The sequence below is a fragment of the Procambarus clarkii genome, chromosome 15, assembly GCF_040958095.1.
Source record: "Procambarus clarkii isolate CNS0578487 chromosome 15, FALCON_Pclarkii_2.0, whole genome shotgun sequence".
NCBI lineage: Eukaryota > Metazoa > Arthropoda > Malacostraca > Decapoda > Cambaridae > Procambarus > Procambarus clarkii.
In genome coordinates this window covers 20,484,148-20,556,236 of record NC_091164.1, presented here as the reverse complement: position 1 = coordinate 20,556,236, position 72,089 = coordinate 20,484,148, and positions in this window count along the sequence as shown.

Here is a 72,089-nt window from a genome sequence, read left to right as displayed (position 1 = left end):
CGGGCTCCATGCTGGGGCCGCATACTCCAGGATTGGTCTTACATATGTGGTGTACAAGATTCTGAATGATTCCTTACACAGGTTCCTGATCGCTGTTCTGATGTTAGCCAGCCTCGCATACGCCGCAGACGTTATTCATTTTACATGGGCTTCAGGAGACAGGTTTGGTGTGATATCAACTCCTAGATCTTTCTCTCTGTTCGTTTCATTAAGTACTTCATCTCCTATTCTGTATCCTGTGTTTGGCCTCCAATTTCCACTGCCTAGTTTCATTACTTTGCATTTACTCGGGTTGAACTTCAACAGCCATTTGTTGGACCATTCACTCAGTCTGTCTAGGTCATCTTGTAGCCTCCTACTATCTGTCCTCAGTTTCAATCCTCCTCATAATTTTTGCATCATCGGCAAACATTGAGAGAAACGATTCTATACCCTCTGGAAGATCATTTACATATATCAGAAACAGTATAGGTCCAAGGACTGACTGTGTACTCACCTAGTTATACTCACCTAGTTGTGCTTGCGGGGGTTGAGCTCTGGCTCTTTGGTCCCGCCTCTCAACCGTCAATCAACAGGTGTACAGGTTCCTGAGCCTATTGGGCTCTATCCTATCTATACTTGAAACTGTGTATGGAGTCAGCCTCCACCACATTGCTTCCTAATGCATTCCATTTGTCAACCACTCTGACACTAAAAATGTTCTTTCTAATATCTCTGTGGCTCATTTGGGCACTCAGTTTCCACCTGTGTCCCCTAGTGCGTGTGCCCCTTGTGTTAAATAGCCTATCTTTATCAACCCTGTCGATTCCCTTGAGAATCTTGAATGTGGTGATCATGTCCCCCCTAACTCTTCTGTCTTCCAACGAAGTGAGGTTCAATTCCCGTAGTCTCTTCTCGTAGCTCATACCTCTCAGCTCGGGTACTAGTCTGGTGGCAAACCTTTGAACCTTTTCCAGTTTACTCTTATGCTTGACTAGATATGGACTCCACGCTGGAGCCGCATACTCCAGGATTGGTCTGACATATGTGGTATATAATGTTCTGAAAGATTCCTTACACAAGTTTCTAAAGGCTGTTCTTATGTTAGCCAACCTGGCATATGCTGCTGATGTTATCCTCTTGATATGAGCTTCAGGGGACAGGTCTGGCGTGATATCAGTCCCCAGGTCTTTCTCTCTCTCTGACTCTTGAAGTATTTCATCTCCCAAGTGATACCTTGTATCTGGTCTCCTGCTTCCTACTCCTATCTTCATTACATTACATTTGCTTGGGTTAAACTCTATCATCCATTTGTTCGACCATTCCTGCAGCTTGTCCAGGTCTTCTTGAAGCCTCAAGCTGTGCTCCTCTGTCTTAATCCTTCTCATAATTTTGGCGTCGTCAGCAAACATTGAGAGGAATGAGTCTATACCCTCTGGGAGATCATTTACGTATATCAGAAACAGGATAGGTCCAAGCACAGAGCCCTTTGGGACTCCACTGGTGACTTCCCGCCATTCTGAGGTCTCACCCCTCACTATAACTCTCTGCCTGTGTGTGTGTGTGTGTGTGTGTGTGTGTGTGTGTGTGTGTGTGTGTGCGTGTGTTTATTTTTGTGCGAATGTGTGTGTGTGTGTGTTTGTGTGTGTGATGGTGAGTGGAATTAAAGTATTTATAGATTTATAGGTGGGCATTGTTATGTGTGTTGTGTGTGTGTGGGGGGGGGTGCCCGAGGCCTCAATACGATACTGCCAGGCCTGGCCTGTGGTGTGTGTGTGTGTGGGGGGGGGGTGCCCGAGGCCTCAATACGATACTGCCAGGCCTGGCCTGTGGTGTGTGTGTGTGTGTGGGGGGGGGGGGTGCCCGAGGCCTCAATACGATACTGCCAGGCCTGGCCTGTGGTGTGTGTGTGTGCGGGGGGGGGGGGGGGGGTGCCCGAGGCCTCAATACGATACTGCCAGGCCTGGCCTGTGGTGTGTGTGTGTGGGGGGGGGGGGTGCCCGAGGCCTCAATACGATACTGCCAGGCCTGGCCTGTGGTGTGTGTGTGTGGGGGGGGGGGGGTGCCCGAGGCCTCAATACGATACTGCCAGGCCTTGCCTGTGGTGTGTGTGTGTGGGGGGGGGGGGGTGCCCGAGGCCTCAATACGATACTGCCAGGCCTGGCCTGTGGTGTGTGTGTGTGTGGGGGGGGGGGTGCCCGAGGCCTCAATACGATACTGCCAGGCCTGGCCTGTGGTGTGTGTGTGTGGGGGGGGGGGGTGCCCGAGGCCTCAATACGATACTGCCAGGCCTGGCCTGTGGTGTGTGTGTGTGGGGGGGAAGGTGCCCGAGGCCTCAATACGATACTGCCAGGCCTGGCCTGTGTTGTGTGTGTGTGTGGGGGGGGGGTGCCCGAGGCCTCAATACGATACTGCCAGGCCTGGCCTGTGGTGTGTGTGTGTGGGCGGGGGGTGCCCGAGGCCTCAATACGATACTGCCAGGCCTGGCCTGTGGTGTGTGTGTGTGGGGGGGGGGGGGGTGCCCGAGGCCTCAATACGATACTGCCAGGCCTGGCCTGTGGGGTGTGTGTGTGGGGGGGGGGTGCCCGAGGCCTCAATACGATACTGCCAGGCCTGGCCTGTGGTGTGTGTGTGTGGGGGGGGGTGCCCGAGGCCTCAATACGATACTGCCAGGCCTGGCCTGTGGTGTGTGTGTGTGGGCGGGGGGTGCCCGAGGCCTCAATACGATACTGCCAGGCCTGGCCTGTGGTGTGTGTGTGTGGGGGGGGGGGTGCCCGAGGCGTCAATACGATACTGCCAGGCCTGGCCTGTGGTGTGTGTGTGTGTGGGGGGGGGTGCCCGAGGCCTCAATACGATACTGCCAGGCCTGGCCTGTGGTGTGTGTGTGTGGGGGGGAGGGTGCCCGAGGCCTCAATACGATACTGCCAGGCCTGGCCTGTGGTGTGTGTGTGGGGGGGGGGTGCCCGAGGCCTCAATACGATACTGCCAGGCCTGGCCTGTGGTGTGTGTGTGGGAGGGGGGGTGCCCGAGGCCTCAATACGATACTGCCAGGCCTGGCCTGTGGTGTGTGTGTGTGGGGGGGGGGGTGCCCGAGGCCTCAATACGATACTGCCAGGCCTGGCCTGTGGTGTGTGTGTGTGGGGGGGGGGGTGCCCGAGGCCTCAATACGATACTGCCAGGCCTGGCCTGTTGTGTGTGTGTGTGTGGGGGGGGGGGTGCCCGAGGCCTCAATACGATACTGCCAGGCCTGGCCTGTGGTGTGTGTGTGTCGGGGGGGGGGGGGTGCCCGAGGCCTCAATACGATACTGCCAGGCCTGGCCTGTGGTGTGTGTGTGTGGGGGGGGTGCCCGAGGCCTCAATACGATACTGCCAGGCCTGGCCTGTGGTGTGTGTGTGTGGGGGGGGGGGGGGTGCCCGAGGCCTCAATACGATACTGCCAGGCCTGGCCTGTGGTGTGTGTGTGTGTGGGGGGGGGTGCCCGAGGCCTCAATACGATACTGCCAGGCCTGGCCTGTGGTGTGTGTGTGTGGGGGGGGGGGGGTGCCCGAGGCCTCAATACGATACTGCCAGGCCTAGCCTGTGGTGTGTGTGTGTGGGGGGGGGGGGTGCCCGAGGCCTCAATACGATACTGCCAGGCCTGGCCTGTGGTGTGTGTGTGTGGGCGGGGGGTGCCCGAGGCCTCAATACGATACTGCCAGGCCTGGCCTGTGGTGTGTGTGTGGGGGGGGGGGGGGTGCCCGAGGCCTCAATACGATACTGCCAGGCCTGGCCTGTGGGGTGTGTGTGTGGGGGGGGGGTGCCCGAGGCCTCAATACGATACTGCCAGGCCTGGCCTGTGGTGTGTGTGTGGGGGGGGGGGGGTGCCCGAGGCCTCAATACGATACTGCCAGGCCTGGCCTGTGGTGTGTGTGTGTGGGCGGGGGGTGCCCGAGGCCTCAATACGATACTGCCAGGCCTGGCCTGTGGTGTGTGTGTGTGGGGGGGGGTGCCCGAGGCGTCAATACGATACTGCCAGGCCTGGCCTGTGGTGTGTGTGTGTGTGGGGGGGGGGGTGCCCGAGGCCTCAATACGATACTGCCAGGCCTGGCCTGTGGTGTGTGTGTGTAGGGGGGAGGGTGCCCGAGGCCTCAATACGATACTGCCAGGCCTGGCCTGTGGTGTGTGTGTGGGGGGGGGGGTGCCCGAGGCCTCAATACGATACTGCCAGGCCTGGCCTGTGGTGTGTGTGTGGGGGGGGGTGCCCGAGGCCTCAATACGATACTGCCAGGCCTGGCCTGTGGTGTGTGTGTGTGGGGGGGGGGGGGTGCCCGAGGCCTCAATACGATACTGCCAGGCCTGGCCTGTGGTGTGTGTGTGTGGGGGGGGGGTGCCCGAGGCCTCAATACGATACTGCCAGGCCTGGCCTGTTGTGTGTGTGTGTGTGGGGGGGGGGTGCCCGAGGCCTCAATACGATACTGCCAGGCCTGGCCTGTGGTGTGTGTGTGTCGGGGGGGGGGGGGGTGCCCGAGGCCTCAATACGATACTGCCAGGCCTGGCCTGTGGTGTGTTTGTGTGGGGGGGGGTGCCCGAGGCCTCAATACGATACTGCCAGGCCTGGCCTGTGGTGTGTGTGTGTGGGGGGGGGTGCCCGAGGCCTCAATACGATACTGCCAGGCCTTGCCTGTGGTGTGTGTGTGTGTGTGGGGGGGGGGGGTGCCCGAGGCCTCAATACGATACTGCCAGGCCTGGCCTGTGGTGTGTGTGTGTGTGTGGGGGGGGGGGGTGCCCGAGGCCTCAATACGATACTGCCAGACCTGGCCTGTGGTGTGTGTGTGTGGGGGGGGGTGGTGCCCGAGGCCTCAATATGATACTGCCAGGCCTGGCCTATGGTGTGTGTGTGTGGGGGGGGGGGGGTGCCCGAGGCCTCAATACGATACTGCCAGGCCTGGCCTGTGGTGTGTGTGTGTGGGGGGGGGGGGTGCCCGAGGCCTCAATACGATACTGCCAGGCCTGGCCTGTGGTGTGTGTGTGTGGGGGGGTGCCCGAGGCCTCAATACGATACTGCCAGGCCTGGCCTGTGGTCACAGGGTTGGTAGGAGAGGCTGTGCTGGTGGTCAGTGTCGCTCTGGCTGCTGTTACCCTCACAGCTAAGATCGTCTCTCCTGCCTGCCCCATGGTATACCATCATCTCTCTCTCTCTCTCTCTCTCTCTCTCTCTCTCTCTCTCTCTCTCTCTCTTCTTCTTCTTTTTCATTCTTCTTCACTCTCTTCCTCTCACTTTTTCTGCTTCTTTCTGTCATCTTCTCTTTTTCTAATTCTCTCTTCTTCTTCTTCTTCTTCTTCTCTCTCTCTTTCTCTAATTCTCTCCTCTTCTTCTTCTTCTTCTTCTCTCTCTCTATTTCTCCCTCTCTCCCCTCTGTCTTCCTCTTTCCTTTCTCTCTTTCTCCTCTCTCTCCTCTTTTTCTCACTCGCTATCTCTCTCTCTCTCTCCTCTCTCCTCTCTCCACTCTCTCTCTCCACGCTCCTTTCTCTGTCTCTATATTTCTAATTGCAATAAAAATAATTATACCTAATAAATCCAATAATTAATAATTAGAATTAATGTTTAAAAAACCTTTGCTCCAAAACGTTATAGCAAGACATTTAAAACACGGGTTATTAAAACGTTTGGACCTCACATTTTATACTTGTCTCTAAAAATTCTACAAATACGTATTTTAAATGTAATTTAAAACTTGCCAAAAACAATGAAATGTCGTTTTTAGCACGTTTTGAAAATGCGAAAATGTTTGGTGGGTCAGAACTACAGTCGCCGACTGACATGCACGGCAGGCACCTCCCCCTGCCGAAGCACCCTCTCCAAAACAGCAGAACCCGCGTCCCCAGGAGCCGGTACCACATCCATAGACAGGGACGGGACATGAACCTCCACTGGGACATCCTTCACTACACGCAGCAGAGGCGACAGCCCAACACCCACACCGACTCAACAACCCCAGGGGCAGCAACAGTTACCAGACTTGTCGCACAGGCCGTAGAACGTGCCTCAACAGGCGGAGCAGCAGACAGGCAATCAGGCACCTCAGACACAGTACCGTCTCCATCCTCAGTACTGTCCGAACGCAACAGGAGCGGAAAATCCTCCGCACGAAAATTATGCACCCTTCCAGTTGCTCCCACGTTGCATGCTGCAGCCAGATGACCCTCGTGACCTCACCTATAACAGGTGGGTGGTTGCCCCTCGATACAGGCAGCAGAGCGTGTAACCCAACATGGACATCGACGACTGGACACTACACTTCAGCGACATCGTCAGTGTGCGGGAGTCGTCAACCATCCCAGGACAGTGCCCGGCAAGGACCTTGTTGCAACGAACACTTAATACTGTCCCAAATCGTTCAAACCAGGAGGTTAAAAGTCCGTCCTGAAATTCGAAGGGGGGGCACCATGCACCACCACATTCGTCAAGGCGACACTAAGATTCACCACCTTAACGGAGCCAGCAGTATCAGGGAGAGGGTAAACACGCCCCTCACACCGCTCGAGAAACGCCTGGAAGGCAGCCTGGAGGTGGAACTGGACCACAGCATGGTTGCCCTGAAGCAGCTGGACGTCCACTAAGTCCGACAGCTGCACTTGTAGCACGTCCACTACGGCGACACGAACTAATGGATGGTCCACCGGCACCGTAAATGCGAGACCAGCCAACAATGTCCTCTTCACCGGAGGGCGAGAAGTCCCCATGGTCAATCCAAACATCACCCTGTCAGTGGCAAACCACCACCAGAAGGGCAAACCAGCAATCGCTCAACGTAAACACTAACCAGGAGCGGAGAGACTTCATGAGTGTCCGACCTGGCCGCCACGTAACTCTCCAACACACCTTACTGTAGCGGGAATCCGTTCCCACCACTGTGACACGTGATAATGGGACCACGGTCTCGACCTACTGGACAAGTCGTGAACAACAGTGAACTACTTAAACACTTTGTGAACAATGATAATTACTGTACTCGACACTGACAGTATCAAAACACTCGAACAACACTTCAATTCACACATATTAATCAATGCAATAAACACTGTCACTGAGACAATCCACAACACAAGTACTTTGGCCCTTTAATTAACTCAATTACTTTACGTTAATCACTCTCACTAAGACAGTCAACCATCAGGTCATTAATTAATTACTATTTATTAATCTCTCTGTCACTCAGACATCTAGCACAATTAATTAATCAACTTAACACACTAATAATTCTAATAAAAAAGTTCCCTTGGTATTGTTTTATCTCACAGATGAAAACATTAACAAAGTGTCACTAAGACACAACACACAACACAATGGTCTACTCACATATAAATTAGAATACATAATTAATATTATTATATAGTGTGGGTTGGTGGTGTTGTCGTTGATCCTTCTTTCTGGACAACCCAACCCACAACTCGGTAGAGTGCTTATACTTTACCAGGAGATCACCCTGGGCGCTTCTGGCTCTTGAAAAGGGGCTCAACGTCACACGTTTAGGGGATGCGGCTCCAACACTTAGCCTCGTTGTCACATGCACACACCCTTTCGAGCCACTGTGGCTCCCCACTCTCTCCTTAGGTGATATGATCTCCTCAATTCCCTTTGACTTATTAGTTTTCAGTCCCAGCATGTCCACAGCAGTGGTTCTTGGTTCTTTCTCTCTCTCTCTCTCTCCTGCTTTTCCACTTCCTGGGAAGCCTCACTAGGACAAGGGCAAACACCAGCAAATTTGAATACATTTACTGGACAAAGCACATTCACAATACATGCACACATATAATAATAATGAATCCTACACTCTATACTATTTCAGTCAGGTTGCACTCCAACACCTTCAGAACTCTATCATCTGCTTATCATGTGGTATCCTATCTCCTTATTCACCACCTAATACTACCACCCTCCTCAAGTAGGTCAAGTTTTATAATACAATGTTGCACTATCAGCAAGAGAATATATATATCTATAAACATGTACAAGGAAAATCAGCGTATGCATGCAATAACAAAAATATTACTATAAATGTTCCTTGATACACAACAATGATCAATCGATTACCCTATCAGTCCTAGAACACATACATCTGTAGGTAATCCAGCCTACGACTGTAACTCTATACTTCAGTTTAAACACTCCTCGGCACAAGAAAGCAAACAATCACCCACCTTTCACTGTGTCTTGCACACTAATGACAACCAAACACTCTATCACCTCCCTACAAGTAATCACCCAGAACTTCCCTTCCAAATCTGGAAGTTCACTACCCTGATCTCTTCAGGTTCTTCCGGGTTTAACTACCAGGATCCTCTGCAGCAATTCTTGGCTGCTACCATGAAGTTTCCTTGAACAACTATGGTGCTTCACTACTTCTACTAGGGTCCTCCACAGCTCTCTGGGCTGCTACACCATGAAGTTCCCTAGAGCAACTATGGTGCTTCACCACCTCTACAGAAGCACGTTACACTCCTCTTCACTGCTTCTCCTCACAGTTCGAGGTCCTCTCCTCCACTACCTTGGAGTCTCATCAACTACTCCCTCTGTGCTGGCTTCGAAGTTCTCAGCAACTTCTTCCCCAAAGACAAATCTACAACCCATTGACACACCAATAAAAATGTTTCCCCTTAAACACACAAACAAAAATAACCACACAATATGTTTGCCTCCAACATCTATCTGCTCTCTACATATTGTGAGAGTGGACTCCCCCGTTTTGGGCTGGTCCATGCTCCACCTCGCCTGGCGGGCCTCACTCACTCTGGGAGGGTCCTCCAGCCAGGAGCTGGGCTCTCTCAGTCACCTGCCAGCGCTCAGAAGAGATGGACGTCGCTCCGCCCTCCAAGACGTTCCTCCCTCTCCACTCTCTTATTTAAGGCTTTCTACCTTATCAAAACGTGTCTAACTTATCAATAAACATTGCTACTGTCGCTGGGCCCACGACCAACTACAAGTAATCGCTATAGACTGGCTTAAATCATGCTTACCACAGATTGCCTAGTCGAGGGCGCTCCTCCCTCTGACGGAGTCTGCAATAATGTCTCTGGGCAGCTTAATAAATACTCCTTGCCGCCCAGGACTTGAGACCACAACGTTCCCAGCTCGATTCCACAGCTGACACGTCTGCACACTTCTCTTCTCTTGGAGATATATCACTAGGGGTTCCTCTCTGACGGGAGCTCAAACGGAGTACAGCTTCCCCCTGCGATGTTTGGCACTCAAGTGAGTGTCAAAGCTCTCCAGAAGCGAGCCTCAAACCTCCAGCAAATTATCCACATCTCCTAACCAGTCATTTATCTATTTTCTTATTCACTGCCCATACTCTCAAATTGTTCATCATATCCAACACACTATTTTACATCTGTGTTATCACCTCTATATTTCCTAGAACTTCTAGTCAGGTCAGGCTTGATAGAATAATTCTCAAAGGGGAGACTCGTTTTTCGGCTACCTGGGATCATAACACTCGCTCCCCCTTGTTTTTTGAGAATTATTCTAGTGGCTAGGCACGAGATAACGCATCAGCCACTACGTTGTCTCGCCCTCTTATGTGCGTTATCACCAGGTCATAATCTTGGAGCAATAAAAACCATCTGGGTAACCTCTGATTCGCATGCTTCATTTTCCTCAGGAAAACTAGGGGATTATGGTCTGTATACACCGTCACTGGGTGTCCTCCCCCACTCACATACACTTTAAAATATTTCAATGCCATCACCAGGGCCAAAGTCTCTTTCTCGACTGTACTGTACGACCTCTGGTGCATAACGAACTTCTTCGAGAAGAAGGACACGGGGCGGTAAATTCCATCATTCTGCTGCGTCAGTACAGCTCCAGCCCCTATATCACTGGCATCTACGAATAACGTAAACGGCGCTCCAAAATCTGGCGAAACTAGAACAGGCGCCTCGGTCAACAGTGTTTTGGTCTTTTCAAACGCTTCTTGTGCTGTTCAATTCCACTCCCACTTCTTGCTCTTGGATAGCAAACTCGTCATAGGAGCGGCTATGGTGGAGAAATTTTCACAGAACTTCCGGTAATATCCAATCATACCGAGGTATCTCAACAATTTTTTCTTACTCCTGGGCACCGGGAAGTTGTCAATGGCCTCCACCTGTTTTTACCAGAGCAACCTCGCCTTGCCCTACTATATATCCAAGGTACTCCAGGCGGACTCTCCCGAACTCGCTTTTTGCAAAGTTTATCGTCATGTTGGCCTTCTCCAATCGATCGAACAAATCAAAAAGTCGATCCACGTTATCCTTCCAGCAATCAGCAAACACTACAATATCATCGATGTACACTGCACATCCGAGCGCGCCTTGTAATTTGCAATATCTGGCTCACAAATCGCCAAAAACATGATCTCCTCACAGACGATCTGACTTCTCTGGCACCTCTTGGCTAGGCTGTCCTCCTTGGACGCCTGCACTCCATTGGTCCTCTCCACTTATTGTTTCCACCTTCCGTTTACTCGTCTTTTTCTCTTCACGTCCAGAGTCAGACATCTACTGTCTGTACCTCCTCTGTCGTCTCCATACTTCAATCTACTGCCATTATATTTCCGTCTCCTGTCATCATACTTCACTCTCTCATCTTCACCGACGATCCTCCCTTTCGTCTCCTCATTTATCCGAGACCTCATCCTGTTTGACTTCCATCGAGCCCTCGGCTTTCTTCTATTCCTCCATGCTTGTATCATCATCCTCTTCCCACACTTGTCACCTCTATACAACTCCATTTCTACTCCTACAACTCTTCTTCGTTCCCTAAAAGTTTCTTCGAGCACTGTACTACACCCAATAGCACTCGACCATACATGTCGCTTTACCTCTCCTAGAGTGCTCATAAGCATCTTTCCACACATACTGTCTCTTCTCCTTTCATTTTCTCGGCTATTACTCTTCTTTACTAAATCTCCTCCATGTTTTCTTTGAAACATGTCAACTCCTGACATCTCAAACCACTTACCTCCACTATCCATATGCCAAATGTGCTCGTGGACAACTTGACGCTCTACTTCCATCCTTAGTATGTCCACATCCTTCCTCATTTCTACTCATCACAGCTGCATTCACCTTCCGACTCTTAATTTCAGCGGGCTGGGCCCGCTGAAATTAAGGTCCACTCTTTTCACAGTAATTTTCCTTTCTGCGGCATCTTCACTTCTGACCTCACCGAGACTTCATCTTCCTGAGCCGGACCTTCCTCAAATAACCACGCTATATCTACGTCGATCTCTTCTACAGGTTGAATCGACACTGTCTCATCTTCTCCAACGTCTTCCTCGTCGGCCATCTCTGCCTTCATTACTATCGAGACAGGGTTTTCAATGGCTTGGCGGTCTTCTGACTCATCCCCTCGGATGTCAGGCAGGTTCACACTCTCAGGTGTCCCATCCGTGCTGTGGCCATCTGGACACTCCTCTGGCACAGTCTCCACCATGACTCTTGGCAACACCTTTGTCCCGCACAAGTCATTCCCCAGGATCACTTGGACTCCTGGAATAGGTATGTCGGGGCATACTCCCAACATCACCTCTGCCGACACATTTTCCGACGTTAGCTGGAAGTACAAACGGGCATGTCACTCTCAGACAATAACCCATATACTTTCATTTTACTCCTGCCAGCTAACCGTCGATCATTCCCAATCAGGCTTCTCGCAATCAAGCTCTGATTAGCTTCGGTATCCCTCAAGATACCAACTTCTACCTCAGGTTGGCCTCGTATGCTGATCCAACCTTTGCTCATGAACGGCCTATACCTCTCGTTCACTAAGTTCACCTTCTGTGGTTTGTCTTGAAACACATTAGTATATTTAGTTCGGGGGTCACACATGGCCAGGGTCACAACTCTTTTGCCCTGCCGACAATCTCGCATCACGTGACCCAATCTGTTACAATTGTAACACCTCACCTGGGAAAAGTATCTTTTATATGTACCATAGCGGCTCTGACTTTGTCCACTCGCATGAGAGTTCCTCGGGCCAGGTACACTACCTGCACTCTGTGGGCCTTTACTGGACTCTTGATTTTCTGGATCACGATTAGTCTCTCGTTTAGCTCCTCCATCCTCACTTTCAGACGAAGTGCTCGACCTACTCTTCTGAGTTTTAGGGTACTTACGTTTATCTGCCCATTTATCAAAATTCTTCTCACCCCAGATTCCTCTGGGTCTTTCATAATTTCTTCCTCCCCAGACTCCACTGGATCTGCCATTGCTGCGTCTCGCCTCGCTTCTCACTCTGTTCTCCCTCAAGCTCTTGTATGCTTCAATAATCATATCCACCCTATCTGCGGCATCTTTCACATCCTTTACCCACCACTTCTTGGGTCTTGAACTTTGTTTCAGGATGCATCATCTCCAAGAACTTCTCCATGACCATCAGTTGCTTCAGGTCAGCAAAAGATCCAACTCCAGCAGCTTCAATCCACTTCTGGAATCGTCTTACCAGATCCCTTGCTGTCTCAGCAAAAGTACACGCTCCAACCTTCACCATCTCTCTGAAACGCTTCCTATAAGCTTCTGGGGTTAACTGAAACGAGCGCAATATGCTGCTCTTTACTGTGGCATAATCCTGGCACTCTTCCAGTGACAATTGGGTGTATGCCTCCCTGGCTGCACCGGTCAATCTTAAGTGGACCAGCTGGGCCCATTCCTCCTGTGGCCACTCCTTGATACTGGCTACCTTTCCAAAGTGCTCAAAAAAGCTCTCTGCCTCTTCGGGAACAAACAAGGGAATGTTTTTCTCCCTAACCCTAACATCTGGTGAGTGTGATACCTGGGTGGTGCTCTCTGGCAACCTATGTTCAATCCTTTGTTCAGCCAAGGTTCTGTTCGCTTCTATCTGCATTTGTTTTGTTTTCTCCTTTTCTTTCTCCATCTCTAGTCTTGCTTTCTCTTTTTCTTTCTCTTGTTCTAACACCAGTTTCCTTATTCTGGTTTTCTCTTTTTCTTTTTCTTGTCCCAACTCCAGTTCCCTTATTCTGGTTTTCTCTTTTTCTACTTCCAGCCTGGTTTTCTCTTTTTCCTTCTCAGCCTCATTTTTCATCTGGAGTTCTAATTTCATCTTTTCCAGCTGGAACTGTCTCTCCTCATGCTGCATCTGGAGCTCTAACTGGAATCTCTCCAAGCTCCTATTCCTGCTACTGCGGCTACTCTTGCTGCTCCTACTCGATCCCTGGGATCTCACTTCATCTTGTCCATCATCCTCCTTTCCACTTTCAGCTTCTTTCTGGGCTCCTTGCTCTGCTGCTTCACTCATGGCTCTTAACTGCCTCAGGATCTCATCCTTCACCCAGCAACTTTAGATGGTTTCGACCTAATGCCACATTTTTCTGCTATTTGTTTTAATTGATCCCTCGTGCAACCTTCCAGGTCCTCAGGCTTGCCTGACTCCACAAATGCCTGCATCTTATCCATCTTTGTCCTGTGAGTCTTCCCAAGAGAGAGAATATACACCTGCAGTCACACAATTTATCTATTTCAACAAGGGGTGTACCAATCCACTCTTGAACAGGGTGTGGGTGTGTCAGTTCACTCTCCCGGACAAGCCCCCAATTTATTATAGTGTGGGTTGGTGGTGTTGTCGTTGTTGATCCTTCTTTCTGGACAACCCAACCCACAACTCGGTAGAGTGCTTATACTTTACCAGGAGATCAGCCTGGGCGCTTCTGGCTCTTGGAGAGGGGCTCAACATCACACGTTTAGGGGATGCGGCTCCAACACTTAGCCTCGTTGTCACGTGCACACACCCACTCAAGCCGCTGTGACTCCCCACTCTCTCCTTAGGTGATATGATCTCCTCAATTCCCTTTGACTTATTAGTTTTCAGTCCCAGCATGTCCACAGCAGTGGTTCTTGGTTCTTTCTCTCTCTCTCTCTCTCTCCAGCTTTACCACTTCCTGGGAAGCCTCACTAGGACAAGGGCAAACACCAGCAAATTTGAATACATTTACTGGACAAAGCACATACACACATATAATAATAATGAATCCTACGCTCTATATTATTTCAGTCAGGTTGCACTCCAACACCATCAGAACTCTATCATCTGCTTATCAAGTGGCATTCTATCTCCTTATTCACCACCTAATGTTACCACCCTCCTCAAGTAGGACAAGTCTTATAATACAATGTTGCACTATCAGCAAGAGAATATATATATCTATAAACATATACAAGAAAAATCAGCGTATGCATGCAATAACAAAAATATTACTATAAATGTTCCTTGATACACAACAATGATCAATCGATTACCCTATCAGTCCTAGAACACATACATCTGTAGGTAATCCAGCCTACGACTGTAACTCTATACTTCAGTTTAAACACTCCTCGGCACAAGAAAGCAAACAATCATCCACCTTTCACTGTGTCTTGCACACTAATGACAACCAAACACTCTCTCACCTCCCTACAAGTAATCACTCAGAACTTCCCTTCCACATCTGGAAGTTCACTACCCTGATCTCTTCAAGTTCTTCCGGGTTTAACTACCAGGATCCTCTGCAGCAATTCTTGGCTGCTACCATGAAGTTTCCTTGAACAACTATGGTGCTTCTCTACTTCTACTAGGTCCCTCCACAGCTCTCCTGGCTGCTACACCATGAAGTATCCTCGAGCAACTATGGTGCTTCACCACCTCTACAGAAGCACGTGACACTCCTCTTCACTGCTTCTCCTCATAGCTCGAGGTCCTCTCCTCCACTACCCTGGAGTCTCATCAACTACTCCCTCTGTGCTGGCTTCGAAGTTCTCAGCAACTTCTTCCCCAAAGACAAATCTACAACCCATTGATAATCCAATAAAAATATTTCCCCTTAAACACAAACAAAAATAACCACACAATATGTTTGCCTCCAACATCTATCTGCTCTCTATATACTGTGAGAGTGGACTCCCCCGTTTTGGGCTGGTCCATGCTCCACCTCGCCCGGCGGGCCTCACTCACTCTTGGAGGGTCCTCCGACGCCAGGAGCTGGGCTCCCTCAGTCACCTACCAGCGCTCAGAGGAGACGGACGTCGCTCCGCCCTCCAAGACGTTCCTCCCTCTCCACTCTCTTATTTCAGGCTTTCTGCCTTATCAAAACGTGTCTAACTTATCAATAAACATTGCTACTGTCGCTGGGCACACGACCAACTACAAGTAATCGCTATAGACTGGCTTAAATCATGCTTACCACAGATTGCCTAGTCGAGGGCGCTCCTCCCTCTGACGAGTCTGGTCAGGGCCCTACCACGGCCCACGATAATGTCTCTGGGCGGCTTAATAAACACTCCTCACCGTCCAGGACTTGAGACCACAACGTTCCCAGCTCGATTCCACAGCTGGCATGTCTGCACACTTCTCTTCTCTTGGAGATATATCACTAGGGGTTCCTTTCTGACGGCAGTTCAAACAGAGCACAGCTTCCCCCTGCGATGTTTGGCACTCAAGCGAGTGTCAAAGCCCTCCAGAAGCGAGCCTCACACCTCCAGCAAATTATCCACATCTTCTAACCAGTCATTTATCTATTTTCTTATTAACTGCCCATAATCTCAAATTGTTCATCATATCCAACCCACTATTTTACATCTGTGTTATCACCTCTATATTTCCTAGACCTTCTAGTCAGGTCTGGCTTGATAGAATAATTCTCAAAGGGGAGACTCGTTTTTCGGCTACCGGGGATCATAACAATATAAATACGCATCACTCAAGACGCCGCCACGAACCACTTTCTACGTGTCACTGAGACAACCATAGAGTACTAAAGTATTCCCAACACTTCCTGTGTCTCCCAAACACCTTTATTGGACTAGATGGTTACAAATCCAAACTGACATGTGTTACATAACCTTATACACACAATTTTCTGTTACCACACTAGTGGCGTGACTTGACATTGAAGTGTTGAAACCTGTCCCTCTAACCTAAGCATTTACCTTGTGGTTACCTTGCGTTGATTTCGGGGAGTTAAAGGTGACAGTTTAACGCTTCCCAATCCCAATAGATCCAAACACAGAGACAGCTCATTGGGAGATATCCCCTGATTGATCCGAGATTTGGGAGATTACTAGTCACGAAAACAATTTGCGTAAAAGATAGGCCTTTTCTACTCACGTTAATAACTCCGCATATGCATAACCATGCCCACACCCTGACGATATTTTTTTTTATATATATAAAAAACCAAAGTACAAAAACAGGGAACAAGTGCAATACAACACCGAAAGACAAACAATCATGCTTAAACATGAAACAAAGCAAACGCCATGAAACAAACATAAAATTACATACAAGAGGTCACAGGAAAGCACACAGGACACAAGCTAAGAAACCCACAAACAGCATGGGACAGAGAATGCATACAATACACAACAAATAAATGACATAAGTACAAAAAATGTACAAGAAAAAATACACAAAAATTACAACAAAAGCATGAGGGGCACCAACAAACAAATAAACAGTAAATCCAAAAACTACACATAAGAACATAAATAACAAAATATGTACAAAGAATAAATCAATTACAAGGACAAAGAAATACTCACTCACACACACAACCCATGCGACAACCACACGGAACAGCAACACCCACAACTGCACACAAACACCCATACAGAACAAAGGCAAAGTCTTTGTCAAAACAAATCAAATCCAGGCCACACAGGAGCCAGAAACAAACACCCACACCCCCCCACATACACAGACAAGGACATCCACCTGTGCACGTAGGGCCTGGGGAAACAATACACATAACACAGACAGAAACCAATCACACGGATCACTCATACTTCTCCGGGTACTCCTGAGCCGGAAATCGTAAGCAGTAAGCATTCCAAACAATTAGGTCGTCTTCAGTAAGCAGACATCCAGGAGTCACAGTAGGCCAAGGCATCGAATCCGGCATGCCAATGATGAAGCACTGCGCCTGCGGAACCCAGATGGTAGAAGGGCACCAGGGAACAGGACGCACCAGGTCATCAAACTGAAAACACAGAGATGTTTTAGATCTGTCTATCACCTCTCCGGTCGGGAGGATGAAAGGTAAGGGTTTCCCCCCTAGGAGGCCGGTCACAGGGCCGCACACTTGGAGGCACACCAGGAGGCACACCAGGCTGCACACCAGGCCGCACACCAGCCCGCCTACTAGGGTGTGCACTTCGTTCGACGCGGGCACCGCACCGAGCCCCGTGGAGGGTTGCTCCGCAGGCGCCCTAAAGCTCCCACCAATTGAAACAGGAGCAGAGGCCCCCGTCGCACATCCTTCGACAACACCACTACCAGGTCGCAATCATCAGGGGCAACCGCCCACTGAGGGGAGCCACCAGCAGGAGGCACAGTGTCCAACACAGAAGGCACCACAGGAGACAACAGAGCGTCGTCCACAGCATCATCATCCATCGCATCGCGGTCCTCTGCCCACGTCTGGCGAGGTGACGCATCCCGAGCCGAACGACGGAGCTTAAAAAGAGGCCACTGATTGTCGGAACTGTCACCCCCAGCAAGCGGTGCCCCAGAAGAACCATCAGCAGGCGGCTCCAAAGCCGGCTCAGCACGATCATGCAGAACAGCAGCCTCAATAACGCGGGGCAAAAAGCCCCGCGTAATTGAGGCTTTCTCCTGCTCTTCTCCCCGCGCAGGAGAAGAGGCACGTGGGAACGAGGAAACTACCAGAGGTGACGAGGCAGAGGGCGGGGGGAAAGTCTCACACACCACACACCACCCCCCCCCCCCCCAACAGCCCTGGGAAGCACATGTCCGTTTGCAGGAGAAGCAGGCACCACCCCTACAGCACCGTCCAATGTCTCCACGGAAGCAACCGCTGCGGATGCACCTCCGCAACCACCGAACGTCGAAGATGCGGAGCAGATGCCCCCAGGTCCTCAGAGCTCACCGGTGGGGCAGGCATACCAGGGCCAGAGGGAACGCCTGCCGGAACCGCCGCAGGGACCACACCAGGCACCAGGAAAGAGCGCAGATCCACTGAGGAATCCCCACGCACAGACAAGCAGGGAACGTCATTCTCCAGGAAAACTGAAGGGGCCTCAGCACGAGGAGCGCCACAGCTGGCCGCCACGTGGCCCTCAGCGCCACACCGGAAACAGGTTCGTGTCTGACCCTGATAAAATATCTGTTGAGAGAGCCCACGAAACGAAACCCTGGAAGGAATAGGACTCGTGACCCGCATGACGAGCGTACGAGCGCCCAGACGGACCCCTTTCAGCCGGCCCGCACTCAAAGTGGTGAACCGGTGCTTCACCACCACACCAAACCGCATAAACACCGACATAAGCTCCACCTCGGGGAAGGTCACCGGCATACCGTGAACACTCACAAATGTCAAGGACCTCCAAGGGATCCGAGACCTCCACAGTCACAGCCAAAGCAGGAATAGGAAGCGAGCGTGCATCCCAGCGTGCCTCAAACTCCTGGTAAAGCAATGACATGGCAAACTACACCGCCACACGGGTAGGCGAGAGCTTTTCCAGCTCCAGTAGATCAGAGACGTCGACATGGAGCACGTCCAGGAGCGCAATCTCTACAATGGGCCAGTCCACTGCACCAGAAAAATCTAGTCGTACAGTATCTACCCGCCGAACACGGGTATCACCAGCTACAGCCATACCACCAACAAGATCCCCGGCTAGCGGGCGCACCACACCTCAAACTGCACCCGCCCCCTCGCAACACCATGCAGCAACTGGCAGGTCAGGCGAGCACGTCCGAACCCCCTGGCGGCCAACGAGGCAATCACCCCGACGATATGGTTGACCTCAGGCGACTGCAGCTTGTGGCTATTCAGGTGGTGAATTGTGCAAATTTCGATGACTGGCGTATGTAATGCATTGCAGCGAGGAGGCTCCACTTTGAATATTCCAAAACAAGCCGAATAAGATCACACATTAAGATGAATCCAGATGAATTAATACACTTCCGTTACCGTTACCCTTCTACTTTCCACGATCTTGGAGTAAATTGATTGCTCCAGGCGACTGCTAGTCTATCACTCAGATGAGACTGCCAGGGCACTAACTTGGTACTAAACACAGTAATAGTCCTTATGCACATAGGTACATTCACATCTACTGGTGGAGGGCGGGCCAACCACACAACCCTTATGCAACGTAGCTAGAGAGGGCGCAGACGCAGTCTGCCTCCGGGCGAGATTACCTTAACCGGCCTTGACCCCAATAATGCGGCCTGACACAATGATCACCTCAGTAAATTCCATACACAGTTCTTGTGACTAACTTCTCTGCAGTTGTGTCACTAATAATGCTTCACTGGTTACACTTGCTTTAAGATTCTACACGTGACACTGAGGTTTACTATAATTTCATATGATACTAGCTAATGTGAGTACACCACTGACTCCAGTCGTGTTACAAGACTTTTCACTGATCCTCTATAAAATAACACGTAGCTCTACAAGTTCTCACACACACATTGTCCGTAACAATCACTACTGGTCGACGGCTTGCCCGTTTTCCGTACTAGTGAAGTTATTTGCAGTAATTCTTTCGTAGATTATAAATCCGATCGCACCACAATCACTAGTGATTCGGGTCTGGCGTTTTGCGATGAGGCAGGAAACCCTACAGACTTAGGTAAGGATTAGTTGCCCTTGAGCTCGTGTTGAGCAGTGCACTCTTCACTTTGAAGACTGCGGTCCGAATACTGATCTGAGGCACTCTACATGGCTTACAAGACTTCGTGACGTCATCACCTGTTGACCAATGGCAAAGGCCAGGCATTCCCACCTTTTTTGTACTTGCCCATGATTGGCGCGTACATAAGTCTCACCACTGACGTCGTTGCTCGTGCCAAAGCTTTTTGCTAGAGGGCCATACGGTCGAGAAGGTGAACTGAGGGGGGTGGGAGGGGGTAGGAGTTATAGGCCAACCGTTTTCGAAGGAAAGGCTCTAAATCTGCTGCTCCACTACAAACCTACAGCACCAAACACTCCCCAGACTCGGGGTACCTAACCCCTGGCCTGGCACCTCAGCATGCACAAGTGCAACAATGTGCATTTGTGCATGCAAGTGCACACTGTCAAAAGGTCAAATCTTTTGTCAAAACTGATGTTTTCTTTGGCCTCGGCATTAGATGGCGAATCTGTAGATTCCGAACTTGACGTACTTTCGATGCTATATACCGAAGTTGTGCCTTGCAAGTACATTTTCAAGCAATCTTTACAACATGAGAAGGCATGCATTTGTGATATGAGAGGCCCAACTCTCACACATCTGATACGTTACTGCCCAGGGAATGGTAACATGGTATGGTAAGCGTGGCTGGTAATAACCTAGGTCCTAGTGTTCCTGTAATATCTTGCTGAGTGGTGGTGACAAAGGATCGCCCGTTCCATACTAGCTACCTTTGTTTATTGCTACCATGGATGATGGTAACTTGGGTCCTTCTACTCCTGCAGGATCCTGGTGAGAGGCTTGTTACGAAGGAAGGATCATGAGATCGTGGCTGGTGCTAACCTGGGTCCTGGTGCTCCAGCAAGGACCGAGAGAGGTACTGGCGGAATTCAAGTATCGGTTAGCAGCGTGGGACTATGGCCCGGGACTGGCCAATGTGGCCAATCAGATTGGTATTAAGGGTCAGGTAAGGAATTCTAATCATATCTTTTCTTTAAAGTACTGAACAAGTTGAAGGATATTAAAGCAGACCACTTTTTTATTAGGTTGAATGTAATGTATATTACATTCAACCTATTAGTGCAACCTATTAGTTCAATCAAAGTGCAATAGCTTCAAGCTCAACAAGTCACAGAGTTGGAAAGAAAACAGGAAATACTTTTTCATCAATAGGGCCATAGATCCACGAGTGAAAACAGCACCTACCCATCAAAGATTTTTTAGGCATAGTCAAAGCTTCAGATTAAAATACAGATAGAAAAACTCCCCAGGAACAATGGAAGGACCCTTGACAAGCCACCAGCTATCTTTCCCCGTCGAAACCATTTCCGAGATAATGGTGTGGTAAATTTATTCGTGTGAATATATATTTAATAATTTTATTTTATATAAGCTTACGTGAATTATATTTGGTAAATTCTATTTCTAATTAGTTGTTTAAGCAAGTGGACTGTACAAAGATTTTCCCACAAATCAACTCATAAGCTTAGGGGTTATACATACAAATTCCACTAAACTCTACTTAAACTATTATTAAAGGAATTCAAACTAGTTAAATGGATATTATTAATTAAAACTAATTGTAGGTCAGCTTGTTTGACTTTAAGGCTGCGACAATCAATTTTTTGTATTTATAAATAAAAAACAATGTACAGAACCCATAGGTAAACACAGAAGAAAGCATGGCAGAAACACATAATAACAAAGTAGTAACACGGGAAACAACATAAACATACTCAATCACAAAAGAAGAGAATAATACAGTACACAAAGCACAAAACAGTAACCTAGATATGAGCAGGTGTACATAATAACAAAACATAGGGTTACATAGAACAGTACAAGAAATAAATAACATAAAACACATCACTGTCGTAAAGAGATAAACCAAATACAGAAATACAACATAACACAGTAAGGAACAAAGGAAACAACATAAATATACAAAATCTCCAAAGGACAGAATAATATAGTATACACAGCTCAAAACAGGAAACCTATATATAGGCAAGTTGCACATAAGAAAATATAGGGTTACATATACATGAAATAAATAACATGAAATACATCCACTGTCGTAAAGAGACATTACATAATACAAAAACACAACGCACCTAAAGAACAAGCCACACCACCCACACACACAAAAAAAACCGTCAGGCCTGAAAAGCTACATACACAGAGGCACGTAACATGAACAACACACATGAAACACAGACGGCAACAATAATGAGAAACATTAAGAAATAACCATGCACGACAACGACACAATCATACAAAAAAGAAAGCACCCCAACACAGGGAGCACGGGCCAAGGCAAACCAAAGGCCAAACAGAAACATAAAAAATAGGCCCCCACAGGAGCCAAAAAGAACCCAGAAACCATAACCCCACACGGACACATACACCAACCGGCACCTGCAGACACAGAGAAAACCACACACACAGGGCACGGGAGCAACCCAAGCACAACTCACCCAAACCCGCGCCGAGGAGGCCCAAAGAAAGGGGAGGAGAGCACAAAGGGAATCTAACCCCGCGCCGAGGAGGCCCAAAGAAAGGGGAGGAGAGCACAAAGGGAATCTAACCCCGCACCACCAACCCAAACCCACAACCCCAACCTCCCCACCCTCAACTCCACCCCGACACCCAAAGCTACCTAAAACCAAGCACCCAACCACCCACCGACCCAAAGGCAACCCCACGAATTTAGGCATCCGTGAACTACTGACAAAACTCCGCCGGAAAAACGCGCTGCAACCACCACCAAGTATACCTCATACGCCCCCCTCAAAAACTCCAAAACCCAAGCAACCCCATAACCCTCCCACCTCCCTACTCACACATAAAACACGTAATCAGCGACCAAAACACACAAAGTATTGCTCACCCTCCGGGAACCACATGTAAAAAACAAAAACAAAAACCACAAAACATCACCCTTATACTTCAGGCCACAAAACACCCCAATGACGTCCCAAAAGCAGTCAACCAACCTTTGCAACCGGACACAAAAATTAAACACATGCACCTGCAACTCAGTAAAGCCACAGTGTACACACGTCGCAGATTCACGCAACCCAAGCATTCACAGCCCTTCATTCGTCGCTAATCATAAATGCAGAAAACGAAACAGCAATTCCCACTACTGTGGCGCCAAGTGCCTCCCCCCAAACCCAACCATACACCACATTAATCCCAGCACGGGAACAAAGCCTCCACCCAAGGCCACACACGGCACACCAACACTTCATACACAGTCTTACACGAAAAAGACATAAAACCAGGACGATGGCATAGGGCTCGAAGAATCTCCACCACTTAGGAGGACACAGGAGGGGTAAACAAAGCAACCTCCCGACAGTCATCCAGATCAACCAAGTAACTAAACCAAATCGAGCAAAAAAAAAAAAAACACACAACACATTGAGACCCCACCCAGAACCAACCCAAAATAAGGCCCTGGCCTTGACAAAGACGTTAGGAATACCAACTCTTCCCTACCGCACACCCAACACCAACGTCAAACGACGAACGGGATGATACCGACCACACTACACATACCTATACATCAGACTTTCCAACCCCTAGAGCCTTCCGGCGATCCAACGGGAAGAAGCGAGCCACCAACCACACACGCGACAAGCAACACCCGCTGGTAGATCGTTAACTGACGAGCCGATAACAACCCAACCGCAAGGCCCACAGAACGAGAAACAGCACCCTAATTCCACTCCGAGGAGCGACCATACGAACCAAACCAGGTGACCCCAAGAACTCGAAGAGACGAGACCACCAGAAACCACGACCCCTTCCCCACAAGGCGGGATGCCCACTCACCCCACACCCATCAAACCCAACTCCGCATGATTAATAACGGCCCCAGTGGCTAACTCAAACAGCAGAAGAACATCCTGCACAGCACTGAGAGAACCCTCCGAAGCCACGAACAAACAGTATCGTCAGCATACCCACAAATGGAGAGCCGAAGGCCAGAAAGCAAAGGAGGAGGCACAATCAAGGCTTATCAAAGCAACTGAGACAGACTCAATCAACAGGTGACACCGGATTACTATTTACACAATTATATTTCACAGATTTTCTACCAAATTTCAAAATGTCTTTTGCAGTATTTAATTATTTTAAAGATTTATGCATTCTTGGTTATATTCTTGTTTCGTTGAAATAGATCTTATATTCTTCTAAACCTAGTGGCACATCTAGCCCAGGAACCTAAGGTCTTGAAGTAAAAAGGACCAAACTGTACAGATGATAGCGTTCTCAGTTCTCAGGGGATTTGGCTGATTGTGGCTGGTAGCACCATCTGAACATGTAACATATCAGTCAGTGTAGGTGCTAACCAAGGTTGGTACTTATGTGTAGAACCACACCTACAACCTACCGTTCTTCCTAGTGTGCAATGTGATCCCATTTGCTAACCAGCAGGATTGATAGAATTGCAGGACATTATGAAACAGGGTTTTCACTGCTTGACACTCACCCATGCTAAGGATCGTCTTGATGATGTGTTCGACTTCACTGTACCTCGAGTCCCAGCTCTAATGTGTTTTGACAAAACAGGCCATGTTGACCGCATCTGTTAGGTACGTCCGCCACAAAAAACACCTATATTCGGTGTGATGTAGGACAGCCACTGCAATTCGGAAGGGCTGCGGAGTGAGACCAGTTGCTGATATGGGGTTGCAAATAGGAAGGCACCAACATGGGGAGCCATCACTGCTGTGACACGAACAATCTACGATTGGGCTGTCCCAGCTCGATTGCTTGTGGTCGTGAGATGGAGGTGGTTGGTGGGCTCGAGCTGCTAGTGAAACCAACTTAGTGATGAAGTGTATAAAATTGGGATCGTGTACCTCTGCTTATTGGTTTAGGGAAGTATTTCCCTCACCAGAATGGCAGATGCTAAGGAGGATGACAGGAGGGTTGGTACATCGATCTGAGATATTGTTTGAACTACGGAAGGTGCTCAAGACTGATGGGAAGGGAAAAGGAGAGAGCGCCAAACTATTGCGACAATATTGTACTTGAAAGGATCAGGATGAGGATTTGGGATAGGACAGGGAAAAGGAATTGTGCTTAACCATTTGGACGGTCGTGGATTGAACACCGATATGCATGAAGCGAGACCACCGCTCTACCCTCCAGTCCAAGTGGTTGTGCCAAGTCTGATGGGAATGACAGCTTGTTTTCACTGTAGATCATTGCGAAAAAAGTATAAGACTTTTTTCTGACATAGATTTCAATAAGCGGTCTTATTCATCTTGTTTATTGCTATCATAGGAAGGCGAATACCAAGGAAAATATAGGTTAACCTCGAGAGGGACAGACATCTGGTGATAAGGTTAAGTGCATTGAAAATGTTAACATCTTCAGTCTTCTCATAAATCGCTCATGTCAGTGATCTTTTCACCAAAAACTCTTCGACGTCTTTCGACCAAAGCAAGAGTCTTCTGAATTAGTTGTGGGATCTCAGGAAAAAAATTCTTCACTTATGTTTAAGAAGGTTATGTTTTTTTAAGGTGGTTATTTTGCACTAAAAAGAGTTCAAATTAACTCTTAGATTCACTCTTTCCTCTTGAAATAGTCTGATGTCCTCGAGGAGAAAACCTTGGGAGCCAGCCAAGGCACGGGGCTCGCCAGCTGAGTGGACAGCGCTCAGGATTCGTAGGCCTGAGGTTCCGGGATCGATCCCTGGTGGAGGCGGAAACAAATCGGAAGAGTTTCTTTCACTCTGATGCATCTGTTCAACTAACAGTAAATAGGTACCTGGGAGTTAGACAGCTGCTACGGGCTGCTTCCTGGGGGGGTTTCAAACTTGAAAATGTCCAATGAGTTGGCAAGCAGGGGATGGAAGAACGGGGCGAAGATGCAGAAATCTTGAGCGAGGTACTGGAGATGAGGTGAAGAGGGGAGATGAAAGATCGGTGGCCCAACCACCGCGGATTAGAACTTGAGTAGAGTGATGTAGAATTGAGTGGGGCGTCATTTGCAGTGCACACAGGGGCAGGGCTCGCAAGCTTCTGGCAGTTGATGATAGTTGAGGGTTAATGGCAGGTGTTGATGTTAATTCATTTCGTCAGTGATCTCCTTTTTTGACGATTTCAGCAAATTCTGATCTTTGGTCTTCTTCTTGGGCTTGTCGGTTTGGTGGTCTGACTTCGTGTTGTCATTGTGGTGCTATCGTAGGAGGTTGTTGATGCAGTGTCGTGAAGGAAATCGGCTGCTGAGAAGTGACATTTCCGTGAAGGAGAATGTTGTTCCAACAGACACGTCCTCATCCGATTCATCGGATTAGTAAAGAGCAAAGGTGGTGGATCGTGGAGTTTAAGTTCTTGAAGGTTAAGTAGCAGAAGTAGGTACTACAGCAGAGGAGTCAACATACTCTAGAGGGTCAGACCAAGGGTCTAGAGGGTCAAGGGTCAATGAAGGTTGGCTTGGTAAACGCATGTTCGTCATGGGGCGTACCCTGGACCTTGAAGTGTTAGTGATGCATGGTGCTCTTCCTCGTAGACGAAGGATCTATCTCTAAGACTTACACTTCACTGAAGATGGCCTACCATCTCTACTCGGCATAGAACACCAAGTTAGGAGTGGGGTCTGACCATCTAGAGTGAAGTGTTGTTGTTGTTATGGATTCAGCTACTGGGAACAAAAAGTTCCAAGTAGCACGAGCTATGGTGAGCTCGTAGAGGAGTGACGTGAGTCTTGCTCCCTTATATTTATCCACCCGGTAGAGCTAGGTGCGAGAGAGAGAGAGAGAGAGTGCTGGAGCAATCAGAGACATGTCTGGACATGACGGCTGTAGGGGCGGAGTATGATGTGATCTTCCTGAAGGTGTCTAACAAAAGGAGGCCTTGTCGAGGGGGACGCGGGGACGCTAAGCCTCAAAATTATCTCAAGATAATAACCAGATAACTATCACCTGAGAACCAAGGGAAGTTAAGCTAGTCAGGTTTTCGATGACGTCAATAAGGACTAAGCAGTAAAAATAAAAAAAATACAGAAACAAGGTGGTATACATGATTGAATTCCATGTTCTTCAAATAGGAGCAATTTTGAGGTTCTCACTGTGGCAGGAATTTATTTCATAATGAAAATCATGGAGTACTGAGTCTTTTCTGACCAGTTTGAATGCATTTTTAAAATCCAGCTTGACCAAGGCCGTGTCATGATGATAGGATCGAAAGTTCGAGCGACGTGTACTACCGCCTCACAGCCTTGTGGAATTTCGGACCCGAGCAGTTCTGCTTTCAGCATGTCGGCCGCAGCTAATTGTTCCCTCGGCAGTCTTAGCAACAAAGCTCCGAAGCTAATTGATCTCATCTAGTAGTCTGATTCCACCACCCATCTTCTTCAGAGCGCGGAGGAACGCATCATTAAAGAAAGCCTTTAAGGTTCTGGTACGTTTCCAGTCAACCACATGTTATCGAAACATGTTAATTCTACCAAAAAATCTGGAAAATATGAACTAGTGACATTACCTAGTGTGAGAGACTCGTCTCTAAGGACACTAAAACATTGCTTGACGTTGTGCTTGCAATGGTTAACTCCGTTATTTGGTATCCGAAGATCATCAAGTTGGGTATCAATGGACTAGGCACATCGAGGGGAGTCTCAAGATGCCACTGTATGTGACCTAAGACGTTTGGATGTACTGCAATAGATAATGATGAGCTCCTTTACCAGGAGTGGGGTACTACCCAACCAGAGGGGGAAATTTGTGCTTTAGAGTGTGGTGGGAGGTTCAAGATAGGCTCACCTCTAGTCGAAACCGTTGGTTTGTGGTTATTAAGAAAACCCAACCCCCCCACCTGGAACAACGAGGTCCTGTATGAGAAGTGATAACACCAGGTTTGGCTCTACCAGCAAGAAGTCGTGCCGCTACCAATCAGGGGAGGGCATGAAAACGCGGGAAATGTATAGACCTTCTAATAGGCCAAGGAGGACTGACGTCATAGCCTTCCGCCTGCCGCATGAGTTTGCCCGAGTGCTCCAAGACCCTCATTTGGACGATAAACACTGTAGAAGGACTATGCTGGCCCTGTGAACTCTGGGCAAGCCAGTCTTTTACAAGTCTAGTACTATTACTAGTACTATTTTTCTAAGACACAGTACTATTTGCTACCAAGAAACAATCCAGGCTCCGAATCCCTGGTGACTTTCGCCGTACAAATTGAATTTTACATCATATCAGAAGAAGGAATTATGTTACAATACGACGGTCAGCAGAACCCGGCCACATCTCGTCCGCACTGGTTAGCTGAGAAGATTGCTAAGTAAGGAGTCACGCATAAGCTACTGGAGCGTGAGTAGTGATCGCCTAGATGAAGATACATTAAAAATCGCGTGCGATCATTTACAAATTAAGTGGTAAGATTCAATGTGAGTCTGATTGGATGAGTGATCGTAAAATCCTCTGAGAAACCATAGTGTGAAATATCCCAAAAGTGTGTATATCTTTTGGGCATTAGTAGACGTTTGGTGGATTGCGAGTGTGAGGGGGAGGAGGGAAGAATCTTTTCCATCACTTGAGACTGTGTGTGTGCGCGGCTTTGTACCCACTCCCACCGGGATAGAAAACGGGAAGAGTGGGCTTGGGTGTCTAAGGTAAACATGTCACCACCGTGTTGAGGAGTGTGGAGTTTAATTATACCTCAGGATAGAGACTGTGAATTGATTGTTGCATTTAAGCTGAAGCTTTGAGAGTCATGTCTGAGTGATCGATCAGCTCGCGTTTGTCCATCAGCGAACACCTGAATTTAACATCAATCATCAGAGAGATGGAGGGTGCACTCTATCCAATACTGTTGATACTGTACTGGGTGCCCTCGCTATACTCTCCAGTCTACCTGTCAGTTGAAAACGTCATCTGGATCAGTTGTAAATAAAGCATGTAAGGTGTGATTACATGTAAGTACAAAATCCCGGTTATTGTTTGAGTGATGTGCACACTTTATTTTTGTGGTAAAGTAAATCATCCAATTTCGGATTATCAGAGTTTCTCGCAAAGAAGTTCTCTGTGTCAGGATCCAAATAGATTGTGGGATGTTAGTCGTGACAGCTCTTAACCTTCTTAGACCTGCCATTAGTAAGAGTGACAGGAGAAGTATTGTGTGTGTGAACAATTATTATATAAACACAGTTGAGTTAGGATTTGGTTAACATTTGTTTATAGGAGTTGTTGAGAGATTGTGGACTACGGCACGTACGTGGTGTGATTAGCGGTTGTCTGTGTGGCACGCTAATATTCCTTAATTCACATTTGTGTACTCACCTAATTGTGCTTGTGGGGGTTGAGCTTTCGCCGTTTGGTCCCGCCTTTCAACCGTCAATCTACAGGTGTACAGATTCCTGAGCCTACTTGGCTCTATCATATCTACTTTTGAAACTGTATGGTGTCTGCCTCCACCCCATCACTTCCTAGTTCATTCCATTTACTAAGTACTCTGACCCTGAAAACGTTCTTTCTAATTTCTCTGTGGCTCATTTGGGTATTTAGTTTCCACCTGTGTCCCATTCTGCAGGTACCACCCGTATTAAATAGTCTATCCTTGTATATTCTGTCAATTCCCCTAAGAATTATGTGTGTGGTGATCATGTCTTTCAGAGCTCTTTTGTCTTCCAGCGGCGTGAGGTGCAGTTCACGCAGCCTTTCCTCATAATTCATGCCTCTTAGTTCTGGCACTAGCCTATTGACAAACCTCTGAATTTTTTCCAGCTTCGTCTTGTGCTTGTACGGGCTGCATGTTAGGGCCGCATTCTCTAGGATTGGCCTTACATAGGTGGTATATGAGGTTCTGAAGGATTCCTTACACAGGTTTCTGAAGGCAGTTCTGATGTTAGCCAGCCTCGCATACGCCGCAGATATTATTCTTTTGATGTGGTCTTCAAGAGACAGGTTTAGCGTGATATCAACTCCTAGATCTTTCTATCTGTTCATTCCGTGAAGGATTTTTCGTGAAGGACTGTGTGTATTTATTGAAGTGATAATTGTAATTGACTGTCAGCTGTTTATGTGGTGGTGTAATTAAAGTGAAAGTTACTGTTTGATTTGTAAATTGTCTGGTGACAGTGATTAACGTAATTGTCTATGATTGACAACTGTCTGTGTGATATTATGGCATGAACGTAAATTCACTGAGTAATTATTTGTTCGATAGTATTTGATTGCCGTCCAAGTGACATATGTTACATAATTATTTAAATGTCTGACGAATGTCTTAATGATAATTCTTTCATTAATTGATTGAATGTCTTTGTGACATTGGTTTTTAAAGTAATTACTTGTAGTTGTATATTGTAGTGATTTTCTTTATGACATTGTGTTTCATTCATGTGTTTATGTTATGTGCTAGTGACGTATTTGCCAAGAGTGTTCACGTGACTGTTCTAGTTAGTTAACATTGTTTTGACCGTCCACTGGTCGAGACCTTGTGTCTCTGTACACCAGTCAGGAGGTGGGTCTGGAGACCTACTGCAAAGTGGTGTTTTAACAGCTGATGAAGTAACAGTCTTGATTAAAGTAACGTAAAGTGGGTGACTGTGTATTAGTAAGTAAGTTCTTCAATAAACCTATTTTTGCTACTTACACTGGCCTTTATTACCATTCCCCATTCTGATTTACTGCCCCATCTATACAACTTACCAATTGACTTTAAGAAATACCTTGAACTGGCTCAGATTCCAGCCCCTAATCCCTGAGCACTGAATATAAATTTCGGTGTGAGAATCCATCCACTACCTAATAGATTTGCTTGCAAGCAAGTTACAGAGTGAACGATCCAAGTGAGTAGGGCTCTGGCATTGCTTGTGAAGGTGAATACCGCCTTGATCTTCATGCCTACCTCCATCATGACTGGAAAGTTGGAGTTTTGCTCATGCTGCTCAGCTTCTGGAGCACTAATTTCACATCTGGTTTTCCAGCACGTTTACCTGAGTGTTTGCAGTGAGTCCCGAAGTGAACCTCTTACATCTGGCATTCCCAATGTGGGCTAAATAACTTCAGCTTAACAGTAACAGTAAAGAGCCCCATAACCAGATTTATGGTCTCATACAAAAGTACTTTCTTAATGTGGTTGCGTAGTAATCCCGTGAACCCGACTGCTGATCTTGATAGAAAGGAAATGGTTGCTGTATGGACAACAGATCCATCTACACAAAGTATTCACCTAGTTGTGCTGGCGGGGGTTGAGCTCTGCTCTTCTGGTCCACCTCTCAACTTTTAACCAATCAATTGTTACCAACTTCAATTTTTTTCACCACACACATACCCCCAGGAAGCAGCCCGTAACAGCTGTCTAACTCCCAGGTACCTATTCACTGCTAGGTAACAGGGACATCAGGGTGAAAGAAACTCTGCTCATTTGTCTCTGCCAGCGCCGGGAATCGAACCCAGGCTACAGGGTTACGAGTCCCGCGCGCTGTTCACACAGTTGCCAGACCCTAGTTTTGGTTTTGGTGATAATGTTGGAGGAACACCAATGTCACGTGAAGCTCAGGATGAGAAAGATTGAGAGAGAGAGAGAGACAGAGACAGAGAGACAGAGAGACAGAGACAGAGAGAGAGAGAGAGAGAGAGAGAGACAGACAGACAGACAGACAGACAGACAGACAGACAAGCAGACAGAAAGATACACACACTCGGCCGGTGGCTGAGAGTTTCTTTCACCCTAATGCTCTGTTACCTAGCAGTAAATAGGTATCTGGGAGTTAGTCATCTGTCACTGGATGCTTCCTGGTGTGTGTATGTGTGTGTGTGTGTGTGTGTGTGTGTGTGTGTGTGTGTGTGTGTGTGTGTGTGTGTGTGTGTGTGTGTGTGTATGTGTGTGTATGTGTGTGTGTGTGTGTGTGTGTGTGTGTCTGGGTGTGTGTGTGTGTGTGTGTGTGTGTGTGTGTGTGTGTGTGTGTGTGTGTGTGTGTGTGTGTGTGTGTGTGTGTGTGTGTGTGTGTGTGTGTGTGTGTGTGGTGTGGGGAAAAAATAGTAGTTAGTAACAGTTGATTGACAGTTGAGAGGCTGGCTGAAAGAGCAGAGGTCAACCCCCGCAAGCACAACTTAGTGAATACAACTAAGAGAATACACACAGTATGGGTGTGGAGTATGCGGTTCCAGCATGAAGTCCATATCTAGTCAAGCATAAGACTAAACTGGAACAGATTCAAAGGGTTGCCACCAGAGTAGTACCCGAACTGAGAGGTATGAGCTACGAGGAGAGACTACGGGAATTAAACATCAGGTTGCAGGAAAACAGAAGAGTTATGGGGATACATGATCATCACATACAAGATTCTCTGAGGAATTGATAGGGTAGATAAAGACAGACTATTTTACACATGGGGCACACGCACTAGGGGACACAGGTGGAAATTGATTGCCCAAATGAGCCATAGAGACATGAGAAAGATTTTTTTCAGTGTCAGAATAAAAGACAAATGGAATGCATTAGGAAGTGATGTGGTGGAGACTGACTCCATACACAGTTTCATATAGATATTTCGTGTAGATATGATAGAGCCTAATAGGCTTAGGAACCTGTACAACAGTTGATTGACAGTTGACAGGCAGTACCAAAGAGTCAGAGCTTAATCTCCGCAAGCATAACTAGGTAAATACAACTAGGTAAGTACACAGGCAGGCATGGCAGAACCAAAGAGCCAAAGCTCAACCCATGCAAGAACAACTACGTTAGTACACGCAGACAGACACACACACACCCACACAAACACTCACACAGAGACGAAGGGGAATGCGACAGAGAGAGAAAAAACATGGAGTTGTAAAATACGAGGGTGAAGAGCCCAGTTTGCTTTCATTATTTGTTTATTTTGATGAAATCGTTCTCCACATGTAAGAGTTCCGACTCCAGTTCTTTCAGTAAAGAAAATAAAGCAGCCAGAAACAGTTTCTAGATTATTTACAAATAGATTAAAAACATTTTTGTCTAATTGAGTGTACCAATCTTGCTGGTCCAGACCACCTGCAGCCTCGCCTGTGACGCCGACGCCGCCTGCCAAGGGTTCGCCCACAGCGCTCAGGAAGGCAAATGTCGCATCATCCACGTCTCCTTCCAGACCAACTTCCAGGCCGCCGTCGTCTCCCCCGGCTACAACACCTTCTGGCCAGGTCTGTCAGTCGCTTCCCCTTTTTATAATCAACACTGAAGAAATTGTATTATATATAATTAATCTGCAGTTATTCTTTGATCAGCTTTGGGATAACATTTTAAGTTAATTTGTCTGTTTTTTTTAAGAATTATTAAATACTAAGTATAATAAAATGTTCTCCAGTAACATTGACGAAGATAATAGTACTAGAGCAGAATTAGATTCCACTAAAAGGCAAACTTGCCCAAGAATAAACAATATTCCGATGAAATTATATGACTGTACAGTCTTTATAATCATACTTGCCCATAACCATCATGAAGGATTGTACTGTCATTATAGTCATACTCACCCACAACCACTATGAAGGACTGTACTGTCATTATCGTCATACTCGCCCACAACCACCATGAAGGACTGTACTGTCATTATAGTCATACTTGCCCACAACCACCATGAAGGACTGTACTGTCATTATCGTCATACTCGCCCACAACCATCATGAAGGACTGTAGTCATTATAGTCATACTCGCCCACAACCACCATGAAGGACTGTACTGCCATTATCGTTTGTTATGATCTCAGCCTACAGGAGAAACAAGTCTCCCCCTTGAGAGTTATTCAACAAGCCTGACCTAACTAGAAAGTATAGGAAATATAGAGGCGATAACACAGATGTAAAATAGTTTGTTGGATTCAATGAACAATTTAAGATTATGGGCAGTGAATAAGAAAACAGATAAATGACTGGTTAGATGTGGATAATTTGCTGGAGGCGTGAGGCTCGCTTCTGGAGGGCTTTGACCTCACTTGAGCGCCAAACATCGCAGGGGGAAGCCGCGCTCTGTTCGAGCTCTTGTCAGGAAGGAACCCCTAGTGATATATCTCCAAGAGAAGAGAAGTGTGCAGACGTGCCAGCTGTGGAACTGAGCTGGGAACGTTGTGGTCTCAAGTCCTGGACGGCGAGGAGTGTTTATTAAGCCACCTAGAGACATTATCTGGGCCGTTGGAGTGCCCTCACCAGGCTCTGTCAGTGGGAGGAGCGCCCTCGACCAGACAATCTATGGTAAGCACGATTTAAGCCAGTTCATAGTGTTTGCTTGTAGTTGGTCGTGTGCCCAGCGACAGTAGCAATGTTTATTGATAAGTTAGACATGTTTTGATAAGGCAGAAGGCCTAAAATAAGAGAGTGGAGAGGGAGGAACACGGAGAGACATCCGTCCCCTATGAGCGCTGGCAGGTGACTGAGAGCTCCCGACGGCGGAGGGCCCTCCCAGAGTGAGTGAGGCCCACCAGGCGAGGTGGAGCATGGACCAGCCCAAAACGAAGGAGTCCACTCTCACTGTATGTAGAGAGCAGATAGATGTTGGAGGCAAACATATTGTGTGGTTATTTTTGTTTATGTGTTTAAGGGGAAACATTTTTATTGGAGTGTCAATGGGTTGCAGGTTTCTCTTTGGGGAAGAAGTTGCTGAGAACTTCAAACCCAGCACAGAGGGAGTAGTAGATGAGACTCCAAGGTAGTGGAGGAGAGGACCTCGAACTGTGAGGAGAAGCAGTGAAGAGGAGTGTCACGTGCTTCTGTAGAGGTGGTGAAGCACCATAGTTGCTCGAGGGAACTTCATAGTGTAGCAGCCAGGAGAGCTGTGGAGGACCCTAGTAGAGGTAGTGAAGCACCATAGTTGCCCAAGGAAAACTTCATGGTGTAGCAGCCTGGAGGAGCTGCAGAGGATCCTGGTAGTTAAGCCCGGAAGAACCTGAAGATATCAGGGTAGTGAACTTCCAGATGTGGAAGGGAAGTTCTAAATGATCACTTGTAGGGAGTTGATAGAGTGTTTGTCTTTAGCGTGTAAGACGCAGTGAAAGGCGAGTGATAGTTTGCCATTTTTGTACCAAGGTGTTTATACTGCAGCATAGAGTTACAGACGTAGGCTGGATTACCTACAGATGTATGTGTTCTAGGACTGATAGGGTGATCGATTGATCATGGTTGTGTATCAAGGAACGTTTATACTGATATATATATGTTATTGCTTTCATATGCTGATTTTCCTTGTACATGTTTATAGATATATATATTCTCTTGTTGATAGTACAACATTGTATCATAGGACTTGACCTACTTGAGGAGGTTGGTAATATTAGGTGGTGAATCAGGAGATAGGATACCACTTGATAAGCTGAGGATAGAGTTCTGATGTTGTTGGATTGCAACCTGACTGAAATTGTGTAGTGTAGGATTCATTATTATTATATGTGTATATGTATTGTGTATGTGCTCTGTCCAGTAAATGTATTCAAATTTCCTGGTGTTTGACCTTGTCCTAGTGAGGCTTCCCAGGAAATAGTAAAGAAGGAGAAAGAGAGAAAAAGAACCAAGAACCACTGCTGTGGACAGGATAGAAGGTAATACTAATAAGTCAAAGGGAATTGAGGAGATCATATCTCATAAGGAGAGAGAGTGGGGAGTCACAGCCGTCGAGTGGGTGTGTGCACGTGACAACGAGACCAAGTATTGGGGCCGCATCCCCTAAACGTGTGACGATGAGCCCCTCTTCAAGAGCCAGAAGCACCTAGTGTGATCTCCTAGTGAAGTATAAGCACTCTACCGAGTTGTGGGTTGGGTTGTCCAGAAAGAAGGATCAGCAACACGACATCACCACCTACCCGCACTACAACACGTCATACTCGCCCACAACCATCATGAAGGACTATCAGAGATTATTATATAAATGCTACGATGTATAGACTTATTTAATGATGGCAATTATCTCTTTTATATATTTTATGAAAAATTATGATAAAAATATGATACCCGGAAGAGCTCTGAAGTCCTGTCCTCTGACGATTCTTTAAAAGTCACAGAAAGGTCACCCGACACATACACCTCACATATACATCGGGCACACATACTTCATCAAGCTTTAGCGCATGAGTAACATTTGTATGAGTTATAAATGTTACTCGTGAGTTACAAATGTTCCTCATGAGTATTATGATGATGTTGTTGGTCGGTTATCTGTCCTTCCTTTCAGACAACCAACCCAAAATTCCGTAGTGCTTATTTTGTCCAGATCACCTTGGGTGCTCCTGGCACTCAGAGAGGGGCTCAACGTCACTCGTTTAGGGGATGCGGCTCCAATACTGACCTCGTTGTCACGTGCACACACCCACTCGAGCCACTGTGACTCCCCACTCTCCTTATTTGGTATGACCTCTTCAATCCCCCCTTCTCTTATTATTATTCTGTTCTACCCTGTCCACAGCTGTGGTTCTTTCTCTCTCTCTCTTTTTTCTACTTTCTGGGAAGCCTCACTAGGACAAGGGCAAACACCGACAAATTTGAATACATTTACTGGACAAGGCACATGCACAATACATATACATGTATAATAATATGACTCCAACACTCTATACTATTGTAGTCAGGTACAATAGTATAGAGTGTTATACTACCAATACCATTACCATTATGCTACAATACCATTAGGACTCTGTCATCTGCTTATCAAGTGGTAGCCTAACTGCTATCTCGCCACTTATACCACCAACCTCACCTAGTAGGTCAAGTCTCATAAGACAATATTGCACTATCAGCAAGAGAATATGTATATATATATATATATATTGTTAGGGTTTCCCTCGGTGAGCAACCGTAATCCGCACTAATCCTGGCAAGGTCGCCAATGTTGGGGTTTCTCTTTGTTGTTATTCTCTGGGTGTGCAACAGTTACACTCAATGTCACTCACCGTAGCCCTGCGGGTCTTCACTCTAATCCTCTCGGCGCCACTGCACGCCAGGAGAGTACCCCAGTCAATCCCAACCGGCCTCTGATTGAGAAGGAGTGGGAACCCAAATCGTTCACTTAAACTGTTAGGTGCCCGCCCCAACAATAGGGCTTTACTGTGAACCACAAGGTCGCCAACTGGTGTTTTAGGTGTCCAGTAACACGTCAGTGTTACTGGACACCTAAATTGTGGTATCCTTGGTAGATATCCTTGGTAGAATTGTGATATCCTTGGTGGACAATTGTGGTATCCTTGGCAAGGTCACACTCAATAGATCAGGATATCAGGCAGGTACTTACTCTTATCACTCTTTGCTTTCTAGTATTAATATAGCCACAAGATAAATGGAGGGGATGATATAAACACAAATGTATTTTGTATTTTACTAAAAACTCATTTAAAGATATCACAAGGTCATCTCAATAAATAATCAGCTGATCCAGGCTGGAGTCGGTCGTTCCCACGTATACTATACACTCACTACGGTGGCAACACTTCCCCCCTCTCGTCAATGTCACGATCAGCTGAGCGCCACCCCTCCGCGCGAAAGTTTATTGCTTGTTTTCCTGGCGTCACGCGCGCTGTTTCTTTAAGTTCTCAAAGATCACTAGAAGCTCGCACACTCGATATTTGCAACAATAGCACGTATTACTTATCTACACTGTTCTCGGGCTCAAACAATCGTTTCTATAATAAATGCGATAATAATTCACTGTAACGGTCTTACACAATGCCCTTTATTTCAATGGTAACTTATGGAGTATTTAACACTGGAGTTCTCAGTACTTCCTTTCGTGGGCGATAACACAATAAATCACTGCACTCGCAAATGAATATTCAATGCATGAACATAGACATATATAATATAGATAAATCAGACATCAATAAATGGTAAATAAATAGTTACTGGGCACATAGCCTAACTTCCAAATACTGGCATAATATTATATATAATTTCTCACTATATGTTCACATTAAAGTCTCCTGTAGACATTCTCAACATAGTAAATTCATCACTTATTCGGGTGCCTGTACACACCAATAATAATTTATATAATAATCGTGAGTACTCTTGATAGTACTATTCCGCACACTGGTGCCTTACTGTGACATTGGTGAGCCTTGCTCACGACATACAAAATCCTCAGGCTGAATAATATAGCCGAATAATATAGCTGACTAAAGGGGAATGGGGAGGGATACTAGAACCACCTACTTCCACCTATCCTCCGATGAGAGTTGAGTTGTAGCTCCTGGTCCTCATGTCGGGAACGCCCCCACACACACGTTGTCGTGTCCACCAGAAGCCCACTCGCTGTCCCACCGTTAGCGCGTCGTCTCCGTGCCTTCTTCCCAGCAGGTCCGTGCTCCTCCTCGACTTCTTGTAGGTTTGGAGTCGGTCTCCTGGCCGTCATCTTCTCCCAGCAACGGCTGCCTGCCTACTTCTCGGCGGCAGTCGTCCGGATTCCCAACTAGTCCTCTTCTTCCTCTGCTACCCAGTGGCTCTGGTCAGCCACTACGCCGTCACGAATGGGTGAACTGCCTCAGACGTCGCCTACGTCACTGCACAGACTTCACTTCTTCTTGTACAGTACCTGACATGGAGCACTTGTTGCTCAATAACCGTCGATTACCTCTCTGGTTCAACACATGAACTAAGGAAGACCTCACAGAGTACTGGCAGACTTCAGGTGACGCGTAAATCCACGGGAGCGGGAAACAACTGTCAAACTGACAGGACCAATCTTCGCACGTCCAACCTCCTTGACGTGTCGTGTCTGACTGATGGCGCCAACGCGGCGCGCTGCCCGGACCCCCTTTCCTTCGAGACGTCACTTTTGCCACGGGAGGTTTTCATTGGCTCCCTGTGCCACATTGCTGTCGGTGACCAATCCGGTGCCACTGACGTCACACAGTTTTGGCGGGGAAACAGGAGAGCCATCGCCATCTTGGCTTCCTAAAGGGCCTAAACCACAGGCCAAAATATTATTGTTTCACAAATTTCTCGGCTCTCCGAGAACACTCATTCCTCCCACATATATCAAATTGATGCCTGCGACGTAGAGAACACTTGGGTAAAGTGGACATGACTCTTACTGCAGGCGTGGGAGAAATATAAAGGGGGGGAACACCGTCACATACCCCTCCCCTTAAAATAAGAGTCATGTCTGGTTAGTGTATACGGGATAGGGCATCCGCTACTACGTTGTCCTTCCCCTTGATGTGCTTGATTTCCAGCCGGTACTCTTGCAGTAACAACGCCCACCTCGTCAGGCGTTGGTTGGAGTTCTTCATTTTGTATAAAAAGGTGAGAGGGTTGTGATCTGTGAATACCAGAACAAGTCTCGCCCCTCCTCCCACGTACACATCAAAGTGCTTCGGGGCCATAACTAGCGCCAATGCCTCCTTCTCAACGGTGCTATAGGCCCGCTGGTATTTTACAAATTTCTTCGAGTAGAACGCTACTGGCCTATGTACTTCACTCCTTTCTTGAGCCAACATGGCCCCTATTCCAACGTCGCTGGCGTCCACGTACAGGATGAATCCGGCTGCGAAATCTGGGGATATTAATACCGGGGCCTCCGTCAACAATTTCTTGGTCTTTTCAAAAGACTCTTGGCAGGCCTCTCCCCATCTCCATCGTACATTCTTGGAGAGTAGCTCGGTTAGGGGATGCGTTACCGTGGAGAAATTCCTGCAGAACCCACGATAGTACCCTATCATCCCGAGGTACCTTAGCAACTCCTTACGCATTCTCCTCCAAGGTAGCCTCCTCTAGCCTTCTGAACAATTCCCTGAGTCTCTCCAGATGCGTCTTCCAATCGTCGGCGTACACGACGATGTCATCGATGTAAACTGTGCAGCCGGCGGCACCCCTTAGCAATTCGTTCATCATTCGCTGGAAGCAGCTGCCGCTGTTTTTCATCCCAAAGGGCAACACCTTGTACTGGTACAGCCCGTCAGGAGTCGCGAAAGCTGATATCTTCCTGGCCTCAGGAGTCAAAGAGATCTGGTAGTACCCCTTGAGTAGATCGACCTTGGATACGTACCGTGCACTGCCCACCTGGTCAATGCAATCGCTCACTCTTGGCATGGGGTGAGAATCTGCCACTGTGATGGAGTTCACGCTCCTGTAATCTGTACAAAAGCGGTAGGTTCCGTCGCTTTTCCTCACCAACAAGCATGGGGAACTCCACTCACTTTTACTGGGCTTCGCAAGGTCGTTCTCAAGGAGGTACTCCACCTCCTTTCTCATCAGCTCTCGCTTCTCCGGGCTCACCCTATAGGCGCTCTGCTTGACGGGCCTGGCGTCCCTCACCTCCACCTCGTGCATCACACTCCTGTGTCGTCGGGGCACGTCGGTAAAGAGGGAGGCATTCTCTCTCAGTAGGTTCGTCAGGTCCGCTCTCTGTTGCCCTTCCAGATGTAGTAATTTGTCCTCGATCTTTGCCAGACTTTCAGTGTTGGTGAGACGGGTGCCGTCCGCCCTGGACCACTTTCCTTCCTCCTCCGGAAGTTCTTGGTCCACCTGCATGCACAGAACTGTCTTCTGCTGGGGTTCTCGGGTCATCGTTCCGTCCTGCCTGGCGGCTCCTCCTTCCACAGGGAAGAAAGGTTTCAGGCGGTCCACGTGACACACCTGTTTCTTTCGGGGTCTGTCCGGCTTCCCAATTTCGTACGACACAGGACCCAACCGCCGCAGCACCTGGTATGGTCCCTCGAACCGCGACTCGGTCACCCTACGTTTACCTGGCAGCAAAACCATCACTTGGGATCCGACCTGGAACTCCCTCTGTGTAGCTCTCTTGTCATACCACTCCGACATCTTACGCTGCGCCTCCTTCAGATGTTTCCCAGCTAGTTCCTTCGCTAGAGTGAGACGTTCTTTGAACTTCTGGACATATTCATTCACCGTTCCCACGGTCGCTCCTGGTGTCCATTGTTCCCTCAGCATGGACAGAGGACTTCGCACCTCATGTCCATACACTAGCTGGAAAGGTGAGAATCCTAATGATTCTACCACCGCGTTACGTATGGCAAATAACGCGGGGTAAACAGCCTCATCCCACTCAGCCCCCTGTTCTGCGCAGAATACTCTCAGAACGGTCTTCAAGGTGGAATGAAATCTTTCGATCGCCCCCTGCGACTGCGGTCGGTAGGGCGACGATCGAATCTGAGTCACTCCCCATCCTGTCACCGTCTGTCGGAACCACTTAGACTGGAAGATACTTCCGCAGTCAGTCTGAATCTCTTTGGGCATCCCTACCCAAGAGAAAAATCGTTGTAGTTGGCCGGCTACTCCTTTCGACGTCAAACGTCGCATCGGGACGGCTTCTGGAAATCTGGTGGACGCACACATTATCGTCATCAGGTAGGTGTTCCCTCGCTTCGTCCTTGGCAAAGGACCCACCCCGTCAACTAACAGACGCTCGAATGCAGGCCTAAACGCTGGAACAGGGATCAATGGGGCCTTCGGTATCGCGGATTGGCTCTTCCCTGCCCTCTGGCACGGTAAGCACGTCTTGCAATAGCGCCTCACCTCGGCGTCCATACCTGGCCAGTAGAAATAATCCCTGATCCTTCGCAGCATCTTGGTTACCCCCAGGTGACCTGCAGAGTCCATGGAGTGCGATAGGTCCAACACGGCCGCTCTGCACTGGGCCGGCAACACTACCTGGTGCCTCATACTTAGAGACTCTTCTCCGGCCTCCATCCTCACAGGTCTCCACTGTCTCATCAGCATGCCGTCTTGAATGTAAAAATGGGTAGCCTTCTCAGGACCAACACGTCCTCCTTTGGCCTCACTAATCAATTCGGGGAACTCCATCTGCTGCAACTCTCCAAGACGAGTGCGGTCTACCCCTAGAGAACTGGTGAGGGTCACCTGCAACTCACCATTCGGGCTGTCTTCGCCCTCCGCTCGTTCTCCGGGTCCTATGAAGAGGCGATCGATTCCCAGGCTGTCGGACGTCTCCTCAGCCCCATCAGATCCACAACCTCCTTGTTCCTCGCACTGTCTCGGAATCACAGCACAAATTGGGAACGCCACCGGGGCGATTCCCTTCTCGTCCCCACAGGCGTTCAACTCTCCGCCCGTCTCCTTGTATTGTTCTAGGCACTCTTCACCTTTCACGAGATTCGGAAGGACATATCCTCCACATGCGTCGTTTCCCAAGATGACCTGTGCCTCCATCTTGGGCATTGATGTACAGACTCCCACCACAAGGGTCTGGCAGCCATAGTCAGAATCCAAAGTTACCTGGTGTAGGGGCATCCTCACTGGGCCTCCCACAGTGGTCACACTTGCCACCCCTACACTGGTACTCTCATAACCCTCGGGGAACAGGGTTTCACTCACCAGGGTAAAATCGGCCCCAGTGTCTCTTAAGATCTTCACTGGGATGGGGTCTGCGTCCCCAATCCTTACGGTTCCCTGACACACGAATGGGTGAATTTTCTTCTCCCCACTCAGTACGGGTTCATCCCGCACTCTCTCGGCCCTCTGGTCCTCGAACCTCACTAAAGCAACGTGCCCCCGCTGCTTAGGGCGTCTGCATTCCCCCGCGACGTGTCCGATTATTCCGCAGTTGTAGCAGCGGACCCTCGTCGGAGACCATCCGCCACCGCTCGCCTTAGCACTGCCTCCAGAGGCCGTCGCTCCCTGTGTCTTCCTCGCACCACTTGTCGACTCCTTTGTCGCAGCAACAGCTCCTGAGCTCTCCGCTTGGTTCTTCTTTGTCGGCTCTACAGCACCTTTTGATCATCTGTTGTCCCAACTCGAGAGGTGGGACTTGGGAGAACTCGCTCCTGTCCTCCATCTATCCGTCCTCCTATAATTCCTGCTGTTTCCGGAGTATACGGGTGATCGGTGCTGTCCCTCTCGACGTGGGCGTAAGGCTTCTTCCAACATGTTGGCTCGGTCGGCTGCGGCCCTCAGGTCCTTTATGTCCGCCTCCTTCACTCTCACCCTGATCTCAGGAGAGAGCACGGACATAAACTTTTCCATAACCATTAGCTCCTTGACCTCTTCAACCGACCTCGCTCCTTCAGAGTCCAGCCACTTAAGGAACTTTCTCTCCATGTCCCTCGCAGTCTCCGCATAAGATTTTCCTGGCGAACGGGTACATTCCCTGAACCTCTTCCTGTAACATTCCGGCGTGAGCTTGAAGGAATGGAGCACAGCTCTTTTTACCGCATCGTAGTTGGTACATTCTTGGAAGTCGAGCATAGTGTAGGCTTCACGAGCTTCACCTGTGAGCCTCCCTTGAACCAACTCCGCCCACTGCGCCCTCGGCCACCTCTTCAAAGCTGGAACCCTCTCGAAGTGGTCGAAGAAACTTTCGGCTTCATTTGACACAAAGACCGGCAGATTTCGTTCCCTTACTCGTCGGTCTTCCTGTTGCGGCGGAGCAGGTGCACCTAGTCCTAGTTCAGCTCGCTTCAGCTCCACCTCCTTGTTGGCTTCTATTTCCTGTTGTCTCATTCTAGCTTCTCGCTCGTGTTCTTCCCTGCGTAGCTGTGCTTCTCACTCCTCACGCTTCAGCTGTGCTTCTGCTTCTCGCTCTTCTTTGCGCTGCTGTGCTTCTCGCTCTTGTTTGCGCTGCTGTGCTTCTTGCTCTTCCCTGCTCTGCTGTGCCTCTTCTCTCCTCAGCTGCGCTTCTGCTTCTCGCTCTTCACGCTTCAGTTGTGCTTCCAGCTGCAACTTCATTATTTCCAGCTTAACGCTGTGCCTGCTGCCGCTGGATCCCCTGCTGCTTCCACCAATGCTCAGGTGTTCTCCCACACTGGCAGGTGTTTGGGGCCGTTCCTCCCCCAAAGCTTCGTCTCGTGCCCTGAGCTGTGCCATTATTTCTAGTCTTCTTTCTCCCACTCTGGGAGATCTCAGCTTTATTCCAAAATGATCTGCTATTGCCTGTAACTGTGCCTTGGTGCACTCCTCCAGCACCTGTTCATCCCTAGTGTCAATAAACCTTGTTACTTTATCATCCTCCATCTTGTGCTATGAGTGATAACCTGCACCTGATCTCTAATACCACTGCCAACTACCACCACTGCAACCCTTACTTCGATCGAAATCCTGGCGAGGTCGCCAACTGCTGGGGTTTCCCTCGGTGAGCAACCGTAATCCGCACTAATCCTGGCAAGGTCGCCAATGTTGGGGTTTCTCTTTGTTGTTATTCTCTGGGTGTGCAACAGTTACACTCAATGTCACTCACTAACGTCGCCTACGTCACTGCACAGACTTCACTTCTTCTTGCACAGTACCTGACTTGGAGCACTTGTTGCTCAATAACCGTCGATTCCCTCTCTGGTTCAACACATGAACTAAGGAAGACCTCACAGAGTACTGGCAGACTTCAGGTGACGCGTAAATCCACGGGAGCGGGAAACAACTGTCAAACTGACAGGACCAATCTTCGCACTTCCAACCTCCTTGACGTGTCGTGTCTGACTGATGGCGCCAACGCAGCGCGCTGCCCGGACCCCCTTTCCTTCGTGATGCCACTTTTGCCACGGGAGGTTTTCATTGGCTCCCTGTGCCACATAGCTGTCGGTGACCAATCCGGTGCCACTGACGTCACACAGTTTTGGCGGGGAAACAGGAGAGCCATCGCCATCTTGGCTTCCTAAAGGGCCTAAACCACAGGCCAAAATATTATTGTTTCACAAATTTCTCGGCTCTCCGAGAACACTCATTCCTCCCACATATATCAAATTGATGCCTGCGACGTAGAGAACACTTGGGTAAAGTGGACATGACTCTTACTGCAGGCGTGGGAGAAATATAAAGGGGGGGAACACCGTCACAATATATATATATATATATATATATATATATATATATATATATATATATATATATATATATATATATATATATATATATATATATGTCGTACCTAGTAGCCAGAACTCACTTCTCAGCCTACTATGCAAGGCCCGATTTGACTAATAAGCCAAGTTTTCATGAATTAATGTTTTTTCGTCTACCTAACCTACCTAACCTAACCTAGCTTTTTTTGGCTACCTAACCTAACCTAACCTAGCTTTTTTTGGCTACCTAACCTAACATTACCTATAAAGATAGGTTAGGTTAGGTTAGGTAGGGTTGGTTAGGTTCGATCGTATATCTACGTTAATTTTAAATCCAATAAAAAAAAATTTACCTCATACATAATGAAATGGGTAGCTTTATCATTTCATAAGAAAAAAATTAGAGAAAATATATTAATTCAGGAAAACTTGGCTTATTAGGCAAATCGGGCCTTGCATAGTAGGCTGAGAAGTGAGTTCTGGCTACTAGGTACGACATATATATATATATATATATATATATATATATGTCGTACCTAGTAGCCAGAACTCACTTTTCAGCCTACAATGCAAGGCCCGATTTGCCTAATAAGCCAAGTTTTCATGAATTAATATATTTTCTCTAATTTTTTTCTTATGAAATGACAAACCAACCCATATCATTATGTAAGAGGTCAATTTTTTTTTATTAGAGTTAAAATTAACGTAGATATATGACCGAACCTAACCAACCCTACCTTGATTGCTGGTGTTGACGCCCTTGATGTGTAGTGCCTCACAGACGTCAAGCCGCCTGCTATCGCTGTATCTATCGATGATTTCTGTGTTGTTTGCTATGATTTCTCTTGTGATGGTTTGGTTGTGGGAAGAGACTATATGTTCCTTAATGGAGCCCTGTTGCTCCTGGCAGTATGGGTTCGAGTCACTTCTGGGGTGTGAGTTTTCAGTTGTATATAGTCCTGGGGACCATTCAGGCTTGTTTGCATATATATATATATATATATATATATATATATATATATATATATATATATATATATATATATATATATATGATATATATATATATATATATATATGGTTTGATATGTATGATATATATGGATTTGATATATATGTGATTCCTGGTGCCCCTAGGAATCACATGAGACAAGCCCATGACATTACTCTAACAAGAGAAATGTTGAACAAGAATACTTGCATAATAGACAAAACCCAAGATGCAAGAAGATTACAAATTCTTGAGGCAATTCACATAAGAATAGAGCGACCTACCATGAACACCTAAATCACGGAACTATTTACTCTACCCACCATGAGAGTAAGGACAAGACAAGAACATATCGATGCCAACACAGAAGACAATGTCCAACATAATAGGCCAATTACACTGGATTAGTCTTTGTGTTTAGATAGGAGATGCCTCGTATGGGCCAATAAGCCTTCTGCAGCCTCTATGTTTCACCTCACATTTATCCCTTATATATATATATATATATATATATATATATATATATATATATATATATATATATATATATATATATATATATATATATATATATGTATATATATATATATATATATATATATATATATATATATATATATATATATATTTATATATATATATATATATATATATATATATATATATATATATATATATATATATATATATATATATATATATATTATTAACAAATATGACCGAAAAAGTAAGATTAATAATTCTAATACGAAATTTCTCGATCTTTCTTACGTTTCTCTTCACTGTTGATGGTAATTCAAAAATCAATTCCCCAAAATTCATTTTTATTTCTAGTCAGACGCGACACTTGAGCGCGTTTCGTAAAACTTATTACATTTTCAAAGACTTTACTTTACACACACACACACACAACTTTAACTGAATAGAGCTTAAACATCTTCGAGTTTTTATACCTACATTTGGATGAGGTGACATGTTACAATAGTTTTGGATGAGGTGAAAATAGACTTTTAACACAAGACAAGACACGAAACAATGGGTATTAAAGGTAGGTAACTGCAGAAGGCCTATTTTTATTGGCCCATATTTCTTGATGCTTCTATATTGGAGCGGAGTCTTGAAGTGGGTAGAATATAGTTGTGCATTAATTGGCTGTTGATTGCTGGTGTTGACGCCCTTGATGTGTAGTGCCTCACAGACGTCAAGCCGCCTGCTATCGCTGTATCTATCGATGATTTCTGTGTTGTTTGCTATGATTTCTCTTGTGATGGTTTGGTTGTGGGAAGAGACTATATGTTCCTTAATGGAGCCCTGTTGCTTATGCATCGTTAAACGCCTGGAAAGAGATGTTGTTGTCTTGCCTATATACTGAGTTTTTTGAGGCTTACAGTCGCCTAGTAGGCATTTGAAGGCATAGACGACGTTGGTCTCTTTTAATGCGTTCTGCTTTGTGTCTGGAGAGTTTCTCATGAGTAGGCTGGCCGTTTTTTTTGTTTTATAGTAAATTGTCAGTCGTATCTTCTGATTTTTGTCTGTAGGGATAACGTTTCTACTAACAATATCTTTCAGGACCCTTTCCCCTGTTTTATGGGCTGTGGAAAAGAAGTTCCTGTAAAATAGTCTAATAGGGGGTATAGGCGTTGTGTTAGTTGTCTCTTCAGAGGTTGCATGGCGTTTCACTTTTCTTCTTATGAAGTCTTCAACGAAACCATTGGAGAAGCCGTTGTTTACTAGGACCTGCCTTATGTTACCTATCGTTCGTTACGGCTCGTGACCCCTACAACAGCCAATCTTTAAATGTCTAGGGTTACTACAACTGCAGTTCTCTAGAGCGGGTCACCAGTATAACCCCATAATAAGTACTAAGCAACTTGGTAAAATTTTCCCTTAGGACTGTAGAAATATACATATACATTTATATATATGTATATTCAATATAAATCTCAATATGTAAGAACAGAATGTCACTAGATCACAAATATATCAATTTAAAATATTACTGTCTCTCCCAGAACAAATTTCTACTAATGACAAGAAACAAAGATGCACAACTTAACTCCACCAGAGATGTGATCCCTCCTGGCTCGTAACAGTTACTGACCTACATATCTGCGGGAGTCAAAATCATTGCTTCTGCCCCGCGAAAATTTACCAAAGTTACAATATTTATTATTTCTACAATGGAGCAATATATTGTGACAAGAGTAATCTTAAACTAACTTAATGAATGGTCAATACATATTGGTATAACAAAAATAAGGTAATTATTGCTTTACATAGTAATTAAAATACACATACAAAGGGGGAATGATGGCATGCTCATCCAGCAACGGACTATCCCACGACAATTTGCCAGATACAGTTCACACAATTATTATTCACCTATGTTACCCACATATGATCACATATAAATCATTAGTTCCCATGGGAAACTCAGTACACAAAGAAATAAAACAATCATTCCCACGATACGTTGGGCCTAACGCCAACAATGTAACATGAAATTATTTTACATAGAACATATAAGTATATCAATATACATACATGTAATTTATACACAATTATATATGTACATATTAATTTATTTAGTTACGTATCTTATAGAGGTACGTAACACCTTACCCTACAGAGTTCTTCGTCGACTTGCTTCCATTCTGAGCTGTGGCTAAGAATCTCGTAAGTGAAACGCAACACAGAATTCTGCTCAAATGCCTCCTTCAGCTCCTGCAGATGTCTGACAACAGGTACCTGTGTAAAAATGTCGTCAACATACCTGCAGTATATGACCGGTTTCAAGTTCATGTCGACTAAGACTTTTTGCTCGATGGTACCCAGAATATACTAATATTAAAACGCACGACCCAGCAGCAACGAATCAAGCATTCACGATAACATATCGCCAAGATCTGATTCGTGATCAGATATACAAGGCAGAAAATGAAATCAAAGACAACAAAACGCAACTACTTCATGCTACAAACGAATTGAGAAACAGCAACATCGACGAAAGTCTCCGTACTCGCATTGAACAACACCTCGACATCCTCACAGACCGACATCACCGCAGCACTGAAACAAGGATAATCAAGAAACTAACAACGTTATATGGAGGACCTATGGCAATTCCACGACCAAGAGATGGCTTCCTGAACCTTGAAGGAATCAACCTCACTGAAGGCCAAGTCACTCTCCTAAATCTGGGTATAAACTGTCACGTTATGTCCAGACCGAGTGAGATGGCCCGGAAAGTGGAGTTGGAGATTCTGTTGGATGACATATTCGACCTCGAGACACAAAAGAAGGTCACCACCAAAGATACCTTACAAGCAGAACTTATTGCGGAAGGAGGAAAGAATCGAGGCAACTACAGAAGCACAATACTGTCCCCCGAGCTCAAAGCGGCAGCTAAGAGCCTTTGTGAGAACAAGGAGATAGTTGTCAGGAGAGGTGACAAGTCGCCAATATACGTCATTCTTAAAAAAGACGAATATCTGGCGAAAATGAACCTCATACTCTCTGACCAAACTAAATTCCAAAGGGTAACGAAGGACACTACAGCCGAATTAAAAGCAAAGGTCAACAAATTGATCGAAACTGTGAACGCCAAGAAATCCGGACTCCACCTGCCTAAGATTATTGGGGAATATAAACCTGGATATGCGTATGGAAATGTCAAGACACACAAGCCTGGAAACCCACTTCGGCCAATCATCAGCCAGATACCCACACCCACATACAGACTGGCGAAACGACTCAACGGCTTGCTGACTCCTTATGTCCCTTGCGCCTTCAGCCTGAAGTCTCCAAAGGAATTTGTTGACTTACTGCGGGGAACACGGGCCACAGGGATAAGAGCCTCGTTGGATGTAGAATCACTGTTTACCAACGTACCTGTGGATGAAAGAATCGGGATGATAGCCGACAGAGTGTATCGTGATCCGGCCTGTACTCCTCTTGACATACCAGAAAACATTCTAAGGAAACTACTCCAAGCTTGTACTAAAGAGGCACCATTCTTGAGCCCGGATGGACACATGTATAAGCAAGTAGTTGGGGTCGCCATGGGTTCTCCCCTAGGTGTCCTGTTTGCAAACTTCTAAATGGGTACCATCGAGCAAAAAGTTTTAGTCGACATGAACTTGAAACCGGCCATATACTGCAGGTATGTTGACGACATTTTTACACAAGTATCTAATGTCAGACATCTGCAGGAGCTGAAGGAGGCATTTGAGTGGAATTCTGTGTTGCATTTCACTTACGAGATGGAGAAGGATGGGAAGCTGCCCTTTCTAGATGTTACAGTCATGGAAAGGAGCGGAGGTTTCCACACTGCAGTCTACACTAAGGACACAAACATAGGAATGTGCCTCAATGCCAACAGTGACTGCCCAGACAGGTACAAGAGGAGTGTCGTTAACGCTTATGTCGACTGTGCTCTCAGCCACAGCTCAGGATGGAAGCAAGTCGATGAAGAACTCTGTAGGGTAAGGCAGGTCCTAGTCAACAACGGCTTCTCCAATGGTTTTGTTGAAAACATCATAAGAAGGAAAGTGAAATGCCATGCAACCTCTGAAGAGACAACTAACACAACACCTGTACCCCCTATTAGACTATTTTACAGGAACTTCTTTTCCACAGCTCATAAAACGGAAGAAAGGGTCCTGAAAGATATTGTTAATAGAAACGTTATCCCTACAGACAAAAATCAGAAGATATAATTGACGATTTACTATAAAACCAAGAAAACGGCCAAACTACTCACGAGAAACTCTCCAGACACAAAGCAGAACGCATTAAAAGAAACCAATGTCGTCTATGCCTTCAAATGCCCACTTGGGGACTGTAAGCCTCAAAGAATTCAGTATATAGGCAAGACAACAACATCTCTTTCCAGGCGATTAACAATGCATAAGCAACAGGGCTCCATTAAGGAACATATAATCTCTTCCCACAACCAGACCATCACCAGAGAAGTCTTAACAAAAAACACGGAAATCATTGATAGATACAGCGATAACAGGCGGCTTGATATCTGTGAGGCACTACACATTAAGAAGTCGACACCAGCAATGAACGCACAACTATATTCTACCCACTTCAAGACTCTGCACCAATATAGAAGCATCAAGAAATATGGGCCAATAGGCCCTTTGCAGTTACTTCCATTCTTCCCTTTACTTACAAAATATTATACCCATTGTTTCGTGTTCTGTCGTGTGTTGAAAGTTTATTTTCACCTCATCCAAAACTGTTGTAACATATCACATCACCCAAATGCAGGTGTAAAATCAAAGCTGTTTAAACTCTGTTTAGTGTTTGCAAGTTATAGTTGTGAGTGTGTAAACTAAAGTCTTTGAAAATGTAATAAGTTATTACGAAACGCGTTCAAGTGCCGCGTCAGACTAGAAATAAAAATGAATTTCGGAGAATTGATTTTTCAATTACCATCAACAGTGAAAAGAAATATAAGAAATATTGAGAAAATTCGTGTTAGAATGATTAATCTTACTTTTTCGGTCACATTTAATAATATATATATATATATATATATATATATATATATATATATATATATATATATATATATATATATATATATATATATATATATATATATATATATATATATATATTTATATATATATATATATATATATATATATATATATATATATATATATATATATATATATATATATATATTTATATATATATATATATATATATATATATATATATATATATATATATATATATATATATATATATATATATATTATTAAATCAGTTTGCAAGTTATTATATCGGTTTGCAAGTTATAGTTGTGAGTGTGTAAACTAAAGTCTTTGAAAATGTAATAAGTTATTACGAAACGCGTTCAAGTGCCGCGTCAGACTAGAAATAAAAATGAATTTCGGAGAATTGATTTTTCAATTACCATCAACAGTGAAAAGAAATATAAGAAATATTGAGAAAATTCGTGTTAGAATGATTAATCTTACTTTTTCGGTCACATTTAATAATATATATATATATATATATATATATATATATATATATATATATATATATATATATATATATATATATATATATATATATATACTATGTCGTACCTAGTAGCCAGAACGCACTTCTCAGCCTACTATGCAAGGCCCGATTTGCCTAATAAGCCAAGTTTTCCTGAATTAATATATTTTCTCTATTTTTTTTCCTATGAAATGATAAAGCTACCCATTTCCTTATGTATGAGGTCAATTTTATTTTATTGGAGTTAAAATTAACGTAGATATATGACCGAACCTAACCAACCCTACCTAACCTAACCTAACCTATCTCTATAGGTTAGGTTGGGTTAGGTTGCCGAAAAAGTTAGGTTAGGTTAGGTTAGGTAGGTTAGGTAGTCGAAAAATAATTAATTCATGAAAACTTGGCTTATTAGGCAAATCGGGCCTTGCATAGTAGGCTGAGAAATGAGTTCTGGCTACTAGGTACGACACTATATATATATATATATATATATATATATATATATATATATATATATATATATATATATATAATATATATATATATATATATATATATATATATATATATATATATATATATATATATATATATACATATATATATATATATATATATATATATATATGTCGTACCTAGTAGCCAGAACTCACTTCTCAGCCTACTATGCAAGGCCCGATTTGCCTAATAAGCCTAGTTTTCATGAATTAATTGTTTTTCGACTACCTAACCTACCTAACCTAACCTAACCTAACTTTTTCGGCTACCTAACCTAACCTAACCTATAAAGATAGGTTAGGTTAGGTTAGGTAGGGTTGGTTAGGTTCGGTCATATATCTACGTTAATTTTACCTCAAATAAAAAAAATGACCTCATACATAATGAAATGGGTAGCTTTATCATTTCATAAGAAAAAAATTAGAGAAAATATATTAATTCATGAATACTTGGCTTATTAGGCAAATCGGGTCTTGCATAGTAGGCTGAGAAGTGCGTTCTGGCTACTAGGTACGATATATATATATATATATATATATATATATATATATATATATATATATATAAATATATATTATGTGGCAGCCGTAGCAGTCGGTCGTGCAGGGGGTTGGGTCCCACATTTGTGCCCATTCAACAAGGATAACAGTGCCTGAGGAAGTCAAGAATCGACTCATGTCTGTGTTAATACCTGCTGAAGACTCTTTGTGGGTCGAGGAAGCCTACCTCTCCAGCAGTGCAACAGAATCAGCTGTAAAAGGTGTGTTGTCCTGGCGGGAGGCGTGCTATGGAGGGGAAGGTCACAGGCCTGGGTGAGGGTTATCTCAGTGCCTCCATAAACAACAGCCTCCAGGCGGGGAGGAGGCCTCATGTGGAGGGGGGGGGGGAGTGAAGGGGAGGCTCACAAACCTGCTTGTATTCCAGCAGACCTATAAGTGAATGTGTGCGTCTTTTCAGATGAACGGTGAGTTTGCAGTGATAAACATAATGCACCTGTGAAACTTTGTGTAAATTGTGTGTGACCGCTGCTTGTGGCGGGACCCCTCCCCCCCCTCCTTAGCCTCCCGAAGGCCTCGCCAGCCCACCCAGCAACCCTCTCCCGGCGGCTGACCCGACGACCATCGTCCACCCCACGCCCACTGTCGACCAACGCCCACCATCACCTCCCACGCATCGTCACCCAACGCCCACCGTTACCCCATTCCCACCGGCACCCCACGCCCACCGTCACCCTACGCCCACCGTCAACCCAGGCCCACCGTCAGCCCACACCCACACACGTCACACGCCCTACGGCTCCCTCACCAGGAAAGGGTGGAAGGACACAGGTGGTGGGGTCAAGAGACTGGTCACCAGTGTGCCAATAAGTGCTTGAAAAAGATAAGTTGAATCCAGTCCTGTGGTGACTGGACCATTGTGAGTATCGTTCTGAGAGCACCACACCCAGTGAGCCAGGACACAGTGTTTAGTGACAAAAGGAAATTATCCAAGTGTTAAGTACCACATCAACCCTCCCCCCCCCCCTGATTGTAGTGCCTCCCCCCCCCCCCAAGTGAGTGTAGTGTCTCCCGCTCGCCCACTCCACTTGTGTAGTGTCTTCCCCACCCCCCACCCCCCGTGAGGTGCAGTGTCTTCCGATCCCCCGCCCCCCCCTCTCCCACGATCAGGTGGTCGCGCCTTCCCCTCCCCGGCCCCCCTCCCCGGCCCCCCTCCCCGGCCCCCCTCCCAGACCGAGCCAGCGCAGCCTCCCAACCCCCACCCACCACCTCCACGAGCCCACCCACCCCAGACATCTGCCCAGACATGAAGCATAGTATAGGGGACAACCTCGTCCCCCCCAGCCAGGAGGGTGAGACAAATACTCCAGTGCAGGTGACAGTCACTTTACCTAAGGGGATGGCAGAAGAAGCCGCTACCAGCCAGCTCACCCCTCCCGAAGCCAATCAAAGGAGAGGCACATGCAGTGTTTGTAGGACCAACATCAGCATCAACTCGGTCTCCAGACTCATACGCCAGCATGGTGACTGTCCTGGGTCAGGGAGGCCTCCCGTGGGAGGAGGACACTCAGGAGCCTGTTGCACCAGTATAAATCGCAACAGATTACATTGCAACAGACGACCTGCTAGAAGCAATTAAAGCAACGTCAACCAGGACACTTACCCACATCCCAAAGGCCTCTCACCCATTTGCTGCCGGTAAATACACGGACCTCATCACAAAGGTCAACAGAGGGTCAAATAACCTTGATGCACCTGATACCATCAAAGACTGGCACAATCTGTTCCATTTTGGCAATGCATGCTTAGGTGTACCAGACAGAGGAGGCAAGACACTGGCCTCATCCGTCAATAAAGCAATTAGGGATTTTCCTAGGGCTGACAACCTAGTCCGCCTCCCCAAACACCGCCGAGGCAGACCAAGTACGACAATCAGCGACAACAGAAAATTAGATACCCAAGTCAGCAAGAAAATTGAAGAGGGCAATACAGTCGGGGCACTCAGGTTGATCACAAGTGAGGACAAAATTTTGCCCAAGGATGAAACCACAGCCCAAGCACTGAGAGAAAAACACCCCCTCAGGACCGTAGGTGGACCTCCCCCACAGGTCAGGGTCCCCCCTAACCAGGAACCTCTCGTCCTCCGGGAGTCAGAGGTTTATAAAGCTATCGTTTCATTTCCCCCGGGCTCCTCAGGAGGCTACACAGGGGTAAGACCTCAACATGTGAAGGAAATGGTGAACCCTGTTCTTGGCCCAGCTGCAGAAGCGCTCCTGACAGAAATCACAACGTTTGTCAACAACTGCCTCGCCGGGTTAATCCCTGATGAAATCAAACCATTCTTCTTTGGTGCATCCCTATGTGCCCTGAAAAAGAAGGGGGGAGGGATCAGACCCATTGCCGTTGGTAATACCCTTCGCCGCCTAGTTGCAAGGGCTGTTGTCAGAAGTATTCGAATGGAAGCAGCCACCATGCTGCAACCCAACCAGCTGGGGTTTGGAGTCCCCCAAGGCTGTGAAGCAGCGGCTCATGCTGCACGAGCCTACATTAGCTCCCTTACTGAAGACCAGGCAGTAGTAAAATTAGATTTTAAAAACGCTTTCAACTCGGTCAAACGGGAAGCAATCCTCACTGCAGTCCAGGAACATTGCCCAAGCATTCTCCCGTTTGTGTCAGCAGGCTACAGCAAAGACTCAACCCTCCTGTTTGGCAAACATGAAGTCACCTCAGCAGAGGGAATTCAACAGGGAGACCCACTTGCACCGTTCCTCTTTTGCATAGCGGTTCGAGAAATTACAACCTGACTGTCCAGTGAGCTCAACATCTAGTTCCTGGATGATGGCACTCTGGCAGGCACACAAGATTTCCTGCTGGAAGACCTGCAGCTGGTGAAGACACGGGGGGAGTCCATGGGTCTCGTTCTTAACCCCTCCAAGTGCGAAATTATTGCATCCAGTGAAGTAATCATTAGAGCAGTGAAATCAGTTTTACCAGAAGCCTCAGTCGTTAAACCTACCGACAGCACACTACTTGGAGCACCTCTGGGCCACAATGCCATTGCTGCAGTCCTTGACGAAAAGTTTAGAGACCTAAAGAGGATGGAAGAGAGAATAGGGGACTTGGACTCCCACGATGCCCTCTACCTTCTCACAAAGTGCCTTACCTTGCCCAGGCTAACATACTTCTTAAGGTGTGCACCAACTTTTGGCAACCCACTTCTAAATCAATATGATGAGTTCCTCAGGTCAATATTCAGGAAGGCGCTCAACCTAGATTTAGATGACAGTCAGTGGGACCAAACAACACTCCCAGTGAGATTTGGAGGGATAGGCATACGAAAGGCAACTGAGGTTGCACTTCCAGCATTCTTATCCTCATGTACAGCAGCCAACGAATTGGTAGGGCAGATCCTACCAGAGCGTATGAGAGAGACAGCGGGAACTCATGATCAAACGTTCATCGAAGCAGCCAGACAATGGGACACCATTGCACACCCTCAACCCCGACCACAAGTCCCAAAAGACCACAAGCAGGCCCACTGGGATAGCCCCATAATGGAAAAGACTGTCACAGCAATGATTGACAACGCTGATGCTGAAAACAAAGCCCGCCTCCTAGCGGTAACAGCACCCCATGCCGGGGATTTTTTATTTGCTGTGCCCAATGCAGCCCTGGGAACTCGCCTCAGTCATGACGTTCTCCGCATTGGAGTTGCCCTTCGCCTTGCCTCCCCCATCCTCACCGAACATAAGTGCATCTGCGGAACTGCGATTACAGATCAATATGGTCTGGTATGTCGTAAATCACAGGGTAAAATTCAAGACATGAAGAAGTCAACGACATCATCAAGAGGAGCCTCGCCACAGCTCGCTGCCCGGGACAAAGAGAACCATACTTATCCAGACCTAACGACCCTCATAAGCGGCCATATGGGGTCACCTTCCTACCTTGGAAGGATGGTAAGCAAGTGGTATGGGACTACACGTGCGCTGCCACACTGGCCAGTACCTACCTCCACTACAGCACACGTGAAAGCGGTGGTGCTGCTTCTTTCAGGGAATCGCAGAAAATTATTAAATATAGAGGTCTGGCACACTGCTACAGCTTTGTTCCGATCGGCTCGGAGACCCTCGGTTCGTGGGGAAAATGTGCATTGAAGTTCCAAAAGGAATTGGGGGACAAATTGATCAGCGCTACAAAAAAAACAGAGAGCAAAAAGTTTCTTGTTCCAGCGCCTCAGTGTTGCGATTCAGAAGGGAAAAGCCTGTTGCATCTTGGGCACTAGTCCAACTTCAGAGGAATTCGAGGAAGTGTTTGACTTGCAACAATGATCAAACCGGTCTGTGACATTCATCAATGTTTCCCATTGTCGTGATTTTCAAGAGATCCATAACCTTTAAGCACCTTTTTGTATTATTATTTTTGTATCAACCCATATATATCTTGTAACCATCAAATACATAATAAAGCACAAAAAATAAAAAAGGAAGGGGGTGGTAGGAGAAAAGCACACAGAAACTGTATTGGAGGGGATCTAAACATTCCCTCTAATGCGTGGTTTCCTCCGTGGCTATGGGTCCCCCTTCTTCCAGCTAGAGGTGGTACTCCCTCCTATATTTTCAAATATATATATATATATATATATATATATATATATATATATATATATATATATATATATATATATATATATATATATATATATATATATATATGCAGGCGATGAGTCACAATAACGTGGCTGAAGTATGTTGACCAGACCACACACTAGAAATTGAAGGGACGACGACGTTTCGGTCCGTCCTGGACCATTCTCAAGTCGATTGTGATGAGGACAGGTAGGGACAGGCATTAAATAGGCAAGAGAGAGCTGAGGAGGAAAGTCAGGTGTAGGGGATAGTAGTAATGAGAACTGCAGCAGGCCTATTGGCCCATACGAGGCAGCTCCTATTATAACCACCGAAGGAGATAGTAATAGCAATAAGAAGAGGATAGCAAGGGAGCGTAGAAGACAATGAACAGAAAAATGGAGAAGAGAGAAAGAAAGGGAAAGAGTAAGAAAGAAATGGAAGGGGGGAAAGCTTATGTTAAGACACGTTTGTTAGAAAGATTAGAGCATTTGAGTATATACTGTGAAAGGGAAGAGTCCACAGCAACAAAGCCAGGACTCAAGTTCATGTTGGGTACATTGTTAATAAGAGCCGATTCTACAAGACGGCGTCTGTGTAGAGTAGAGGCAGGAAAGATTATTTTGGAGGAAGACCAATCAATGGGATGATTAGAATCCCTCACATGGCAGAAGAGAGCATTGTTAGTGTCTGCAGACATAAAACTTCTCTTGTGTTCTTTAAGTCTGTCATCCAGTGTACGGCCAGTTTCGCCAAAGTATTGGAGAGGACAAGATGAACAGGAAATAGAGTAGACACCAGCAGCATTAGAAGCAGGAGGAGCAGTGTGAACTAGATTGCTACGAAGTGTGTTAGTTTGTCGAAAGGCGAGTTTAATGTCAAGAGGACGAAAGGTATTGGTAAAAGTTTTGAGTTCAGATATGAAGGGAAGGCATAGTACAGTGCTACTAGTGTTGGAAGCAGGTTTAGGATGAAAGAAATTTCGTTTAGCTTGAAAGTGGGCACAGTTGATGAAATGCAAAGGATAACCAAGGCGAGAGAATGATTTGTAGATAAAGGCAATTTCAGAATCAAGAAACTGAGGGTCGCTGATGCGTAGAGCGCGGAGGAAGAGAGAGACGAGGACACTTTTCTTAACAATATATATATATATATATATATATATATATATATATATATATATATATGTCGTACCTAGTAGCCAGAACTCACTTCTCAGCCTACTATTCAAGGCCCGATTTGCCTAATAAGCCAAGTTTTCCTGAATTAATATATTTACTATAATTTTTTTCTTATGAAATGATAAAGCAACCCTTTTCTCTATGTATGAGGTAAATTTTTTTTTATTGGAGTTAAAATTAACGTAGATATATGACCGAACCTAACCAACCCTACCTAACCTAACCTAACCTATATTTATAGGTAAGGTTAGGTTAGGTAGCCAAAAAAAGCTAGGTTAGGTTAGGTTAGGTAGGTTAGGTAGACGAAAAAAAATTAATTCATGAAAAATTGGCTTATTAGGCAAATCGGGCCTTGAATAGTAGGCTGAGAAGTGCGTTCTGGCTATTAGGTACGACATATATATATATATATATATATATATATATATATATATATATATATATATATATATATATATATATATATATATATATGCGAACAAGCCTGAATGGTCCCCAGGACAATATGCAACTGAAAACTCACACCCCAGAAGTGACTCGAACCCATACTCCCAGAAGCAACGCAACTGGTATGTACAAGACGCCTTAATCCACTTGACCATCACGACCGGACAAAATGAGGTGATAGCCTAAGCTATTTGAACCACCCCACCGCCGGCACTCGGATAGTAATCTTGGGCATAGCATTTTACCAAATCACCTCATTCTTTGGGGCACACGTGAGGAACACAAATGCGAACAAGCCTGAATGGTCCCCAGGACAATATGCAACTGAAAACTCACACCCCAGAAGTGACTCGAACCCATACTCCCAGAAGCAACGCAACTGGTATGTATAAGACGCCTTAATCCACTTGACCATCACGGCCGGACAAAATGAGGTGATAGCCTAAGCTATTTGAACCACCCCACCGCCGGCACTCGGATAGTAATCTTGGGCATAGCATTTTACCAAATCACCTCATTCTTTGGGGCACACGTGAGGAACACAAATGCGAACAAGCCTGAATGGTCCCCAGGACAATATGCAACTGAAAACTCACACCCCAGAAGTGACTCGAACCCATACTCCCAGAAGCAACGCAACTGGTATGTACAAGACGCCTTAATCCACTTGACCATCACGTCCGGACAAAATGAGGTGATAGCCTAAGCTATTTGAACCACCCCACCGCCGGCACTCGGATAGTAATCTTGGGCATAGCATTTTACCAAATCACCTCATTCTTTGGGGCACACGTGAGGAACACAAATGCGAACAAGCCTGAATGGTCCCCAGGACAATATGCAACTGAAAACTCACACCCCAGAAGTGACTCGAACCCATACTCCCAGAAGCAACGCAACTGGTATGTACAAGACGCCTTAATCCACTTGACCATCACGACCGGACAAAATGAGGTGATAGCCTAAGCTATTTGAACCACCCCACCGCCGGCACTCGGATAGTAATCTTGGGCATAGCATTTTACCAAATCACCTCATTCTTTGGGGCACACGTGAGGAACACAAATGCGAACAAGCCTGAATGGTCCCCAGGACAATATGCAACTGAAAACTCTATGCTATGCCCAAGATTACTATTTCGGTGAAATACACCGAAATTACCATCTCTTTTAAGGGTCTGAGCTGTGGTGCAGTGGGTTAAAGGCGTACCAGTTATGCCAGATGCTGTAAGGCTTCTGTGCTGGCTAGGGTTCGAATCTCCTGGTGGGAAAGTGTTCTAAGGTTGTATATATATATATATAAATATATATATATATATATATATATATATATATATATATATATATATATATATATATATATGCGGAAAACTTATATTTTTAAGTTATAATATTGCACAACAGTTTAAGAAACTCTTTAAAAACTCTGATAGAGAGGCTTACAATGTCTCATTATAATTTTATATTCATATATTGCGTGTTCATGAGGCTTTTCTTTAATCTTTCATCCTTATTCTGTGACCGCTTAAGCCTCTTTGACCATTCTAAGCTAAGCTATACCTGTTTCTGGTTAATTCTTTCCCTAGGGATGGGTTGGTCAGGTGTCGGCCTGTATATCCTCCCCCTTCTTCCTTCTTCTCTAGTCAGTCTGGTGTTGACAAAGGCTTAAACAGGCCGAAACGTTCACCTCCTTTCATATTTCTTTGTGGATTTTCCGCATATATATGTATATATATATATTTATATATATATATATATATATATATATATATAAATATATATATATATATATATATATAAATATATATATATATATATATATATATATATATATATATATATATATATATATATATATATATATATATATATATATATATATTAAATATGACCGAAAAATTAAGATTAATAATTCTAGCACGAATTTTCTCAATGTTTCTTATATTTTTTTTCACTGTTGATGGTAACTGAAAAATCAATTCTCCAAAATTCATTTTTATTTCTAGTCTGACGCGACACTTGAGCGCGTTTCGTAAAACTTGTTTCATTTATAAAGACTTTAATTTACACACACACAACTATAACTGAACAGAGTTTAAACAGCTTCGATTTTTTATACCTGCATTTGGGTGAGGTGATATGTTACAACAGTTTTGGATGAGGTGAAAACAAACTTTCAACACAAGACAGAACACGAAACAATGGGTATAATTTACAAAATATTATACCCATTGTTTCGTGTTCTGTCTTGTGTTGAAAGTTTGTTTTCACCTAACCCAAAACTGTTGTAACATATCACCTCATCCAAATGCAGGTATAAAAAATCGAAGTTGTTTAAACCCTGTTCAGTTATAGTTGTGTGTGTGTAAACTAAAGTCTTTGAAAATGTAATAAGTTTTACGAAATGCGTTCAAGTGTCGCGTCAGACTAGAAATAAAAACGAATTTTGGAGAATTGATTTTTCAGTTACCATCAACAGTGAAAACAGAATTCCTTGAAGGAAATCAACGTCGTATATGCCTTTACATGCCCACTTGTGGACTGTAAACACCAAAGAACTCAGTATATAGGCTAGACAACAACGTCTCCATCTAGGCGATTAACTATGCACAAACAACAGGGCTCTATCAAGGAACATATAATCTCTTCTCACAACCAGACAATCACCAGAGAAATCTTAACAAGCAGCACAGAAATCGTCAATAAATACAGCGATATCAGGAGGCTCCACATCAGCGAGGCACTGCACATCATAAAGCCAACACCAGCAATGAACAGCCAACTAATGCACAACTATATTATACCCACTTCAAGACCCCGAACCAATATGGAAGCAACAGGAGGAAGTATGAGCCAATAGGCCTTCTGCAGTTACTTCCATTCTTATGTTCTCATCCCATTGTTTCGTGTTCTGTCTTATTTTTCACCTCACCCAAAACTTTTGTGCCATGTCACCTCACCCAAAAACGAGTATAACTATGAATGTATTTTGTGTGTAAACACACACAGCACTGCTCCTGTGTCAGGTAAGTCCACTATGGGCTCACCATAGCCCGTGCTACTTGGAACTGGTTTCGAGTAGCTGAATCTATAACAACATGTGTGTAAATTAAGTATCTGAAAATGTAATAAGGAATTACAAAACGCGTTTAGACTTCAGACTAGAAATAAAAAGAATGAATTTTGGAGTTACTTAATCAATTATCCTCGACAGTGAAGAAGAACGTCAGAAATATTGAGAAGATTCGTGTTAGAATTATTAATCTTACCCTTTCGGTCATATTCAACAACATATATAAATATATATATATATATATATATATATATATATATATATATATATATATATATATATATATATATATATATATACATACATATATATACATATATATATATATATATATATATATATATATATATACATATATATATATATATATATATATATATATATATATATATATATATATATATATATATATATATATATATATATATACATACATATATATACATATATATATATATATATATATATATATATATATATATATATATATATATATATATATATATATATATATATGCGAACAAGCCTGCTTGTTCGCATTTGTGTTCCTCACGTGTGCCCCAAAGAATGAGGTGATTTGGTAAAATGCTATGCCCAAGATTACTATCCGAGTGCCGGCGGTGGGGTGGTTCAAATAGCCTCGGCTATCACCTCATTTTGTCCGGTCGTGATGGTCAAGTGGATTAAGGCGTCTTGTACATACCAGATGCGTTGCTCCTGGGAGTATGGGATCGAGTCACTTCTGGGGTGTGAGTTTTCATTTGCATATTGTCCTGGGGACCATTCAGGCTTGTTCGCATTTGTGTTCCTCACGTGTGCCCCAAAGAATGAGGTGATTTGGTAAAATGCTATGCCAAAGATTACTATCCGAGTGCCGGCGGTGGGGTGGTTCAAATAGCCTCGGCTATCACCTCATTTTGTCCGGTCGTGATGGTCAAGTGGATTAAGGCGTCGTGTACATACCAGTTGCGTTGCTCCTGGGAGTATGGGTTCGAGTCACTTCTGGGTTGTGAGTTTTCAGTTGCATATTGTCCTGGGGACCATTCAGGCTTGTTCGCATTTGTGTTCCTCACGTGTGCCCCCAAAGAATGAGGTGATTTGGTAAAATGCTATGCCCAAGATTACTATCCGAGTGCCGGCGGTGGGGTGGTTCAAATAGCCTCGGCTATCACCTCATTTTGTCCGGTCGTGATGGTCAAGTGGATTAAGGCGTCTTGTACATACCAGTTGCGTTGCTCCTGGGAGTATGGGTTCGAGTCACTTCTGGGGTGTGAGTTTTCAGTTATATATATATATATATATATATATATATATATATATATATATATATATATATATATATATATATATATATATATATATATATATATATATATATATGTCGTACCTAGTAGCCAGAACGCTCTTCTCAGCCTACTATGCAAGGCCCGATTTGCCTAATAAGACAAGTTTTCCTGAATTAATATATTTTCTCTAATTTTTTTCTTATGAAAAGATAAAGCTACCCATATCATTATGTATTAGGTCAATTTTTTTTATTGGAGATAAAATTAACGTAGATATATGACCGAACCTAACCTAACCTATCTTCATAGGTAAGGTTAGGTTAGGTAGCCAAAAATGTTAGGTTAGGTTAGGTTAGGTAGGTTAGGTAGTCGAAAAAGCATTAGTTCATGAAAACTTGGCTTATTAGGCAACTCGGGACTTGCATAGTAGGCTGAGAAGTGCGTTCTGGCTACTAGGTACGACATATATATATATATATATATATATATATACATGTCGTACCTAATAGCCAGAACGCACTTCTCAGCCTACTATTCAAGGCCCGATTTGCCTAATAAGCCAAGTTTTCATGAATTAATGTTTTTTCGTCTACCTAACCTACCTAACCTAACCTAACCTAGCTTTTTTTGGCTACCTAACCTAACCTTACCTATAAATATAGGTTAGGTTAGGTTAGGTAGGGTTGGTTAGGTTCGGTCATATATCTACGTTAATTTTAACTCCAATAAAAAAAAATTGACCTCATACATAGAGAAAAGGGTTGCTTTATCATTTCATAAGAAAAAAATTATAGTAAATATATTAATTCAGGAAAACTTGGCTTATTAGGCAAATCGGGCCTTGAATAGTAGGCTGAGAAGTGAGTTCTGGCTACTAGGTACGACATACATATATATATATATATATATATATATATATATATATATATATATATATATATATATATATATATATATATATATGTATATATATATATATATATATATATATATATATATATATATATATATATATATATATATATATGTCGTACCTAATAGCCAGAACGCACTTCTCAGCCAACTATGCATAGCCCGATTTGCCTAATAAGTCAAGTTTTCATGAATTAATGTTTTTTCGACGACTTAACCTACCTAACCTAACCTAACCTAACTTTTTCTGCTACCTAACCTAACCTAACCGATAGAGATAGGTTAGGTTAGGTTAGGTAGGGTTGGTTAGGTTCGGTCATATATCTACGTTAATTTTAACTCCAATAAAAAAAATTGACCTCATACATAATGAAATGGGTAGCTTTATCATTTAATAAGAAAAAAATTAGAAAAAATATATTAATTCAGGAAAACTTGGCTTATTAGGCAAATCGGGCCTTGCATAGTAGGCCGAGAAGGGCGTTCTGGCTACTAGGTACGACATATATATATATATATATATATATATATATATATATATATATATATATATATATATATATATATATATATACATATATATATATATATATATATATATATATATATATATATATTAGTATATTTTGGTAGCAGTCTTTCCTGTAGACATATATTATTAAATATGACCGAAAAAGTAAGATTAATAATTCTAACACGAATTTTCTCAATCTTTCGTACATTACGCTTCACTGTTGGAGGTAAATCAAAAATCACTTCTCCAAAATTCATTTTTATTTCTAGTCTGACGCGACACGGGCGCATTTCGTAAAACTTATTACATTTTCAAAGACTTCACAAATACACAACTGATTAGAACTTACGTCTCTCTGATATTATATCTACATTTGAGTGAGGTGGGAAGGGTGATGTGGCATTAACACAAGACAGAACTGGAGGGGATATTAATAGGGTATTAAAAGTATCAACACAAGACAGAACACAAACAATGGGTATTGAATAGAAGTGTTTGTAGAAAGCCTATTGGTCCATATTTCTTGATGCTTCTATATTGGAGCGGAGTCTTGAGGTGGGTAGAATATAGTTGTGCAATAATTGGCTGTTGATTGCTGGTGTTGACTTCTTGATGTGTAGTGCCTCGCAAACGTCAAGCTGCCTGCTATCGCTGTATCTATCGATGATTTCTGTGTTGTTTACTAGGATTTCTCTGGCGATGGTTTGGTTATGGGAAGAGATTATATGTTCCTTAATGGAGCCCTGTTGCTTATGCATCGTTAAACGCCTAGAAAGAGATGTTGTTGTCTTGCCAATATACTGGGTTTTTTTTGGAGCTTACAGTCCCCAAGTGGGCATTTGAAGGCATAGACGACGTTAGTCTCTTTTAAAGCGTTCTGTTTTGTGTCTGGAGAGTTTCTCATGAGTAGGCTGGCCGTTTTTCTGGTTTTATAGTAAATCGTCAGTTGTATCCTTTGATTTTTGTCTGTAGGGATAACGTTTCTATTAACAATATCTTTCAGGACCCTTTCCTCCGTTTTATGAGCTGTGGAAAAGAAGTTCCTGTAAAATAGTCTAATAGGGGGTATAGGTGTTGTGTTAGTTGTCTCTTCAGAGGTTGCATGGCTTTTCACTTTCCTTCTTATGATGTCTTCGATGAAACCATTGGAGAAGCCGTTATTGACTAGGACCTGCCTTACCCTACAGAGTTCTTCACAGAACTCTGTGAAGAACTGAGTTCTGAAGAAGTTCTGAAGAACTCAGTAGGGTAAGGCAGGTCCTAGTCAATAACGGCTTCTCCAATGGTTTCATCGAAGACATCATAAGAAGGAAAGTGAAAAGCCATGCAACCTCTGAAGAGACAACTAACACAACACCTATACCCCCTATTAGACTATTTTACAGGAACTTCTTTTCCACAGCTCATAAAACGGAGGAAAGGGTCCTGAAAGATATTGTTAATAGAAACGTTATCCCTACAGACAAAAATTAAAGGATACAACTGACGATTTACTATAAAACCAGAAAAACGGCCAGCCTACTCATGAGAAACTCTCCAGACACAAAGCAGAACGCTTTAAAAGAGACTAACGTCGTCTATGCCTTCAAATGCCCACTTGGGGACTGTAAGCTCCAAAAAACCCAGTATTTAGGCAAGACAACACCATCTCTTTCTAGGCGTTTAACGATGCATAAGCAACAGGGCTCCATTAAGGAACATATAATCTCTTCCCATAACCAAACCATCGCCAGAGAAATCCTAGTAAACAACACAGAAATCATCGATAGATACAGCGATAGCAGGCGGCTTGACGTTTGCGAAGCACTACACATCAAGAAGTCAACACCAGCAATCAACAGCCAATTATTGCACAACTATATTCTACCCACCTCAAGACTCCGCTCCAATATAGAAGCATCAAGAAATATGGACCAATAGGCTTTCTACAAACACTTCTATTCAATACCCATTGTTTCTGTTCTGTCTTGTGTTGATACTTTTAATACCCTATTAATATCCCCTCCTGTTCTGTCTTGTGTTAATGCCACATCACCCTTCCCACCTCACTCAAATGTAGATATAATATCAGAGAGACGTAAGTTCTAATCAGTTGTGTATTTGTGAAGTCTTTGAAAATGTAATAAGTTTTACGAAACGCGCCCGTGTCGCGTCAGACTAGAAATAAAAATGAATTTTGGAGAAGTGATTTTTGATTTACCTCCAACAGTGAAGCGTAATGTACGAAAGATTGAGAAAATTCGTGTTAGAATTATTAATCTTACTTTTTCGGTCATATTTAATAATATATATATATATATATATATGTCGTACCTAGTAGCCAGAACGCACTTCTGGCCCCACTATGCAAGGCCCGATTTGCCTAATAAGCCAAGTTTTCCTGAATTAATATATTTTCTCTAATTTTTTTTCTTATGAAATGATAAAGCTACATATTTCATTATGTATGAGGTAATTTTTTTTTATTGGAGTTAAAATTAACGTAGATATATGACCGAACCTAACCAACCCTACCTAACCTAACCTATCTTTATAGGTTAGGTTGGGTTAGGTAGCCGAAAAAGTTTAGTTAGGTTAGGTTAGGTAGCTAGGTAGTCAAAAAACAACTAATTCATGAAAACTTGGCTTATTAGGCAAATTGGGCCTTGCATAGTAGGCTGAGAAGTGCGTTCTGGCTACTAGGTACGACATATATATATATATATATATATATATATATATATATATATATGTGTATAACTATGTATTAGTAAATAGTCTGGTGAACTCTGGCAGCTCTCCTCTCGCCGCCTCTGGCAACTCGGACAGCTGGGAGAATTTGAAGGGGTACTCAGACCCTCACTGTGGACGGGTGGGGGGGGGGGGGGTTGAAGCAGCAGCTAGCTCCGTCAGCGTAGACCTATTGTCCACACAACTCTGCCACACACGTCCCACGCCGCCGTCTTCAGGTAGTAGATAATATGTTAGCTGACCTACTCCTAAAATAATATGAAACACTTTAATAGAAATATATACTGGGCGTATCTAGCCTAGTTACTAAGGGATAATGGGAGGAAAATGATAATCTACCTTAAAACAATCTTGTCCACTGACTCCTGGAGTCCGATGGTTGTAGAGGTTCACGGTTCTTGAGTCATTCCTCTGCATTCTAGTCGTTTGTCACAGGTCCTCGAGCGTCGCTGAGAAACGCGTCATCCCCAATCCTATTCTCAGATTTCAGTTCTTTCAAGCAGGCCCAGCTAGTGATCACTGAGCACGTCGTTTTCCTCACTCGCTCCTTCATCGAGATGAATACTCATGGATCCAGATGCGATGTTTCCCTTCTGAGTTTCCAGTGGATGTGACCTGGTCTTGGCAGCTTGCACGTCGTGTTGGAGCGCGACCCACAGGGCTTCACACTGCCCTTCCAGAATCGCCTCTCACCTCCGTCATAGACTAACAGCAATGAGCTCCTGGTGCTCTTTCACCCACTAAACTCTGCTTCTCTGTGCTCCCCGGGAGTTCACTAGTCTTCTATGACGATGGTAAAATGTATTAGGCTGCACAATACACTGGGCGGGTCTTCTAAGACCTCCGATCTCGAGAGCTCACTGACGCACTTCCGCTCTAGTTATAGGGCTGTAAATCTCTGAGCCTCAGCACCTCCGCAAGCTCTGAGCCAAGCCTTCCGGTGACGTCACAGCCTCCAGGGATGGACTCTCATTAGTCACTCTCGTCACGTGATCACAGCCAGCCAATTGCCAGCCTGTTGGCGTCTTCACGTTCTTGGTGCCATCCTGGCAGGGATATCGTCATATTGTATGTACTAGGGGTGTAAGCTCCCATACCTGTAAAACTTAGAAATGACAATTTCTCCCCAAATACGTTCTCTTTCAAGCTGCCTCGTTTATCAAACGATATCCTGCATCTCAGGGAACCTGCAAAGTGTGGAGTTATGACTCTTCACGCTGGAACAGAGGAGAAATACGAGAGGGCCCCGTAATAGTAGCTTCCCTATGCTCGAAGGTCACCCCTACCAATGGAGTTCTACTCCAGCACTTGAAGTTCAACTCCACATTTAAAGTTCAACTCTACACTTGGAGTTCACCAAATAATTTTCCTCAGATGCAAAGCTCCTTCACTAATTACTCCCATACAAACATGTAATTCCATTACCATTCCACAATAATATGTTTTTCTAATAAAATAAAAATACATATATTTACACAAAATATATTTCTCCTTCTAATATCCCCTTCAGCACATTGGCTCAGCCTCGGTGGGTACTCCCCCATTTTCAGAGACGTCCACACTGAAATCAACCATCGATGCGCTGCCCCTCAGTCGCTCACTAACCACAGGCGAGGGAGGATGTGTCACCCTAACGCCCACATTGTTCACTCATGTCTAACTCCTTATATCTGTTCACTATCTTAATAAAATCTCTAAACTACATTCATATACATTTTCTGTGAATGCTGGGCCCTTGATCAAACACTAATAAACAATCTTCCAACTAATTAAGTGAGTTTACCGCAGAGTTTTAGGACGTGACCACGCATGCCCTCCAATGCTCCCACATGGCATTACTCTTGGTTGTCCAACAAAATCCTTTAGGACTGTCAAAGATTCATCCAGTCCTGACATGAACACACGAAGTCGCCTGGCAGGCTTCACACAGAAACATTTGTGTATTTTCCTCCACTCGAAGGAATATCTCCCATTAGCGTCAACACAGGACGTGACCACCTGTTACGGCCCTATTGGGTCGCAACTGGGTTCTTCTCTGATGTTACTAGAGTTTGGGTATCCAGCCCCAAGTTAGTAGTGGCTTTCAAGAGGTCTGTTCCGTAACGCAAGTAAATTAAAGGGGAAGGGATACAAATGCACTGCTTTTGTATATATATTGCTACCACCACCATAAATAAATATATCACAGTCACACGCGGGGTTGCTTTAATCACTTATTATATACAGATTAGTCTTCCTCTGAAGACACAGGATGCTCCACGGTGCTCAAGATGAGTAGCCTTGGTTCTCTTCGTCGTGGCCCACAATGAATCCTCTGATTCTCTCGGCGAATCTACCCTGGCCACAGGCCAGCCAAATCACAGTCCCACTGGGTGCACCGTCGTGGAGGCCTTCAACCACAAATCCAGCCTGTAGCTGGCAGGTTCCAATCAGCTCCGCTGTGTAGGCCACTCCACGACCGATACTAGGGTTGCGAGCCCTAGGCAGGAGCCTCGTGTGATTCCGCAGATCACTCTCCCCTCTCCGCACCACAGTGGCTAGTCTCTTCCACCAGCCAGCCCCCAGATAAGACGATTCCTAGTACTGCCACGTCACAGGCAGGCTAACACACTCAACAGTGCCCGTCCGGGGGTGACTCACAACTTCTGCAGCAAACACGTGGAGAGACTTTGGCTGCCTTGGGTAGACTGCCTCATAGTCCAATACAGCAGTCCCAGGTCGACTCTGTAATCAGACACATCAGTACTAGGGACGCTCTAGGGCACCTCACTTACAGACTTAGACACAAACGTCCACCTATCCACTCCATAGATGGCGTTGCTGTCTAAGCGCCACCTCACCAGAGGTCAGCAGCGGCTATGTTACGAGCTGATTAAGACGGGAATCCAGCCCTTGTGGCCGGTATATCCCGTCCTCCCTAGATGGCGTCATCCATTTGGAGGGGGTTTCGGGAGCTGACTCACAGATGGTGTTGTCGTCACAGCTCCGTGCTACGACGCTGGGCTCGGGTCCGTAACACCACCCTCTAAGCTTCAGGTCAGCTCAAATATCATCACAATCACTGAGAAATGACGTACAAGGTCTCTGCAATTTCCTCACACTTGATAGCAAGTAGCCATCACTTAAACACAACACAGGGAACTAAATTCCTCCTTCTTTTCAGGAGGTCAACGACATACGTCAATTCCTGATGAGTGTAGCAACTCAAGTGACGTGTCATGTCATGCAACCAAATTGTTGACATCTCTTTCCATCTAACTTTTATAAGATGATCATCCTTTGCTTATATTCTTTTAAGTCACTCACTGACGTTTACTTAATTTAACAAACTTCCTTCCCCTGACAACATAATCTCTGGTCAGGTGTGCAGAATAAATCTTACCTGGTAGATTCACTTCAGTAGGCTTCCTGGGGTTCATAACACTCCCCTCCCCCTTTTTTTGAGAGCTAGTCTCATTGACTAGGCTCGTGACAAAGCATTATACCACTGTCTCCTTTTCCACTGTGCTGTATGATCTCTGGTGTTTCATGAATTTCCTGGAAAAGAATGACACGGGGCGATGCACTTCATCCCTCTGCTGCGTCAATACAGTTCCAGCTCCTACGTCACTGGCATTCACAAATAACGAAAACGGCGCTCCAAAATCTGGTGATACCAGCACAGGCGCCTCAGTCAATAGTCTTCTGGTTTTGTCGAACGCCTTTTGGGTTACTTTGTCCCACTCCCTCCTCTTACTAATGAACAGAAATCTTGTCACAGGAGTGGCTACGGTGGAAAAATTCTTACATAACTTTTATAGTACCCAATCATTCCTAAGTACCTCAACAACTCCTTCTTGCCCTTAGGTACCGGGAAATTATCGATGGCTTCGACTTTCGTCCTTACTGGAGCATCCTCACCTTGCCCTACTACATAACCTAGGTACTCCAGTCGGGCTCTCCCGAACTCACTCTTTGCTAAGTTTATGGTCATATTGGTCCTTTCAATTCGGCCGAACAAATCCAGTAGCCTTTACACATGCTCTCTGAAAATATATTCCTACCTAAAATATATAGTATAATCTCGAAGTAAGGGGAGGAGGGTCTAAACTCCCTTAGTTATGGGTAAGAGTACGGAAAATTTGGTTATGGTAATTTTATATATATAATGAATCATATCCATTTCTGAAAAAGATGATGTAAAATGGAGTTCAGATCCTGGTATATAAGGTTAGGTTAAGGATGGTTAAGTAGAACTGATGTAGAGAAAATGCCCATTAGTAACACATTTTCCATTATTGTAATAGTAACACATTTCCATTATTATCCCCAGGTAATAGAGGTTAGGGTGGGATGGGTTTGTTGTATTAATGTAACAAAAATTGCTAAGAATATAATGCAATATTGAACCAAGATCCAAGTATCAGATGTTTGGTCCAGGGCGGTTGGGTTGATGCACTAACAATATTTTCCTCCTAAAAATACGATACATTTGAAGTTGGAGTAAAGAGAGGTTAGGTGCAGGGCAGCTAAATTGATGTGTAAAAACAAAACATTTACCCAAAAATATATCTACAATATTGAACATAAATCCAAGATGGTTAGGCGAGTGGCCGTTAGGTTTATATAAAAAAAACTTCACATTTCTAAGAATATTGACATAATATTCAACAAAGAGGAATTTTTTATGTTAATGTAAAAATGTCCACACTCTACCATCATCTTGGTCAACTGCTGGAGAGGACGCAAACACAGTGGCCTCCCTACCAGAGCCTCAGATATTAACACTAACTAAAGCATCCAGCACTTCCACAAACACGATAACATTGAGAGAGAGAGAGATATATACAAGAGTTGTTACATTCTTGTACAGCCACTAGTACGCGTAGCGTTTCGGGCAGGTCCCTGGAATACGATCCCCTGCCGCGAAGAATCGTTTTTTCATCCAAGTACACATTTTACTGT